Below are 72,089 nucleotides of genomic sequence, written 5' to 3' on the forward strand. Positions count from 1 at the left end.
TCACAAATACATGGTAGCAACAGTTAGCAGCGTTGAAAAAAGTCAACAATCAACTGACAGCTTGAAATAACTAACATATCGCCCAACTGACGAATAGTCAGCCAGTCGCGGTGCGCAAAACAAAAAGCCCATAACTTTTAAAAGCAGCCACAAGAGCTATAATAATAACAACAACAACAACATACCATGACAGCGCAATGAAGTTGAGTAGTGGTTCCACACTATGAAAATATGATTACGAACAGCTCAAAAATACAAGAATAAAGATTAAAAAAAAATAACAACAAAAACGTTAACGTCGTTTGCACCGATGCTATAATACCCTCCACAGGTACATTCCTAATAGCATAAAAGGGTATAAAGAAGGTATTATCTTGCTTTTGATCAGTTAGTTCGTATGGAAGTTATGTATATGCTATAGTTGTCCGATATAAAGAATTTCTTCAGATATTATAGCAATAGTTTAGGTAATAATCTGTGTCATATTTGGTGAAGATACCTTGTCAAATAAAAAAGTTTTCCATACAAGGCTTTAAGTTGGTTCGGTCAGTTTGTATGGCAGTTATATGCTATAGTGATCCAATCTACACAATTTATTCGTATATTATACCAATGGCTTGGATAATAACTCATTCCAAAGTTTTATATACAATGTACATGAACTTGATGATGATCGTTCACTTTCTATGGCAGCCATATGTTATAGCAGTCCGATATCGGCAAATCCGACAAATGGGCAGTTCCTTGGAGAGAAAAAAATGTGCAAAACTTCAGATCGATATCTCAAAAACTGAGGGTGAAATGCAAATTGCTAAATCGACTCAGCTCGTCACGGCCCTAACTCAAGCTTCCTTTTGGGTGCTAGAAACTTCTTAGCAAACTTAATACGAGCATACCCTGTTCAGGGTATAAAAACTATAGTAACAGCAAACGTCGTGCTTAAACTACAATGCGTTTTGTTTTCGACTTTTTTCCAGATTGAGCAAAGGCTCAGTGAAAACGGACAAAAAAGTAGCGAGTAATTCAAAAAAACTCAAGATTGCGCTTCAACCACCCGGTGTTCGTGTCGCTGCGCCAGCCCAGCGCTGAGCCACTCAAACAAATGTAAATATAAGCAACCAACTAGCTATCCAACCATCCATCTAGCCGTTTACAATCCAGCGGCCAAGCGATTTGTATGGCCAGCCATCCATCCACCGACCATCCGTTCCAAAAGTCATTCATCACAAGCAACCGAAACGCTGACGAAGCAATCGCGCCTGCCAGCCGCGGCGCATAGCCCACGCTTTCCAAGAAGCTACTTGCGCTCGAAGTGCTATTTTCCTACACACACATACACACATGCACTTGTGTTTGTTGCTACTTCCACTTCTCCGCTGATCTTCAGCACAATTGCTGATCTGTTGGTTATTGTTGGCCGTAAGGGCTCAGCATATTGTCAGCATGGTTGCACAGCTGTTGCTGAGCCAGCACTTTATAGCCGCGTCGCGCAGTCACCTTTATAACAGAAATCAATCAGTCAGTGGATGCTGTTTGGCAATGTTATGCAAAATCAAGTGGAGATGTCAGAAATACGAGTACTAGTTGAAATGCAAATGTATACACGGTCTGCTATAGACATACATTCGTATCTTATGTATAGGGGTTTCCATTAAGATCACTCCAGCTTGCTGCCTGTATATTAACTTTTTTAAATGAAATTATTCATCAAAGAAGTACCATTAAATTTTGGTGTGGAATAAAAATTTCTGGTGTCGAAATGTTCAGAATGTTGAAAAAGGCTTTCAGTGATAATTGTTTGTCGCGAGCAAGTCTGTTTGATTAGTAGAAATTATTTGAAGAGAACCACGGCCAGGACGGCCATCCACATAAACAGATAATTGACACGTCAACAAAATAAAGGAGCTAGTGCTTAAGAATCCAGGATTAACAGTCATAGATCTTGCTGGCATCGTTGGAATATCTAAGCAGATCAGAAATCAAGGTTATGTCGACAGTTTTCTTCGATTATCAAGATGTGGTGCACTCCGAATTCCTTTCGATTATTAAATGTATATATTGTTGTGGCCTGAACTAAGTTTTATAGTTATAGGTCTTTTAAGAGGAGGGCTGTAAATTTTGTACTGCTTAAAATTTTGTTTGCCATACAATTTGTTTTATTCCCTTCAAACAGGTACCATCGAGTTCCATATAAGGATTTAGCAATCTTTCAACTTATTGATAACTCCCTTTGTGGTAAGCTTTGTCATTTGTTTCTGAATATGGGTAGTCTCTAAAGCCTCCTTCTATGCGATTACTGCTGACTGATTTCTTACCATCGAGCATTATTTTGAGATTTTAGAACATGAAAATGTTACTAATGATCTGATTCAAAAAATGTTGTGAATCATCGTTTTCACTGATTTGTGACATGTTCAATCGATCGATTGCGAGCTCATACGGCACTCATTTTTGTGTGGAGTCATAAAGTTTATTTCTTCCAATCATTATTACGCTTCTGCGACTGTTTTTCACGCATACGAGCTTCACGTGATCCCCACAGGAACCACGAATCTCCCCAAAGAAACAAACCCAATTAGCAGATTGGATCGAACTTCAAAGGCTAACTGCTTCCCGTGGTACTAGAGTACTAGTCTCCGGTCAGACCTTGTATCTCTTGCTCCTATCACTTGAGCACCCTTTGAACTCAATGAATTGTGACATTCGTCGCTTGAACTCCAAATGTCTTTTCATTACAAGGAATATCATTAAAGTCTATAATATCAGTTCAAGCTGAGTATTATAGTACTATTTCTGTCGAGACTATGCTGAAAATTCGAGGCAAGCCAAATAACAGACATAGTGCATATTGAATTTTGGTCGCCTCTGCCCTGCCCGCTGAAGGAATCTAAACGAACAGTCTAATGATTTTCCAGTTTTACTTATTGAAAATCTCTCTTTGAGTTTTAAAAGTAATTCCCATGAGGTCAGAAGCTCATCAGTGGAAGTGAAAGGTAGGGTGAAAATTGACGCCAAAGATTTTATAAAGCGATCTTCCATCTAGGGCTACGAAACCACTATAGACCAGTGTAATCTTAAATTATCAGTGATTTCGATGAATCTATTGTATCGATCATATCAACAAAAAAAATTTTGGGTTTGAAAAACTCATATCGTCCGTAACAGCCTCTTTTGAGCGTGTGCTTGGTTCACCATCTAAGGTGTTCATTTGTACTGTAAGGAGTTAAGCAAACATCTTTGCGTCACTCAAGGATCGCAACAATACTCATCCAGCCACTTTTGGTTATTTCAAAACATATTGTTTCGTTAACCCTCGACATTTATAATGAACAGTATATAGAGGAGGAGAAATTCTCACCAGCTATTAGCTGCCTTACCCAAAAAGCTCTCAGCTCGAAGCGAACAATTTTGCTTATCAATATGAAGACTATAATTGTTTCAAGAGAATCATTGGATATCTACTTGAAAATTATAGATTTCTCAAATAATAAAGAAATTATTTTTAAAGATTAGAAACTTATATGTAGCTATTTGCTTTTTCTTAAAGTGAGGAAAGTTCGATTTTGTATATACATATTTATGGTTAAAAGTCAGAAAATCAGCGGACTTTTATCAAAACCAAAATTCAGCTACTTTTCTTCATTAACACTAATAACAGCTAAAAATTCGTTATTTGTGACAGATATATATATATAAACGCCATTTAAATGTCAAAAATGTCTTTTCTAAATTGGTGTGTAACTACTGAAGAACCCTTTATGTACATATGTACAAGGAAACAAACAAGTTATTGCAAAAACATATAGATGAAAATAAATGAAAATTTCAAATAGAAAATGATCGATTGATTAAAGGTAGCCGTTGTAGATATGTATGTATTTACCACATATTGACTCACTAATGGAGCAACAAAGCAACGGTGCTTTGTATGTGATGAATTTGCATTTTTTCTTCAGCAAAATCCATTCAATGCTCGGTTGAGGAAGTAATCATAGCAAACATCACTACATACTATACATACATATGTAGCTAAATACAAGATCGTACTTAGTACTACGAAAATGCAAATGTATGTATGCACCTACCTACCACATTGTTGTTGGAAATATTAAATTAAAATGGCATAACATTTCTTGATTCGCTTCAAATGTAGAGCCATTGAATCGATTGGCATGATTTGTAGTTTCATTTTTTCTTTGCACACGATCTTAACACGTTTGAGCAGGGCTAATGTATGTAGCTTAGTACACCAGCAGTATAAGATCAATAGAAGAGATATAACTGGTTTTTAAAACTACTCTACTTCCTTGCCTTTTTCACTCTTTCTATAAGGCCCAAACCTATGTATATGCCAATGAAATTGTTGCATAATTAATGCAAATGTCGTCTACTAGTTTTTTATGGTGGAGAAAATAAGGAATCTTAAAAAATTAGGTTTCCAAAAGCAGCAATCGAAACCTCCAACTGTTACTCTTTGGAAAATTGCAGATGGTACCTGATTTGTCCAATGCAAACTGGGGAAGGTCCTACCTGCTAATCGGAAGTTGTTGAATTAATACTGTTTCGAGGATAGGTTAAAACCCTTTTTTTGTGGGAAGAGAGCTAGTACTAATCTCTAATCGGTACAAAACACCATTGATTTTGGGATATAGACCTAGCTTCGAATAAACTCCTTGGAGGAAACAACTTATAGGTTTACAAGCTGTGCAGCTAAATATTCTGCCGGCCGCTCTTCGCAAAGATACATGGAGAAGGCGAGGTGGAATCATCTTGTCACATAATCCTCTATTTCCCGGCTTTTGTCAGACTGAGATTGAAATATCTCCATAGTCACACCTTTGGCGAACCTAGTGAAAAGGCTGGGCCTTAATAAATTTGTGGTAAGCTCAAAATACTTCGTTGATCTAGTAGGATCTAGCGGTCAAAGGTCGAATGAGATTCGTCGGTTTTGGATCTAATAACTCATATTACCCCTGAACCTAATTAAGCTATAACAAATGTGGTTTCAGACCCTTAAACCGTTTAGTCATGATTTAATACATATAACTAATTTTCCTAACCTCTCGTTCCCTACAAAAGTGATCCCACTTATAATAAAATTATAAATAAAGCTTAAAATTAGAAAGTTGTCGACGCCATTTATCATTCCCTCTTTTGTGCAAATTTCACCCTCTGAGCTCAATTTAGTCCAGTTTATCTGGCAATAATTTTGACGAGTGTCATTGCGGCGACACTCATGCAATCATCATTTAATCGCACGAATAATTTCCTAAGCCATTCACAATGTCACACAATTCACAATCAACGTTGACCGCTGCCAATTTTGTAGCCGACTACTGTCGTCAGCTAATAGCAGGCCAAACAGGCTGACGAATGTACGATCCACGCGCAAAGATAGTGAGCACACAGCGCAACGATAAAGTGCATATATATGAGTGTGTGTGTGTGTTCCACCGCAAATCCTTTTCTTCTTACCCCTTTGCGGGCAATTTAGAAAATTTATGGCGGGTTAAAAATCTCTTTCACTTTGTTGCATTTGTATATAGGGAGATACATATTGTCAATAGCAGTTTTAGGTACTTGTAGGATGCTGGTACTTACACCTTAGGGTGGTCCTTAAATGTGGTTAACTAAACTCTTTTGGTTAAAACTAATATAAATAAAGATATATCTTATAATAGGTGTCAACCAAAGTGGTGCAAGAACCATCGTTGGCACAGTCCATTGGTCTGGAGCTTCAAAATAGATCTCAGTCTTGAAAATTTCTTTCCATCGATCAGATGATTCTCTCGAAGCTGAACCCATTCAGTTTCTTTAGTTTCTATTGGCTTGTAACACGATAAATCAATCGATCCTATTTATGTTTCTAAACTACCCATTGATTGATTGATTGATTAATACATGAGGAATGCACCGCGACCTTTGGTCTATTGTGCCCTCTCCTGACTTACATAGACTCACCTAGCCCCAGCGCATTGATGAAGTTCAATAGACTACTGGGCGCTAGTGAGGCTATGCGATCCCTATCCGGAATCATTGATCCTAGGGCCTTAGTTCTGCGTCTGCAGACTGCTTGCAAATCAGCAGGTGCTCCGGGGTTTAAGGCTCCATGTCGCAGAACCGGCAGTTAACGCAAGAGGATAGGCCCATGTTGTACATGTGCCTATTCAATTTACAGTGGCCGGTGTACCATGCGACCAGTAGCCTGAGTTTGTTCCTGGGGAGGTTTATTATAACCTTGAACCTGTTCAGATTGTATCCTCCTATCAGCAACTTTGCATGTCTCATGCCACGCGTTTGCCGCCAATGCTCCTCTCTGCCCACTCCTTCTTCCTTGCGAAGTAGCTCCTTTATGGTATGTGGACCTACCCCAATAAAAGGTTCTGGTCCCACCATCTTGGTGGAGGCTCTAGCTCATCCGCCAGTTCATTACCGGCTATACCTCTGTGACCAGGCACCCAGATTAGGTGCACCTGGTTACGTTCTGCAAGGCTGTTCAGCCTTTCCCTGCACTCCTGCACTAATAGCGATTTGATCGTAAGAAGAGATCGCTTTTAGCGGCTTGACTATCGCTGAGAATGGCTATTCTCTCATTGCGATAGTTGCGATGGAGGTTTATTTCTATACACCGACTTATGGCAAAGACTTCTGCCTGGAAAATGCTTGGGAACCCTCCCATGGGTATCGAGAGCCTAGTGCGTGGACCCGCAATCCCCGCACCGATTCCCTCTGACATTTTCGAGCCGTCGGTGTACCACCTCAGCGTACTATTCCTCAGCAACAGTTCGAGATTGGAATCATTCCACTCGTCTTTGCTGCCGAGGGTGACCTTGAACTTCTTCTTGAAGTTAACTGTTTTCGTAGTGCCGTCCCTCGGGAGGAGGGCTGATGGTACATCGCCGCTTATCTTTTCCATCCTCTGGGACGAGATTATACCTTTGCCCCACCCCTCTGCCGTTATTTGCAGAATTGTGTGCTTGGCTACCTGACCAATAACCAAATGAAGCGGAGTAAGCTCCATCAGAACCTCCAGTGCTGCCGTTGGACAAGTGCGCATTGCGCCCGTCATGCAGACACAGGCTAGCCGCTGCAGCTTCGATAGCTTGGTCATAACCGAAGTCTGCGACGCTATTGAGGCCCAGGCCACCGCCCCGTAAGTGATTATTGGTCGCACTATCATGGTGTACAAACTAACCATGTGTTACACACTGATCAAAACTTCGAGTACTCTAAAATAATTATATGTGTGCCATATTCAAGTCCATTAGATACAATAATTGTTGAAACATAGTATAAAGGGTGATCCATTTCGAGGTTTTATATTTTTTTTTAGAAGAAACTTCAAATTTCATTAGGAATGTTTATTATCAATCGAAAGACAATCTTTGTCATTTATTTTTTTGAAGATCATCTCTTTCTAATGTTGGCTAAGCTAAAGCCTGGATCGAAGCGATAATTCCGTGATAGTAAACTGTGTTTTTTTCTGGATTAAATGGTAGATCTTGAATCTCTTCAGGTTGCTCTTCGTTCCAAATACGGCAATGTTTGTTGTTTACATACCCAGAAATGCCAGCCAGAATGCGCCTCATCTCTGAACAAAATGTGGTTCGAAAATGTTGGATTTTCTTTGAACTTTTCTAGAGCCCATAAAGCGAAGCGATGTCGCTTGGAAGGGTCGAGCGGATTAATTTTGTGCACAAGCTGTATTTTGTATGCTTTCAATTTAAGATGTCGAAGTAAGATTCGTTCCTTACGTCAGTCCGAGTTGCCGGTTAGTAACAGATATAATTGTCATGTAAAAAATCAATGTTTGGCCTCAGAACCCTTAGGTCAATCATTCCAGCGGCAGCAAAAATTATATTTTTTAAGATCAGTTAGAAATATTTTCTTCTATTTAAGTACCATCCTAATGTATGTACATATGTACACTACCTTCGCAACTGACATACCGGCTGTCCATGCTTCGCGCCTCGGATTGTTCTGTCAGCGTATTTGTGTCGCAAAACTGTCGCATTTAAAAGGGTTTCATGCTTGCAACAACAACAAAAAATGGGAGTACAACAACAAACCCTGCTACATATTTTTTCCTTTCTAGCGTCGCCTATTTATTTGAGCGGCAGCTTTGTGCAGTTTTTTGTTGTTGCCGTTGTTGTTGTTTATAGTTGCGGATATGTGCACACGCGCAATTACTTCGCGCGATTTAAGTCGGAGTTTGAGGCACTGAGGTGAATAAATACATGCTATAAACTTTATTTACGAAGGTACACTAATAAAAGTATATACTAGGCACATGTATTCGGTACCTTAAACCGGTTTTATTTATGCAATGTCAATGAGCTTGATTACTCACAACTGAAACTGACAGCAAGGGAATTATGTGTTTCTCGCTGCGGATCAAAAGCCGGAAAAAATAGGCAAAAGTCATAGCCAAGTTGTGGCAGGAAGCAGGCGTGGCTGCAAGCGGCAACTTTGCCACTCATGGGTGCTTACTTAGTAATTGCATTTAGATGTTTTTCTAATTTTTTAGGCATGCCGTGGCTTAGAAGGAGTTCATTGCGAGAGCTCAAGCTTTAGACACGCAATTAAACTTTCATAATTGTCTCACACATTTTATATTTAATGTCTAATATAACCGTTACTATACCCTGAAGTGGGTATATTAAGTTTTCCACGATATTTGAAACATCCAATAGGAAACGTCAGATACCATATAAAGTATATATGTAAATGATCAGGAAAAAATTTAGTCATATCCCTCAGTTTTTCCGTCTGTCCTTCCGTCCGTCTTTATATAAACGAACTAGTCCTTCAGTGTTTCAGATATCGATCTAAAACTTTCCACGCATGACCGCCGACCCCTATAACTATCGATCAAAATTAAGATAAAGATTTTTTTATATCCTTGATTCTTTCAGACTTATTGAATCCTCCACTGTAAAAAAAGAAGAAAACAGCCTCCGCTGTTGTAAACCGCGAAAGCGATGTCTACGTCAATAAAGAAGGAGAAGAATCGTGTACCTGTGTAGGGTTTTATGATTTCGGTGCAGCCGAAGTTAACGTTTTTTCCTGCTTTTAAACCAAAACGCACTTAACCGAAATAGATTTAGCAAGAACAAGATCGACTGATGAAACCAATCATGATTATCTCCTCATATTTTCGTATACAATGGTTAAGTTCATCGATGCACTGGTGCTGAGATAATGTAAGTCGAAAGTTGTAAAAAATAATCGCCCAAAAATGTTCACGATTCAATTCCATTTTTTGACTGAGATGAAAATTTTAAGTTACTCTGAGGGGATATGTAAAGTCTAAAGTCTATGCGGACAATACCGCTTCGATTTAGGCCTTGGAACCAAGCATCTCACGTCTCATTCTCCAGTTACCGGTCGACATACTCTAACGGGTAAGAAAAAATATACTCAACGGATGGACTATCTGAGACGTAGCCGCGCCCGCGTGAAAGGGATAACTTTCAAAAAATAAATGCCAAAAAATGTTCTTTTGAATGAAGATAAGCATTCCCCAATAAATTTGAAGTTTCTGTGTTTTTTCTTTAGAAAAGTAGGGAACCTCGAAATGGATCACCCTTCATTATCTGGAGGGTCATTTATGAGACCAATTAAGAATGCCGTGAGATAATGGAAATGTGTCGCATTTAAGTTTTACATCCTAGCATTCAATATATTTGAATTCTGTCCTGGAGTTTGGAGAGTCGGTAAAATATATTTTATTGCATATAAATGGACATACAGTCAAGTTCGTAATCAGACTTTTATATAGTATGGCTCACAAAACAAATTATTAAATAACAAGCTAACAAACTGCCTGGTGGGGACATACGCTCGCGGGATGGGGCTGACAGATTGAGAACCGGGGATATCGGGTCCCCACGGTATGATACACTGGAGGAGGTATCGATAGTGAAGCTGCAGAGTCTGTTGAAATTCGTCAAGCGCAGGCTTCCTAAAGGATGACTTCTCTTCTTGAACCTAGCAACTGATCTCCATCTGGTACTGCAAAGGACCGAAATTGGTATATGCGCGGCTTATTAGTCTACCAGATTAACCGAACTTAACCTAACTTAACAAGCGAACCATCCTTCCATGCTCCAGTTCCTACCAAGCGGACATGGCTTTAATTGAAAATATGTTAAGCCTAAGTAATATTTGGATTTGCGGCACAATTGTCACGAGATATAACGGTTTTTGAAACAAAAACTGTTGATAAAAAACAAAATCTTATTTTCTCTCCATTATTCGATTTTTCTGTGAAAAGGAATGATTTCAGGAAGCATCACTGGAATTCTTACCATTGTTATTCGACTAAATTCGAACAATTATTTTGGCACTCTCAACTTTTATTCATAAAAATATTCGAAAATTAAGTTATTTCACTTCTGTTCAAAATTGAGTACCACAAAATCAGCGCATAACCCTTTTTTAATGGTCAATACACTTAAACATGTCGTCACGATACTCACAGGATTACCTTATCTAGATCAAGTTTTGATGTCAGCACACTAACATATCGACATACTATCATTGCGTTCGGTGCACGCCGCATGTGAGAACCGATTCTCTCTAGCCTTTGCGTTCACCACCACCAGTCAACGAGCGACATAATCGCGCCCATCAATTGCCTTGCTGCTGGTGCAGCCCGTCTATCATCTCGCTTGATCTGGCAGCAAGCAAGCGTGTAAGATCATCAGATCGCCAGATCTCTTTCTGATGCCATGTGATATACTAAAAATAGATTGACAGGCAGGAAAACTAAACGGAGACGTTCATTAACCTTCACATTTTCAGCGGTGGCTAGTCGCTGGCTTCACAAATCCTGCACTTGTGTACTTATCGATCATGTTAGTTGTTGGTTGGTTGGTTGGGTGAGTTTTATTTTAGTTTAAGGTGGATCTCGATCACTTACTTTATTTCTCTATTTTTGTTTTTGTTGCATTTGAAATTCTCTCGTTTTTGATCGTCTCGCAAAGTAAATTGTTGGAAACATAAAATTACTGGTTGTAGCAGGAGACGCAACAAACACAATATACAATATTCAAGCACCTAGAGATCACATGCTGTTGCACTTGAAGCGTCGCGGTTAACAACAACTACAAAACACAGTATACGAAGCACAGCAATGCACTGGTTAATGTTTGATGGCTCGTTGCCGGAATAAACGTAAACAAATCGAGTGGATCGAGATGGATTGATGGGCAAATTGCCGTTCGAAGTGGTGTTGGTGTATTTATGTTGCAGCCATATACATATGTTGCACCTTGGAGTGGCGGTGGCAATGATGCGAGAGCGCAAAAACCGCGTAAAACGTTGAGAAGATGTTGCGATTGAGATGGATGTTGAAAACAAGCTAAAGGCGGTGGCTGATCGCGCCACATAGCCGTACACACATTCCGCCAGACATCGACAGTACACTTTGCACCACGATCGTTGCAGGCGGAGGATGGGTTGCACACACGCGGCTATGAAACTTCGTGGCAAGCTGGGCGTGTGAGTTGCTATGAGGCATGTTGCACACATTTTTCCCACCTTCGGCTTGGTTGTTGCTGGGCATTTTAGTTTTTAGTGCTTTTTGGCGTTTTTGTTTTCTGCCTTTTTTGTTTACATACTTTGGAAACGTTTTTGTTGTTGCTTGTTGGACGCCAACAGCAATACGACATGTTCTGGCATTTTTTGTTGCAATACCCCCAAATATTTACTGTAATTTTACTTAAATGGTTTTAATGATGCGTATTTAATAAAAATAACAACAACGTCCATAAACAGTCCAATGTCGTGGCATAACTGTAGGTAGGCGCTGAGGCGCTGAAGGAGGGCGTTGCAGGGTAAACAACTTGAAATATGTACGCTTAACCTCGGCAAACAGGTAGTACCCGTCAAGCAGTTGAACCACTTTTGGTTCGTTGAGTTGCTGTGAGTGATGTTCGAGTGAGTGATCGCTGGAGAGATTGCGTAGACTATGCGTGCTCGCTTTCAATAGGGTGACGCTTACATATTTGGTAATATTAAAAATATATCATGAGGTCATTTCTTATGAGCTGAAGCGAAATATAGCCGTATGTATGGTAGGCCATTTAGCTTACACTTTTGAGGTTATGGAAATTTGTATGAACTTTTAATATCCAATAAATACTACTGTGTAAAAGTCAAGTCAAAAAGTAAGGTGAATTTGGTAAAAATATGCATATGTTGTTGCTTTGTTATTCCTCCAAATCATTTCATCCCCTTCAAAGTAATCCCCGTCCGATTGAACCCACTTTTTACATTTCTCGAAAAAATCACAATATTTTTTTCCGATATATCCTTGGAGACACTCTCTTTTTTCAATTTTTGTCTCCTCAATCCAGTCAAAACAGCGTCCCCGCATTAGCCTTTTAAGTTTGTTGAATAGTCAGAAGTCGCACGGAGCCAAATCAGGCAAACATGATGGTTGCAGAACGATTTGAGTCAAGTTCTTTGGTTACAAAGAACCCATGACTCTCTTTTTCTTTGACACTACAGCCATGGGTCGGTCTGGGCTGAGAACCCAGCTTCACCAATTGCCTCTATCCTTGTAGAGGTCAGCCAGTTGTACATTATAAGGCTGACAAATCCTTATGCACTTGGTAGTGTAATTGAACCATGATATTTAATGCGAACGACATGGCCTAACTATCTCATTCTTTGTAAATTTGGTCAATGCGCTTAATTGCCGTAGAGATCATATAGGTCGTGGTTCCATCTTGTTTGATATAGCTGTTTTCCATATTTCTAAAATTCGGTGTCCAGTCACTGATGCCAATGTTCGACAGTTTCAATGAAATATTTTTTTTAAGTAAATGAAACATGAAAGATATCCGTCTGCAACCGGCTAGGACTCATCCTGGATAGGAAGCTTTCACGGAAGCCGATTATCGAAGAAAGATTGCCTTATACTGCTGTAGAGGAGCCATTGACAAAAGGTGAGGTCACTCACCGAAAGTGTCCTCTGGCTCTACGACACCGTAGTCAAATCAATATATTCGATGGAGTTTTTATGTGGTGGACAGCTTAAGAAAAGAGCACTTTGCACTTAAACCCGAGAACCACTCCACCCATGGCTTTGAACGTTATTTTCCACATGGTGCCGATAGACACCGTCGGAAGGTGTATGGCTGCGAAAGTTGCTATCAGACTCAAAGTATCTGAGTTCCTAAAATAACAGTCTGAACACTCGGAAATCCTCACATACTTTGACATCATACCGAATCACTCGGATCTTGCCGGCGCCAAACCGAACTCTGACAGCGCCTTCTCTGCCCGTATACCGACGAGGCAATGGTAGATAGGAGGAAGCCATTGGAGAAGATGGGCAGTGAGCTTCTTTACGGATCGGACAAAATTTGGGGGTAAGGTTGGTGAAGGGGTTTACCATCAGGAGTTCTCGTTTAATTATAGCTTAAGACTTCTCGACTCTTGCAGTGCTTTCCAAACTGAGATCGCAGCCATTAGGATAGCAGCAGATTCAGTGCTCCGGAGTGCTGATTCCTTCAGAGAAGTGGCCATCCACTCAGATAGTAGGGCGGCGATACTAGACTTTAAAACATTAGCAGAAACCTCGCTATCAATAGCATAGAGTCTCTTTGTGAAACAACTTAACACTTCCTTCTGAACTGATCCGCGTTTGCGAGTTTAAGGCGTAGACAATTGGAGCGCATACCTGCAGACATCCCACTAAACTGGCGGGTTTGGATATTAAAAGCGTGTGAAAATTTATATTGCCAATATTACCTATTCCTAAGTATTTCGCTAATTCATAAGTTCGAACAAAGGAGTTCTTCTTTTACATTGCTTGACCAAGGACTACATGTAGCAGTTCACGTCCGATCTCTCTAGATCAGCCATCTACCTTAACCTAACCTTTACCTAACTGAAACAGTCACAACTGTGTCGAAATCCGGAATAGGAAAACCGTCTTTTCTATTTTAGTAATAATAATCTGTTAAACAAACCGCACCGAATTCAAAAGTCTCGAACGTTAATGTTACTTTAAGAGATTAGGTCAATCTAGAGCCCTATATAAACTTCTAATTTGTTCTAGAAGTACGAAAAAGGGAATCAAATTTGTCTTTTTCAGTTTTTTGCGAATAACCAGATTTCATTTTGACATTTCTTAAAGAAATAACGGAACATTTAAAAGAACACCCTAATGTATTCACCCATGTACGTACGCACCTTTGAGTTACTCCATTTTTACATATATTATGTATATGTTGAAATGTTAACTGCTACTATGTAGAAGAAGTATCATTTGCGTAACAATTTTTTTCACATATGTGGCTACATACATACGTACATATATGTATATACCATATACATACTTACATATGTACAGTCTTTCGTTCTTTTGCTATTTTTTAATACTCCACTACAATGTGTTTGATTTCTTCTGCAACCTTTTTAACTAGGTGCATACAACCTTTTTACATTAGTCCATAATTGCGCGCCTAACTGGAACTGAAGTGGTCCTCATGTTGGCCGTTGTTATAAGTGTGCATATTTGAAATTTTATGAAAACCTGCTGGGCCTACGCTTTTTGCCAAGCTTTTGCCTCTTCCGCACACATTTTGTATGCTTTTATTTTTTCGCTTCCATGGCAGATACCTGACTGCTATTATTATTATTACCGCCGTTGTTGTTTTTTATGATATTTCGGTTTACTACGCACGTACGCAAATTTGCGTAATGCCTTCGTAAAAGCGGAGTGCAAAGCACTTTTCGGGGCCGTCGAAAAACTGTCAGATTTGTTGCCATAAATGGAAGATTATGCGTAAAGCTTAAAAAGTAACACGAGTTGACAGAAACACCGAAAAATTTAGAAAAACCACTAGGTTGGAAATCTTGATATACAAATTATTTGGAGCATGTTTCATATCATTATGTACTGCTGAGGATTTTTTGTTACCTCCGTGACTATAAGCACAATTTATAAAAAAGCAAAACAAAAAGTTTAAGTGGCGGAAGTGACTTTTTTTTAAAGAAAGGATTTCTGGAAGCTATGTTGTATCCAATAATACACTTTACATAAACTAATTACATTTGTTTCATATAGTTTTTCCATATCCGTACAGCTTCTTTTGACTAGCGAGACTATTAAGCTGATAACGCCAAATAATGTGTGGAAAATGGTTATTTGAATATTTTTCGTGACCAATGGAGTATTAGAGCGGAATCGCAACGTTAGAATCGACAACATCACGTGCGGGAAGTCATAGATACCGAGAGTTGAACAGGGAAGCCGACAGGGGTAATGCTCTAAAATTCTACGAAAGATGCGGGGACTCACAGAAGTTTTAAAGACCAGAGCAGACTCTTGTAGAACCCCCAGAGTAAAACTAGTAACTGATGCACAGAGCATAGTGAAATTATGGAGGGAACACTTTTCTAGTCTGCAGAATGGCAGTTATCGCTTAACACCAGGAGATGGTGAAACCGATTCCCCAATCGATTACGATGGAGCAGACGTTACATTTCCCGACCATGAAATAGTTCGAATAGCAATCACCCGTCTGAATAACAACAAGGCGGCGGGGGCCGATGAATTGCCGGCCGAGCTATTCAAACACGGCGGCGAAGAACGTATAAGGAGCATGCACCAGATTCTTTGTAAAATATGGTCGGACGAAGCTTGCCCAACGATTCGAATTTAAGTGTGCTCTGTCCCATCCACAAATAAGGAGACCCCACGATCTGCGACAACTACCGTGGTATAAGCCTCCTCAATATCGCATATAAGGTTCTATCGAGCGTATTGTGTGAAAGATTGAAACCCACCGTCAACTAACCGATTGGAACTTACAGTGTGGCTTTAGACCTGGAAAATCATCAACCGACCAGATATTCACCATGCGCCTAATCTTTGACAGCACGCCTTTATGCCGCCATGTCTGAATTTTGTATCACCGCTAAACTAATAAGAATGTGTAAATTTACGTAGAGGAGTAGCAAAGGCTACGTCAGGGTCTGGAAGAACTCCAACGATACCAAACGAGGTTTCAGAAAAGGCGACTCCCTATCGAGCGACTTCTTCAATCTACTCTTGGAGAAAATAATTCGAGCTGCAGATCTGAATAAAAAAGTGTACAGAGTGTACATTGGCCTCAACAACCGCGCTGTTAGATCTGCTTTCTCCAGAATGGATTAGACAGCGAAGCAAATGGGTCTAGTAGTGAACAAGGACAAGACGAAATATTTCCTGTCGTCAAACAAACAGTCATCGCACTCACGACTTGGCTCTCACGTCATTGTTGATCGTTATAACTTCAAAGTCGTAGATAATTTCGTCTATCTTGGAACCAGAATTATCACCCACAACCTCGTCAGCCTCGAAATCCAACGCAGAGTAACTCTTGCCAACTCTTGCAAAGACCAAACTCTACAAGTCACTCATCATTACTGTCCTGCTATATGGTGCAGAAGCATGGACGGTGACAACATCACACCAAAGGTTCGGCGGAAGATTTATAGTCATTTGCGCATCGGCAACTGCGAATACCACAATTGATGGAATGATGAGCTGTATGATACATGATGTATATACGACGACAGTGACATAACTCAGCGAATGAAGAGACAGCGGCTAGGTCAAGTCTTGCGAATGGATGAAAACACTGCAGCTCTGAGGAAGAGGAAGACCTTCACTTTTAGAAAGACCTGGCTACTCTTGGAATCTCTAACTGGCGCCAAACAGCGAAAAGGAAGAACGACTGATGCGCTGTTTTAAATTCGGCTATGACCGCCTAAGTGGTATCTACTCCAATAAAAAAGTTGGCAAAACTTTATTACTGATAACATCGAAAAGATAGACTGTAGAAATTAATTCTTTATAAATTTGATTAAGTTTTCTTACGTATCAACGGATAGAAGTCAACCGGAACCTTGAAAATATTTATATTAGGTGTTTCGAGTCTAAAGAACTATTGACCATATTTTACCAACTCTTGACGTTCAGTACTAGAACACACAGATTAGCCGATATGTCTGGTAAAAGATCAACCATATTCACTGGGATCCACATATTTGGTGTTTTGGTCTTTGGAAAGTTCTAGCTTGATTTCGAAAATTTTTGGGCGTCAGATGAAGTACATTGAGGGCATTATTTGTGCAAAGTTGTATTCTATATTTATTAATCGATTTATGTAGTGCAAAGTGAAAGAATCAGATGGCACTAAAGTTATGATGTTTTATGGGAAGAAAGCGGGATTCGACTGTGAATTCATAAACACGATTCTTTTAAACAATATATAATGATAAGTTAATAGATTTTTATATATGTAAGTATATGAAAAAATAACTTTTCAACATAGGAGTATGTGAGGCTCCGCATTCAGCTTAGTGGTAAAACTGATAAAGGTTATTGTGGTGTCATTTTATAGAATCATATCGCATTAATTATGAATGAAATCAGTTGTCGTTGGCCTGTAATTTTCTGCAGCATTCTTATTGTTAACAGCGAACAAGGGTGTCTGTCGGTTCAGTGATTTTCCAACATTTATAAAAACTTTTTTTGAAGTAGATTCGCTTCAAAATCATTTCCAATTCAAACTTTTTAAATCAGACAACTTTCTTGCGTGCTCCCTTCACTCTGTAAATTGTTTTAAGCCTTGCAATGCATGCCTACGAAAAAAAGTAAAACAACACTCAGCACTTGTAATAATCAATGTTGAACAACTGGTAAAATAAATGTTTAAATATATTCATTTATTCAATTGTTACCTCAACGGTAGCAAGTACAATGCTATCAATAAAAGACAGAAGAAACGACAACGGCAAGGGCAAAAGTCCAGACAGAACGGGAAGCTGGCAGACACGCGCCACGAAGAAGGCAACAACGCTTGCTTTGTTGCACTTTACATAGACTTTACTTGCAACATCTGCCTGCTACATGCAACCCACTAAGCATAACACCCACACATATGTTATTGAAAACACCACAAACAACAACAACCACAACAGCAGCAATAAAGTTGCTTGTCGATTTCTGTTTTCCGCAAAAAAGTGCAACGTCAGCCAAGCGCAGAGAAATGCATGAGCAATAAATATAAGCCAACAGTGTTGCAATGAACCTCAACTTGAGCAATAACCAACACCGCTACGTATTATTGATTTTGCAAAAGAAGAACAAGATGTGGCGGAAGAAGTGTAGGAAATAAAGCAACAATAGCAGCGATTTATTTATTTTTAGCTACCGCAAAGATTTCAGATTTGATCGCCCGCCATGTGGCATGTGGCATCGATGTTTGAAAATAAACTCGTCGCCATGTATATTCACTGAGGTATCGCCGCAGGCTGTGTTCGTATTTGCTGCAGCAACAGTAGTGGAAATGGCAGCAATGAAAAATCCGTCTGTTGGCCATAAACAAAACATTGAAAATGCATTTTTTATCTTTCGCTGCAATAAAACGGTAAAAAGCAATATGCAAGTACATATACATCTTGCTCTTAAAGGGAGAAGCATAATAAACCAAACAGAATCAAGCATAGTGAATAAACAATAACAGGAAAATATACGGAACAATAATAAGAAACAACAATAAAAATAACAACAAGAAAAACGTTAATTTCGGTTGCACCGAAGTTATAATACCCTTCACAGGTGCATGTTTTATAGTATAAAGGCTACTTTACTTCATTTTGATCGGTCAGTTTGTATGGCAGCCATATGCTATAGTTGTCGGATATAAACAATTATTTCAGATATTTTAGCATTGCCATAGATAATAACGTAAGCCAAATTTCGTGAATATACCTTGTCAAATAAAAAAGTTTTTCATACAAAGGTTTGAGTTGCATCGGCCAATTTGTATGACAGTTATATGCTATAGTTGTAGGATCCGAATAATTTCTTCAGAAATTGTAGAAATACTTAAAATAATCTGTGCAGTGGCGTAGCTACAACTTCGGGCGCCCGGGGCCAAGGATGTTCTGCCGCCCCCTTTATCTACCTACCTACAAGTTTCATCAGGTGGTTCGAACAAAAGTGAATTTTTACAAAATATCTTCGATATTAAGTATATAAAATTTAGGAACTAGAAGCCACGCAAATTCTGAAGTTCCAAAATTCTCACAATACGGTTTTTGAGGAAATTGATAGTAAATTTACAAGACATCTTATTAAAAGCCATAGAAAAATCCCATTTTCGCCCTATATCTTGTACACTTTTGACACAATTTGCAGGAATTTTTGCCCGAATTGGAGTTTTTAAATATCATTTTTGAAAATTTGGGGAAATAAAAGTATTTCTTACATTCAAAGCATAGGGTAACTGTGAGAGTGACACGTCGCGACGACAGAGTAAAAATAAAGATACTGCTTTTTTTGTCACTCCTACGTCGCAATGTGTCGCTCTCACAGTTTGCCCTATGTTTCAACTGTGACATATCCATTGGTTTCTCAAAATATGTTTGGTTAAAGAAACTATGGAACTTTTTGTCTGTACACTAGGCTTGTTACAAATGTTTCTTGAAAATGGAAAAAAATCATTCAAAAAACGAATGCACGCTGGTACTACCTTAAGCACGAAAGTCGTTACTGATTCAAACATTTGTTACTATAGTAGATAATTTAAATCATTTGCATTATAATCAGTATATTATAACACATCCAGATGACTTGGATAGCGAAGATTTATACACTGACATTCAAGACGTCCTACTTTTATTAAAGAGAGCGGAGAAAAACGAAGAACAAATTGGATTTTCGCCATAAAAAGTTTTATTACACATTTCTTCAATGGGACTGGAAGCCTACAAGACGTTAGCGACAGCTTTAAGAATACTACTCACAATACCTGTATCAGTTGCATCTTTGGAAAGATCTTTTAGCAAACTTAAATTGATCAAATCTTACTTGAGATCGACCATGAATCAGAGTAGACTGTCCAATCTTGCGATTCTCTCAATAGAATGTGAAACTGCTTCAACTTTAAATTACAATGATATGATATGTGATTTTGCAGCGATCAAAGCTAGAAAAGTGCATCTTTAAGTTCTATCACTATTTTTAAGAAAGATATAAGCCAAAAGATATAAGACAAATTCAAAGACTGAAGAGGATTCGGGGCGACGGCCCCCTTCGCCCCCCCTAGCTACGCCACTGAATCTGTGTAATAATTTGTGCCAAGCTTAGTGAAGATATCTTGTCAAATGTAAAAGTTTTCCACACAGGGTTTTGAGTTGGATCGATCAGTTTTTATAGCAGCTGTATGTTTTAGTTTTCCGATATCGCAGGTTCCAAGTTACAAGAGCCGTTTCAAACTTAATACATTCTGTTTAGGGTATAAAAAAAACAATAACAGCAACAACACCAATATTGAAGCTAGAAAAAGTCAAAAAAAGTTAAAAAAAAACTATTTCCTAGCAACGTGCCACAACCGAGCCACATGTGCGCCGCCAGCAACATCTAATCAAACATATCTTGTGCAGACTTCCAGTTTCTTCGCGTCATGACCAACGGAGTCGCATGCAACCAACACAAGCATACACACATCCATTAACCACTGCATGCCACAGCGTTGCACGCGTCAACAACGTCGGCGTACAACAACATTTGCTATACATATTAGCAACAACAAGTACCTCCCGTCGCAGGCAGCATAGAAGGATGCACATTTTCTCCTCAAGAAATAACTTTTTTCGGCATTTCTTTCACTTCCAACTTGCTAAAACAATAAAACGGTGCTGCTTGGCGTGGCGTGGAAATGCAGTAAACTTCAATAAATATTTGTGTCTGCACAAAACAGCTGCCAATGCGCAATCTGCCGATATGCATACACATCCATATACATATGTATACATACGCTTACCGACTCTTGTCGTGGGGCGATTGCCACTCGATCTCGCTTGGTAGCTGTTGGCGGTAGCTGTCGATATTTACGGCAGGAAGCAACTGTGGAAAGATGAAGTACACGTATATGTGGTATTGCCTCAGCAAACGGAAATATTACTAAGCATACATATATACCCACTATATACATATGTACATATGTGTGTATGTACATACTTATATTATTTATAGACACCTTTTGCTTCGTAGTTATAAAAGTGCAGATGCACTTAAGTTAATTCTTAGGTGCCTAGGCGTTCATTTGCTTTAAAGACACAAGGACTTTATGGTTACAAGTCATAAAAAGGGTGCAAAGTTGGAGGTATTAAAAAACTACTTATATTATATGCTATAAGTTTTTAAATTCTATGACTGATCACCAAAAAGTATCACACTTGGACTGCTGAGGACAGCTCTTTGTGCAGCCAGAAACTTAATAAAATTGAATAGGTAATGTCAAAGTAGCTTAAACCCATCAGAAGACTACATATTTTCATTCCCACTTATTCTTATGTTGACCTGAACCTTTGTGCCTTTATATTTCACAAAGTGTTTAGGCATTAATTTTTCAAAACGAAACATTCAAGGTGGATCTCTTCAGTTGATCTTGAAACATTTTCTTCCAAGCGAGTTATATAAATAACATCCAGTTAGATTTTTCATCATTCTAACATCAGTTCCTTCCGATATTGAAATTTAGAAAACAGAATAGCTCCGAGCTATTACCATTTTACTGATCGTGAGTCTGACGAGAACTCATCGGTTTTTCAGTTTTTGTGATTCAACTGTGGCATGACGTGGTTGCTAGACTGGTCATGAAGTAACTCAATCTTATTGGAGCTGACGCTAAGCTTTCAATAACTGATCTACAGCACTCAGTTCGTGAGCTCAAAGCAAGTATTGGTAATTATACATACAAAACTGTTTTCGTATTATGAAACTTTGATACCTCACTGATCCACTGTTCTGTCTTTATTGTCTTCAATTGACTCAAAACGGTTTCCCCGGAGCGGTCGTTTAGGTTGAATAGCCAGAAGTCACATGGAGCAAAATCAGCTACTACGGGGGTTGCGATATTGGCACACAATTTTTCGAAAAACTCACGAGGAATCAATGCAGTATGCGACGCTTTCAATTGATGGTCTGCTTCCGGGTTGTAAACATAGATCCAAGACTCATCACCAGTAATAACATGTTTTATAACATCCTGGTAGTCGGAAAGCATTGCTTCACAGACGTTGACGCGACGCTGTTTTTCGAAAAAATTTAGTGATTTTGGAACCAACAATGCTTTAACTTTTCTCAGGTCCAAATGATATTTTAAAATGCTTTAAGTGATCCTGCCAATATTCGATTGAGATGACTGTAAGATCTCTGATTGTTAATCGTCGATTCTCAAGCACAAATACATTTATTCTATTGATCTGTTGATGCTGATGGCTGTCATGGACGTGGTTCGTCGTCAACGCGTTTTCGACTATCTTTGAGTAATTTCTACCAATCAAAATACTTGCGATAATCTCAAAGCAATGAAAACTATGTTTGTTATATGTATAAGGACTTATTCAATTCCGAACACACTGAAAACACCATCAGATTTTATAGATTTAATCACATAATTGATGTCGCAACGGTATTATCGCAATGTGTCTTAGGAGAAAGAACAAACTGTCATACCAGTAAATGCTCACTAATAAACGTATTATTAATGTACTTTTTTGCGAAGAAGACACTTCTGATTGCAATTGATATTTGTACCGTAATAAATCCTTTGGCATAATAATAAAATATATTATTTATTTAATTATATATATGTAGTATATTTCTATGTATGTTCGTCATCGCTTAAGATCAACAGTAAAAATAGGCAAGCAAGATCCATATTGAAGATCCGCTTATAATCACATTTAAGCAGTAACAAAATGCTGTAACACTAGTTTTGTGACAAAATTTACAGTTGCAAAAGTATATTTGTAACCATTGCTATAAATTTACTAGGGCTGCCATGAAAGTTTTAAGTTGTGTTGTGTTTTATTGTTCACCTATGATCAAGTTGTAGTAGAAGAGCATCCACTTTTGGCAAAACATTTGTCAAAACCAAACACTAACTCTCTCCACTAGGTGACGAACTTCACCAAATATCGTTAGTTTATCAAAACATCTCTTGTATGGGCATTATCATTTTTGTTATATACTAAGTCTGACAAAAGCATGATGTTTCTAATGCTTTCATAATATCTTCAAAAAAATGCATGAATATTTCGAAAATCGTTACAAAAATGACGGTCCGACGTATTAAGTAATCTAAAGATTTGAACGTTATGGCCCTTCGGAACATTGAACATCTTCATTATAGATCTTACAGAGCAAATGAATTTTTACAAAAATAACTTATTTTCTTATGTATAGTATACGTCCTGATTTAACCGACAATTCGGGACCGAAAAGTACTGTGTTGAAGTCTTCATAAAACGTTTAAATGACATATATTTAAGAATCGATGTTAAAAAGGTGTTTGTGGAATATTTTGATAACATGGACCAATAAAATAAAATTGCTAAGTTTTCAAATTATGTAGGTTTTGTACAGGGGGTCCAACAGAACTTTTGAGTAGATCCGGTTATCTTAACTAATATTGTAGTTATTATTGCTCCCTCTTTTATACGCCATATTCCTCCAATAAACCAAGCATTATTGAAAATCTAGTAGCGCAAAAGAGGTATGAACTTAACTCTGTCCTATAAATTTTATGTTAGATTTTTTAATGAGGATTCCAACACAATTTTTATACTCTCGCAACAAAGCTGCTAAGGAGAGTATTATAGTTTTGTTTTTGTTTTTCTGTCCGTCCGTCCGTGCAAGCTGTAACTTGAGTAAAAATTGAGATATCATGATGAAACTTGGTACACGTATTTCTTGGCTCCATAAGAAGGTTAAGTTCGAAGATGGGCAAAATCGGCCAACTACCACGCCCACAAAATGGCGAAAACCGAAAACCTATAAAGTGTCATAACTAAGCCATAAATAAAGATATTAAAGTGAAATTTGGCACAAAGGATCTCATTAGGGAGGGGCATATTTGGACGTAATTTTTTTAGAAAAGTGGGCGTGGCCCCGCCCCCTACTAAGTTTTTTGTATATATCTCGGAAACTAATATAGCTACGTCAACCAAACTCTATAGAGTCGTTTCCTTCAGGCATTTCCATATAGTTACACATTCAACCACCACACCTACTACGTCTACCACCACATCTAGCATCATACCTAACACAGTACCAATGATCAGCATAATATCACCAACAACAGCAACAAACGCAATTCAGCCAATATTCCAAACAACAAGTACTGGACATTAAGAGTTACTTAAGTACAACACAATTCGACACCAAATTATAAACATACGCACATAGCATCAAAATTCGATGCTAAATTTATAGGAGACGTACATACGTACATACATAACGTATTAGAAACAATAACATTAAATTTCGACATCTAATGTGGTAATGACATACGTATACAAAACAATAGAACTTGATGTAAACAAATATCAAAGAAACTTGAATCCTATTTAATTGGACACAATAATAAATAAGAACTCGTGTCATAGTTATGATATTTGATGCTTTGCCGACAGACTTAAAAATAATCAAATCTCGAAAGTATAAAAGGCATAGTAAGAGTTCAATTGCAGTTCAGTTCAATTCAATTCAATTGCAGTCCAGTCCAGTTCACGTTCAGTGCAGTTTAATTCAGTGTTCACAAATAAGTAAATGTGTGTGATATCATTAACTACATAAAAGGCAGGAATCCAGGATAACAAGCTTACAGGACATCATTCAAACCAAGGACATAAGTATCTTTTAAAATAAATACTTTATTTTTCCCTTGCAGCTCTTTAAATAAACCACAATTTGTTAACATAAAAGAATACAAAGTCTTTTATTCAAATTGAAAGATAGACTTACACGCTAAGTCTATAATTATATACAGTTCAGAAATGGAAGAAATCGGATAATAACCACGCCCAACTCCCATACAAAGGTTATGTTGAAAATCACTAAAGGTGCGTTAACCGACTAACTAAAAACGTCAGAAACACTAAATTTTACGGAAGAAATGGCAGAAGGAAGCTGCACCCAGACTTTTTTTAAATTGAAAATGGGCGTGGCGTCGCCCACTTATGGACCAAAAACCATATCTCGGGAACTACTAATCTAATTAATTTTACAGCAAAATAAAAAAATATGTAAATGACGGATAATGAAATCTCGATTATCACTTTATCATGCGAGAGTATAAAATGTTCGGTGACACCCGAACTTAGCCCTTCCTTACTTGTTTAATTAATTTGTTTGGAAAATATTTATTTACATATAAATATCAATATTACAATAAAATTGACTCCCTTTCAGGAAGGAAACAAAAACGTCCTACACTTAGCAGCTAGAAAATTTGTTTTGTCAAAATTTAAATGGGTAAAATTTTTAGACTTGAGATTTTGAAACGCATATACATATACTATATACTACCGTAATTTTAACAGTAATTATTTATTTACCCTGAACAAGATACATTAAGTCAGAAACAATCTATTATATATACTACATACATATGTTGATATGATCAGCGTGGCGAGCTGACTTGATTTGTAAAAGGGCAACTGAAAAGTCCCCCGCCTACCGTAGTAAAACATATTTTTTTGGTAAAAGTCGATGATACACTGATTGCCGTCCAACTTTGCGATACCATTTTTTTAGAACGAAATGTGGTTCGCTCCTAAATAGGACCACAGTTTCGAAGATCACCTCTTCATTCGAAAAAAATGTCTTCCCAGCAAACGTTCTCACTGAGATCTGAGAACAGAAAATAGGCGCTTATGAAATAAATAGTTAGACATATGTATTTTATTTTTCAATTTTAAAATTTTCGCATGAACCCTCGTATAACTGACTACCACAAAGCCAAAAACTAAATTGAATTTTTATCACAAAACAATTGCCGTTGCTTCGAAACTCATTTCCACTATTGCCTATATACATAAATACATACCTACATATAAGTATTAAATTTTAATATGTTTGTATGTAAATGGAAGCCAAAGTTCTCAGCTTACTGCCCTGAATTCCATCATTGTCACTTAATCAAACTTTGGAATTTTCTTTTGCTACTGCTGTTGACTTCATTAGCACAATGACCGCATATTTATGGCACCTCTCAGTCTATCAGTTAATTAATCAAGAATAGTGGCACACAAATAGTTTAAATAGTGGAAAATTGCGCAAGCCACACGCATTCAAGCGAATATTTTGTGGCTTTCCGAGGAAAAATCAGAAAGAAATATGAAGACAAAGATCATTAAACATTTATGAAATGCAACGCGGTGCGATCGTGTGTATATCTCTATATATATGTACATACATACACAAACACACTCGCCACACAACGAACTTATCAACGCCGCATGTTTTAATGATAATGACTGCATACCGACGACGATGAAGACATAAAAACCAAGAAACATTAGAAATAAGAAATTAGAAATGCTCAAACAAAAGATAAATGCAACAAAAACACTCCGACCATAGAAGGAAAATGTTTTTTAGCTCTGCAGTTTGACATTAAATCGCGGCGCTAGTGGCGAGCGTTGATTGCAAAGCAACGGGCAGGCATTCGACATTCACAAGTTGTTGACAACTCGCGCCATTTGATTTCACACCTGACAGCAACACCAACAACTGTCATGCCGAACAACGGTAGTTATGCCTGTACGTGTGTGTGACAGTTTGTGACCAAAGTTGACAACGCGGAAAAAATTATGTTGATGATGGGAAAATGCTGACCAAAAACAAAAAAGCGAAGCAGTTTGCATTAAATTAAATGCCTGAAAAGAAATGCCGAGCTGGTCCGAACGTGCTGTGTTGCGAGCTAATGAGCGTTAGATGAGAAAATAAATCTCTTGGGTAAATTGAATGTAATGAATTTTGTTTTAATGAAGTAATTGAAACGACTGTGGTGGATAACTGACAGCAGGAAGTGTGATGCTATTATTTTATATATTTGAGCTGAAAGATAGTCAAAGATAACGAATTTGAAATGAAAATTAGTTAATGGCGAACAGAGGTTTATGAAAACAAAAGAGACGAGCTTGCGATAGAAGAGTATAAAGTATGAGATTGGTATAAATAAGCTCGACAAAGTAAAACTTTTATTAAGACAAATCTATTGGTTGTATCACATCTTCTTCTTCTTTATTGGCGTAGACACCGCTTACGCGATTATAGCCGAGTTAACAACAGCGCACCAGTCGTTTCTTCTTTTCGCTACGTGGCGCCAAGTGGATATTCCAAGCAGCAAGTCGCCCCCCTTCTATGAACGAGTCGGCATTTTCGGCCGTTTTAATATCATAACTAAAAATTTGAAAGTTCATTTCGGCAATTCCAGTAAGAGTTGCCAAGTACCAGGAAATTTGTTGTCAAAACTTATTGAATAATTTTAAGATTTTCATCAAAATATATTATTGCACATTAATTTTTACATCATATCCATTGCGAATTCACTAGCCGGCATTTATGAAAATTCTAACTTCAGTAAAACGCAATAAATAGCTCTGTAATTGCGGAGGCAAGCTTAAAAAGACACCTTTTCGTAATTTCCACGAGGATTATTAAAACACTACAATGTTCGAATAACAGTGGTTGAATATATTTTTTTTTAAGTTCGAAGAATGAATTTACTATCGATCGTCATTCTTTCAAAAGTCGGTTATCTCCTAATTTACTTTTATATGTGCAATATTTATATTCACAAGAGACTCGTTCTGTTTAAATTGACGAAGGAGATTATGATTAGTTTATCATATCGTATCATATAGGTATACAGCAATGTTAAAAATTCAAATCAGCGAGTGAATCGGCGTTCAAATGAACGAGTATTCGAATAAACAAATGTTCTAATAAACGAGTTTCTAGTGTAATAATCTGAAGTCGATAAAATATTCCTATATCTAGATAATGTTGAATTAATTATGAATATAATGCGATTTGCTTTAGTTTGGTGAATATATTATGCAATTGCGAGAAATCAGGTATGAGTATGACTCGAATCGTAATTGCTGTAAAATACCGACTTCTAAAATATCGACTATTTGGAATGACATTTACGAATTAATGAATATATATGTATGTATATATGTCGGCGCACCCTAATGGTGTGTTGAGATTGGTATGCTTGTGTGAGTGTATGTGTATACAGTTTAGGGAATTTCATTAGAAGTCTAAAAAATTGTTTTCCAGTCCTACGATTTTGCAAAAAACATGTCTGGAAAGTATAAAGGAACCCAGCGAAAATTGTCAGAAAAATGTGAGAAAACTATCCCTTATATACCATGTCATGCTCATCGGATCAACATATTTGTTGAAACATCACGCAATGCAAGTGTTTTGATTAAAGGATTCTTTAACGTTTTAGAAACACTGTACGTTTTTTTTTCTGGAAGTACGAAACCTTTTTTTTAGTTTGCGAAAAGAATTAAATGATATTGAGAATGCATTGCAACTGAAGAACCTGTCAATAACACGATGGACTGCTCGGGCTGAAACAGTAAAAGCTGTGTGGATTTCTTTCGAAGGTATTGTTAACGCTTTGGAAGTCATTCAAAAAGATTCAGAAAATTTTGATAACAATACACGTACATTAGCTTCTGGTCTGCTTAAAAAAATTCTGGATTTTGATTTTATTAGCTCGTTATTTTTTTGTAAAAATGTAATGTTTAAAGTAAAAAAATTGACAGAAAGTTTGGAAGCCGAGAAATTGAACGTAATTGACGCATTGTATTCAAGATAATTTGCAAGAAACTATGTCAACCTTCAAACCCATTCAAGAGATGTTGAGGATATCAGCTAACAGAAGTAATATTACAATAGAATCTATACAATTTGTTGTGCAATTGGAACCTAAGTTCTTCAGTGAAGATCTAGATTGTATTTTTGCTGAAACACAAATTCTTTTTGATGCATGTAAAGAGTGTAAATCTTTCGATGGCATTTCTATAGTAGCGTACAAATTGAGAAAGGTCATTCCTTCTGCGTACTTCTGCTACGTTCTGCTTCATGTGAACGTTCTTTTAGTAAATTGAAATTTGTTTTCAACGATTTGCGTACAACAATGGGGGATGAACGTTTGAATTCTTTGATGCTGCTTTCTTCTTCAAAGGATAAACTAGACGAAATCGATCTGCGCGATGTTGTTGGAAAATGGTCAATGTTGAAACATCGCAGAGTGAAAATATAGCTCAGAAATTTATATTTTTTGCAATTCAATTTCTTAAGAAAATCTTGTTTTTTCCCGCGTAACACGTCGCTGAACAATATATGTATTTTATATTAAGAGAAACATATTAAATGATTATACTAATATGTACAATACTTATTTGAGAATAAAATAATGATTTATGCTATTATGTTGTCAAACTTCTCCGTAATACCTTATCAGAAATGAAGATATCCTTATTTTATATATATTTATAAACATATACATACATTAAATCGGCAAATTCTTGAAATGAGTCGGCATTTCAAAGGGACTCAGCCCCCCATGATCTGGATCCTCGCGACGCCCCTGATTCCAAGCGAAGCCAGGTCCTTCTCCACTTGGTTCTTCCAACGGAGTGGAGGTCTGCCTCTTCCTCTGCTTCCCCCGGCGGATACTGCGTCGAATACTTTCAGAGCTGGAGTGTTTTCGTCCATTCGGACAACATGACCTAGCCAGCGTAGCCGATGTCTTTTAATTCGCTGAACTATGTCAATGTCATCGTATATCTCATACAGCTTATCGTTCCATCTAATGTGATATTCGCCATGGCCAACGCGCAAAGGACCATAAATCTTTCGCAGAACCTTTCTCTCGAAAACTCGCAACGTCGACTCATCAGATGTTGTCATCGTCCAAGCCTCTGCACCATATAGAAGGACGGGAATAATGAGTGACTTATAGAGTTTGCCTACTCAGTCCGAAGTAGCAGTTGGATTTCCGGGCTGACATTGTTGGTGTTGTTTATACTGGTTCCTAAATAGACGAAATTATCTACAACTTCAAAGTTATGACTGTCAATAGTGACGTGAGAGCCAAGTCGCAAGTGCGACGACTGATATCAATATCATCGGCATACGCCATCAGCTGTACACTCTTGTAAAATATTGTACATGCTCGATTAAGTTCTGCAGCTCGAATTATTTTCTCCTGCAGCAGATTGAAAGTCGCATCACAGGGAGTCGCCTCGTCTGAAGCCTCGTTTGGTATCGAACGGCTCGGAGAGGTCCTTCCCGATCGCAACAGAGCTTTGGTTGTATCACATATGCTATTCAAATCTTCGGGATCTGTTTTTCACTATCTGTTCCGTTTACACACGGATTTGTTTGTCGTCGGGGAGTGGACGAGGAGACGAAGGGACTGTGCGGCTCGTGTCTGGGTGCGCGTTTTTCATTATTGATCGTAACAGTTGGCTGTTTTGCAATTGCATCCCTTTTCATTTTGTTATTTAAATATGTTCGATTTTAATTTTAGGTCGAGAGAGAATGAGAGGGATCGAGAGCGAAAGCGATAATGTGAAACAAAGATATAGATCAGACGAAAAAGGTATTATTAATAGATAGAAAATAAGTTCAGGTCTAATAATGTTTTCCTCCCTTCCAATCGAATGTTACTTTGACATATTTAAAACATCTGATTTGCGAATTTGGTGCTTACAATTTCATATATTGCGATAATTAAGCATTTTGATGACCCTTTTTATGGAAATATGGGTGAGAAGGAAAGGGATCGATGGAGGAGAAGGGAAGGAAACTTTTTTACGAATGAATCTAAGCTTGTTAGGAGAGGTTTTGATAGAGGAATATGCTGTCGTGAATATGCGGAACTATCTGATGGTACGCCAAGAATATTAAACCTGAGCTCGCTGGCCGTACGCTCGAGACTAGTGACAGGAAGTCTCGACAGCAAGCTACTTTATGATTCGACTGACCTGCCTGTCTGCACCATATATTGTGACAATCTTTCGGTTCCAAAAACTCCTCTCAAATCAGCGTTTTATGATGCTTGCCTGTTTGCCTATATGTCGCACTGTTTTGTTAGGTGCACCCCCTCTTGACATGATTGTCATACTGCGAGCTGTTGCATTCAGGTTAAGAAGGGCTTGAGTGTGTCATTGCTGCGGAATGACTGGATCTCCGATGATGATGTAGAGCGCGAAGGCCCGATGTACTCGATCATTAGGGATCTGATTGGTATGGGGATTAACTGGAATGGTGGACGATTATATGATAATGATGTAATCTCCAGTAGTTAGGGTCGTTTGCGTGTAAGTTGTTTAAGCGGCGAAGGCGTTCAGCTGGGTATTAGGGTTAGCTTTTGTATGAGTGGTGTGCGTATGTGATGTGTATATGGGATCCAACCCATGGCCACCAGTCCGGAGAAGGAGCCCTTGGAGTTCGCTCTAACCTGCTCACGGGGGCTGGCGCATCGGGAAGTGTCATGGTGGTTGTGGTTAAAATCCAAATCCGGGAAGAACTAACACTTTGTCAGTTAAATGTGGAGTTGCACTGGAACCCCGTGCCGGACCAAAAGTACGTCAGAGGTTTTAGATGGGCCCCTATGTCTGGTCACAGAAGAATTGCATAAAACTGCAAGGCTAATATGCTTGCTAAGTTAGTTACTTCTGCCTCACTAGCGGTAGAATGGCATCGGATAGGAGCTCCACTGACTTCAGTCGTTCCATTACTGTAATGTTGGGTCTCAGACAAGCACTAATCAGATAGTAAGTAGCAAGTTTGCAATTGCAAGGTTTTAAAAGGACATTGTACAAACAGGTTGCAGGAGGTGAGATTAAAAATTTTTCTTGTCAGTAGTATAAGTTGCTTGGAAGAGGATAAGGTAAAACCAGATTAAGACTAAAACATTTTGACTTTAGACATCCAGGTAATAGCGAAAATAAAATTTATACAAGCAGATTTGTGAGGTAAATCCGCTTTATTCAGAGTTTTGTCAGACTACAAAAATACTTAACTGGTTTCACAAAGGAATGCAGTCTAATTGTGTTCCCAGCATCTTTAGCGATCTAACCGAACTTAAACTTCAAACAGTAGAAAATATTTCAAAAAGATATTCAGCTAAAAATGTAACCTCGCCAGTAATCAGCCATGATTACAAAGAATATCATCACTAAACCCCAACTGTTATAGGAAACAGAAAATCGAACGAAAGCTAGGAGCTATGGGGATAATCCTAATTGCGATCTGCTGGTGAAATATAGTATAGAACTTATTCGTTTACTGTCTCACAACCCCTGTAGGAAATTTTCATATACCGTTATAAACTTAAATTATTGGATACTTTGTGAACTAATACGTACCAAATATTTGAATAACGTGCTTTTCGTGACCACATCCATACAAACACAAAAATAGGAAACAACAAAAGCTATAGGTCAACCAACTGCTGCTAATTGAAAAAAGTAAAGTAAAATGGGACCTACATATATACACACATTTATACAGACACACATACATACAACTATTCTACGTAGATAATTGCCGCAATTGGCACAAGAATACCAACAGCAATGCGAATGAAAAACTACAACAATATAAAGCAATAGGGAGAGAATGTGTAAATGCAGCGTGACAAAATCCAGCAAAGGAGAACAACAACAAAATTACATATGTATGTGCCACAAAGGCCCAAACGCCACAGCGGCAATCGGCAACTACAGCCAGTGAAGTACTAGTGAGCCATAATTGTTGTTGTTGTGTTGGTCATTTCTTTTGTCTGCAGCGCTGTAACTGCTGCAATTGTCGTAATTGGCGATCGCGTATTGACGCCAGCAATGGCAGCCGCACGAAAGGAAGCAAACCAACGCGAAACGCCAGGAATAAAGAAGAAGAAGAGAGAAATAAAGAAAAACTTTACTAAATGACTGAAAAGCCGACAAGATTACACAACCAGCAAACAACTAAAAGCGGCAACGCAGCAAGCTCGTGATGCTTGCCGCACAATAGCGCACGTTGCTGCAACATTCACTCTAGACGTCGCCAATTGACGATTTTGAGCTGCTACAAGTCGCCAGCACCAACTCCCACCTCCGCGCGTTTTCGCAGTCGCGGAATCCACAAATCAATCGTGCGACTTCGAAGTGTGGTAATTATGCCGTTACTCGCCGACAACTGACATTTCACTGACAATTGGCAACACGTTGTTGGCCGCTCAGCTGTCTGTTTCAATGTCTGATTAACCATTAAATACTTGACCCAACCAATTGTGGAGAATGTCTTGCTAGTCGCGGTGACTTAGTATGCTAGCGCATTTACTCTGAGGTAATGGTGAAAGTCTTGGGAAATGCTGCTGGCTTGGGAATTAATTAAACGTACATTACATCTACCTAAGTAGAGGAGCTCTTACACTCACTTTGGCAGACACGCCAATTAGGGAAGTGCGAATTATTAGTTGTTACGACAATTTTTAATTGCCAATAAACGAGAAAATTAATGATTACTAAGAAAGAAGAGTACTAGTCACGTATGTATATGTGATTCAGTTAGCATAAAACTTTCCATTACGAGTCATGCGATAAAAATCTAGTAGAATTGCATCAGTGACCATTCGATTGCTAAATCGGTGTATCATTCATTAAATCATTCAATTTATGTATGTATTGAGTAGCTCATTTACACTCCAGTGATTTTTAATTTATTTTTTATACAGGCGTATAATTTGTAATTATTTGCAATTAGTTTTGTCCTGCTTACATTATTGCAACTGACTTGTACATCGGACTGCTGAGGTAAATTGTTTTTCACCTTTGAAATTTTTTAGTTAATGAATGAAAAGGCTGCAGACGATGAGACCGTGCATTAATTTTTAAAGAGCTTAGGTCAAGAGACACAGAATATTAATACTTTCGCTAATTGTAAGGAATATAAATGTAATGGTGTGTAATATTTTAAGAATATCTATAAATTTCGATTCAGCTGCTTAAATACGCATTTCTCTATAAGATAAAAAACATTGCTTGTATAAGAACTGCAGCTGTTCGATTTTCCCAGCGACATCGTTTCGCTTTATGGACTCTTGAAAAGTTCCAAGAAGATCTGATGTTTTTGAGCTAAATTTTGTTTACCGGTTAAACGGTTTGGTGCGGTTTGTAGGCCAGTGGAATCATCGGTCTATATTTCTTCAAAAATAATGCCGGTGAGAACGTAACCGTCAATGGCGATCATTATCGCGCTATGGTAATCGACTATTTGATGTCTGAAATTGAAGGACGTGATGTCGGTGACATTTGGTTTCAACAGCGCCACTTTCTACTCATCGCATCAATCAATAGATCTATTGAGAGATTATTTCGGTGAACCGATAATTTCACACCGCTAAGTCTAATCCCGCTTCGATGCAGGCCTTGTATCAAAAAATCACGCGAGTTAAGTGTGTAGATTAAATAAGAACACAAAGTTATATTTAATTTCACTCTTCTTTATTGGTTCTTCAGAACTAAACTGAAAATGTCAATGTCACTGCTATTTATACTAATAAAAATTGTTCAGCTGTTAAGCTGTTATACGATAATATATTTTGTATTTGTTTGTGTACAAATTCTGCATATGCAAAATTTGCTTCATACCCAAAATATAAACAATAATAAAGTGAACGACCTTATGCAAGCAAATTGTTTAAGTGCCGTTCTGTACACAAATTGTAAGTGTCGCAACAAAGTAATAAGCGACAATAATTAAAATGCCGTTTATGCTTAATCGGCATATTTCATTTTTGATTGTTTATATGTATTTTCGTGCATTGGTTTTTTAATTGTGGAGGCTAAGTCTTAGCTGTGGTTTTGGAGTTGAAGCTGCCGTCGTTGTTACTGACGTAACTCGCGTGTCATTCGCCAGTTACCAGTCGAAATTCATACCCAAAATATCTACCGAAGTCCTCCGCACGTACTCGCGAGAGATGCCGAGCTCTTTCGTTGTCTCATTTACACTTGCCTGACGTTTTTCAAGCGCTATATTACTCACTCTTTTAATATTTTCATCAGTTGAAGAGGTCGAAGGTCGTCCGGAACGAGGCATGTCTTCAACAATCTCTCGACCGTCTTTGAAAGGTTTGTGTGGTACAAGTCTTGTGTTTTCGATAAAACTTAATCACTGTAAATCTTTTCGAACATTCGCAACACACGAAATTTAGTTACAGGGTCCGGCACTCGAAGTGTAACCAATTAAAAAAAAACATAACTTCGGTTGGGAAAAGAATTTTTATTTATTTTAAAGTACAAAATGTGTGAAAAATCATCATAAATTCAGGACCAATTTACTTTCGCTCGATATGATCACCTTTTGTGTTAACTATGGCCTTGAGACAGTCAAAAAACGAATCGCAAGCTGCCCGAATGTGATTTGCTGGTATTTTAGCCTACTCTACAATGGCTTTCTTCAGCATCTCGAGAGTGGTGTATTTTTTACTTCGGTCCTCCAAAATGGCCCAGAGAGAATAATCCGTTAGATTCGCATCTGGTGAATTCGAGAGCCATTGTGTGGTCGTAATGAAGTTCGGAACGTTGTTTTTCAGCCATTCATGGTTCACTCGCGCTTTGTGAGACGGTGCTGAGTCTTGTTGAAACGTCCCTGGTTTGCGATCGAAATGTTTGTTTGCCCACGGCTTCAAAGCATCCTCCAGAACACTTTCCTGATAATATGTCGCACTTACTTTGACACCAGGCTCGATGAAAGCAATTGGAGAGCGCCCATCTGCGGTGACAGCGGCCCAAACCATCATTTGTGGCGGGTGCTGTCTCCTGGTAGCCAACCGATGACTTAGATTCTCGTATGAACGGTCGGTCAAGTAAACCCTACCATTTTGAGAATTTACGAATTGCTCAATTGGAAACATTTTTTCGTCAGAAAACACAATGTTCGGAATTTGACCGCTTTCGGCCAAGCGAAGCAACTGCTTCGCTCTCTTAAGTCTTACTTGTTGCTGCTTCGGTTTGAGATCATGAGCTTTTTGGAACTTGTAAAGCTTGATCTAGAGCTCATTTTTCAGTATGCGTCGGACCGCAGCGGTCGGATATTTTTAGTTCTTTACCCATTTGATTGGCACTTCGTCGTGGATTTCGCTCAAGTCGCTTCTTCACTTTCCCAACCATCTCACGTGACGTTGCAGTCTATTGATGGTCACCTCCATAGCGTTTTGTGATGCTACCAGTATCATTGTAACGAGTGAAGGTGCGATAAACAAAAACTTTATTCACATTAAGGTGTTTGAGCTCACGAACAATTGCTGGCTGTGATTTTCCAGCTAAATATAAAGCAATCACACTATTACATTTGAAATCCATCGCTGATCACTTTTTTTTGCGTTCACTTTTGGCAAAAAGCTTTTGTACACTTGTGAACAATACTCCGAGCTGTCATTCAGCAAATTTATAAACAGATGATTCCAGTGCGACCGCTGCGCGAACGGTCTGAAGTCGGTTACACTTCGAGTGCGGGACAAACTTTGTGATAAATTCTTTGTTCGATATTTTTATGCATTGTAAAAATCGCAACGCACTACTGAGGTGTACCGACTTAAGACGCTGCTGTGAACAAACTGGTTGACAAATCGCGCTCATATTTGGCAACTTAGACTAATACATTTTTTATAGGTATCAATTACCCGGCTAATTTAATTAAAATTTCCGGGTGCTATTTTGTTACATTGTATATAAAGGGTTTGTTCAGAAAGTAATAGGACGGAGTTGATTAAAAAAAATTTATTGAACTAATAGTTTTAATTCTTTAAAAATCGCAACGCACTACTGCAGCTTCCAGCGTAATGTACCGAAAACTTGAGAGCCGAGATGCGCTGCTGCTGTGTCTCAAAATGCCTCTATGTCTCGGGATCATCCTCAAGGATTCATGACTCGTCACCTGACTCGCCCCTATGATTGCGTTATTCACTTTCACAGATGTTCAATTTTTCTTGGCACATTGGCAATTTCTAGTCGTCAGTGAGCACTTTTGGGACCATTTTTCCACACACCTTGTGCATGTTCAAGTTTTCCATCACGATGTCATGAACCACACATTTATATAAATTTAACATCTGGGCAATTAAACGAATACTTAGTTAGTGAGTTCAAAACGTTACGTGCACCAGTTGTCGATGTTTGTCGAAATCGCAGGTCTCCCAGCACGGTCTTCATCAGCGAACTCTTCCCGGCCCCCCAAAAAGCCCGAAACACACCACTTCTTGCTAAAGCAACATCTGAGTAAGCTTTCATGATCACATTAAACGTCTCTGTGTTAGATTTACAAAAGGGCGAGATATAGAACATTCAAATGCGAGACAAAGTGCATTTGAGAAGAATATTTGTTTACTCAAGCAAGCAGAAGAACATGATAAAACCACGAAGCAAAACAAAAACAGCTGTTTCAAACTGTAAAAACAAAAGGTTTCGTGAAAAAAAAGACTTCCAGCAAAAATGCAAAACAAAACCAGTGAAGTCAAAAGCCACAATCAAGGAGGGGCGTGTCACAAAGGTGATAAGATATCAACCGCAGACTGTGAAGGCAAGCGAGTGGATAATTTGCGAATTATATAAGCCGATTAATTGCAATAAACAGCTTTATTTCTGGGGATTTTGACATTTATTTGCAGCACCATTCACACCAGACGATATTTATCGTTTCATGAACGCACGTACTTATTCGCGTACTCAAATTGATTTTTTTGGTACCTAACGTTCTACAATGAGCCGATTAAATGAATGACCTCAGGCCGGTATATTCGGAATTGTTCTCGAAATTGCAATTGGTGGTTTTTTTTATTGCGTGAACGGAATTCTTGAAAATATTTTTTATGGATTCAGGACAACATGGTATGTATTTAATATTAATGATATACAATTTAATTTAGTTAATGTATTATTATGTTTTTTTTCGGGAAAACAATGAATCATTAAAAAAACAATTTTTTTTTTTTAATTTTTTAGAAATTAGTGTTTTTGTTATAGTGTTGAGCGAGGTCGAGCTATGAATTATTTTTCCTAGTAAACTACAGGGCTTCTACTTAACATATAAGCTTAAACATTTTCCTCGTCTTTCCCTCCCTTTAAAAAAAGCGTTGAAAAAAGTTGGTCAGTTGCATAAAATGAGTACTGATTTATTTATTTTTTTTTAAATTAAATACTGAAATCCTGCTTAATTATTCTATACGGGTGGTATATAGATAGTATAAGGGGGCTCTATCGGAGCCGGTGTGGAAATTGGACAATGGGCGTGACACCGCCCACTTTCTGGGGAAATCCCATATCTCGGGACCCGACTGACCGATTTCGACAAAATTTCGAACGTAACATTCTTTTCATATTCCTATGTCACTCTGTGAAAATGAGCGGAATCAGACTACAAACACACCTACTTCCCATATAACACAATTTAAAATTCCATTTGATTCTTTCACTTTCCAGTACACAAATAAAGAATTAATTAATATAACGGAATAAAATTTTGTGGTAATAATTCCTTTAAAGTAAGATTAAAATTATTCAACCCCGTAGGTACCGAATATGTGAACCCGATACCAAAATTGAATATGAAATTGATATGAAATTGAAATTCACACAGAACCCTTTTCTGACAATAGTATTTCATTGTGTCAAAAATGGGTTAAATCGGGTCAATACTTTCCTGAGCCTCCATATACCTAATATAAAGATTTTAGAACTTCTAGGTCACTTTATGTTGGTTATATCCGCCAATATTTGAGTTAAGTCTCAATGAAAATTGCAGAACATATTTTATTCAGAACATGTATCTTTGCGCCTAAAATAGAAACAATTGCGCAAAAACTTGACCCCTTCAACACAACCCCCCCACCTATATAACTATTACCAAGATTTTCGGACATCCACTTGACCTTGCTCCACATGATTGCTGATTGTATGTAAGGTACCTAAATGAAACCGAGGGAACATTTTTTTGAGTATGCTCCACATGATTGATGCAAAAATTGATAAAATCTGTCGGGTACCCCCTTCTCAAATACATTCAATATACAATTTTCGGTTGCACCCGAACTTAGTCCTTCCTTACTTGTTTTATTTTAATATATTGCATTATTATACTTAATCATGCATTTTTATTCATTTTCATTCATAAAATCACTTTAAATAATTTTGTCCAGTTTTTGAGACCAAAGCTCCTATGTGCGCCGTAACGTTCACAGAGCAAAAGTTGATGGATCTGCTGCTCGGAAGTAATAAAGTGGATTGAATAGTAAAAAATATATTTTTTTGTATTTTTTGTAATTATAACATCTACATATGTACATATGTATGTATATATGTGAACTCATAACACGCTTATGTGCAATTAAGAATTGAGTCAGGTGATAAGGTCAAGCTATCGCGAGCTATTCACGTGTAGGGTTTCCCCTCAAATAACAAAATTTCAAAACAAAACGTTCTTTTTATATACTATATATTATTTTCCAAGACAAGTCGTCTGCTACGGAATTTTTAAAAAGTGAAGTGCAAATCTTTCGGGTAAATAAACAATAAACGTTTACAGTTCTGGGTGACATTTTGAGGTTAGTTTAGGTGGAGTAGAAAAAATTTAGCAAATGTAGAATAAATAAGTTATTTAATAATTTTTTTTTTTTAAATGGTCTCACATTTGAGATTAAAAAATTTTAGACGGTTCTTAAGAAAGCCGTAGTAAGGCATTACAAAAGATCTGAAAGTATTGTAGTATGACCTAATATTTACGAAGTTATACATTGATCACTCATATCTCTACTTATCGTTATCTGAATTAGTCCTTATTTATTGGTGGTAATATCAATAAATAGGAATAAAAAACTTCGATTACTGATATATAATATATTTTGATGAGACTATTTTCACAATGTCTCTAAAATAGGTTATTGATTTCATTTGTTATTACACTCTTGCAACTAGTTGCAACAGAGTATTATAGTTTTGTTCACCTAACGGTTGTACGTATCACCTAAAACTAGGCGAAATCCGGTTGACTGTCTGTCTTTCCGTCCGTCTGTCCGTTCGTGCAAGCTGTAACTTGTAAATTGAGATATCTCGATGGAACTTGGTAAGCGGGTTCCTTAGTACAAAAGAAATCGAGTTCGCAGATGGGCGTAATCGGACTACTGCCACGCCCACAAATCGTCATTAACCGAAAACATTTAAAGTGTCATAACTAAGCTCTCAATTAGGATATAAACTGTAATTTGGCACAGGGGATTGCATTAGCAAGGGGCATCTGTGGGCAAAAAATTTTGGAAAAGTGGACGTGGCCCCGCCCTCTAATAATATCACCTAAACCACTTAAGCGAAAGCAACGAAATTCTCCCAGCAGGAATAGTACAAGAACTTCTATCGATAGTGTGAAAATAGCTGAAATAGGATGAAAACCCCGTTTCCTCCCATATAACGGTAGTGTTCAAAACTGCCGGAATGGTATGACAAGGCTCTATTAGGACCGGGGTAAAAATTAGGTGATGAGCGTGGCACGGCCCACGTTTTGGTGAAATCCCATATCTCGGGACCCGGCCGACCGATTTCGACAAAATTTGATTCATGTCATTCTTTTTGTATTTCTATATCACGTTGTGAAAATGAACAATACAATACGGACAATAACCTCGCCTACTTCCCATATAGCACCATTTTAAATTCCACTTGATTCGTTCAGTTTACAGTATACAAATCAAGAAGCAATTAATATAACGGGATAAAACTTTACACGACTTTGCCCTTAGTGTGTTCCAGCATATGACCATAAATTGCTTAAATTCAACAAAAACTGCTCAAGCTCCTAGGTACCGACCGTTTGGATCCCGGTACCTGTAGTTGATATATAAGGCTTTCAAATACAGTGACTCACACGTCTAACCGGATGCGTGAATTGCCAATGATGGCACCATCCAATCATAAAGTAAAATCTTAAGAATGATACATATGATACATCAAAATAAAGGAAAAATCTTCTATTTTATTTTTGTAAACTTAAAAGTAACAATAAATTAATTCACAGTATAAATCTTAAAGAAATAACTCTCAACGTACAAAATTCGTTCCACGCGACTAACCGGATTTTTTTAAAAGCTAATGATTACTTATATTTCGTAGCATATCATTTTGCAGATAAAACTGCTTCTAGTCACCTTGGTATAGAGGCGACAAGTTTTTGACAAAATTCTGGTGGTATTGCGTTCCAAGCCTCCTACATAGCCGTTTTGAGCCCAGCAACATTGGAATAATACCTTTGGTACACTTTTCGACCTACTTCTTGTCATGCGTGCTCAATAACGTTCAGATCTGGGGATTGGGCAGGTGTACCCAGTAAATGAGGGCAATTGTATATTAACCAAGTAATAGCAAACTCCGATTTGTGCTTCGGATCGTTGTCTTCGTAAAATATAAAATTGTCTTTAATTCCCAATGTGACACATGACTGCTTTAAATTTTCATTTAAAATGTCGACATATTGGAAACGATCCCTAATACCTTGCACAAAATGCAGGTTGCCCGTTCCTTTAGCCGATATACATCCTCAAACCATTACTGACCCACCACCGTGCTTAAATGTTGCTTAAATGTTGCTAAAACACATCAGGCCTCTTTAAATGCAATTTCGCAAATTCTAGCCTTTTCTTTCTATTTTTTTTCGAATATGTACGGCTTTCTTACAACAGCTCTACCATGTAAACCGAAGCTTCTAAGTGTGCGGCGAATTGTTTCAGCTGAAACCTTCTTCCCTTTTTCATTTTCCAATATGTTTCTTACATTTTCCGCTGAGGAAAGGGATTTTTTTTCAACAATTTTCAATAAAAATTTTTCTTAGACTTGTGTTAGCTTCTTTCCTTGACCGGCTCTACTAATATTATTGATCCTATTTTCCTTCTCAAACTTTTTTATAATATCGAAGACTGTTGAAGTACTCCTTTTCACAATCTCCGAAATATCTTTAATGGTTTTCCTTCTTCCCGTAACTGAATAAATCGCTACCGAATTTCGGTACAAGTAAGAGTACGCGGGGGCGTCATATTGTCGTGTGGCTTACTCACAGACTTAACGGTAACTACTAATATGCAGAAAAGAATATTCAGTGTTTTTTCCAGTGGAATTCCATAACGATCAGAAGTACCGTAACTTGTTGAAGGTTACTTCTTGTAATTTTCCGGTTAGTTGTGTGGAACGAATTTTGTATGTTGCGAGTTATTTCTCTAAATTTTGCGCAGTGAATACATTTATAACTATTTCTAAGTTTCCAAAAATAAAATAGAAGATTTTTCCTTTCATTTGATGTATGATTGTATTATTTTTAAGATGTTCACTATATGATTGGAGGGTGCCATCATTGGCAATGTACGCATCCGGTTAGACGTGTGAATCACTGTATCTCCTTTTAGATTTTTTGCTATTTATTCAATGTTTTATAAAAAGTGTTACATTGATCGGATTTAGTTCAAATATGCGCCGTTTCGTTCGACTTCATAATACCTCCTCGTAGAAGCCCCCCTCCTTATTTGCGAAGAACTCGGACAGCCACTTTTCACAAGCCTCTTTTGAGTTCAACTTTACACCAACAAGGCCGTTCGCCATGGACAGGAACAGGTGGTAATCACTTGGCGCTATGTCCGGGCTAAATGGTGAATGCAATAAAACCTCCTATCCGTGCTCCCGTAGCTTCTGACGAGTCATCAACAAAGTGTGTTGTCTAGCGTTGTCCTGGTGGAACATTACACCCTTCCTGTTGGCCAATTCTGGACGCTTCTGGTCGATTGCCTGCTTCAAGCGGTCCAGTTGTTCGCAGTAGATGGTAGAATTAAGTGGCTGGCCATATGGGAGCAGCTCATAGTGGATGATTTCCTTCCAATCTCACCAAGCACACAGAAAAACCTTCCTGGCCGTCAATCTCGGCTTGGCCACTGTTTGGGACGATTCACCGGCCTTCGACCATGACCGTTTTCGCTCCATATTGTCGAATGCGATCCATTTTTCGTCGCCAGTCATCATCCGCTTCAAAAATGGGTCGAGTTCGTTCCACAGCATATATCGCAGACGTTGATTCGGTCCAGAAGGTGTTTTTGCGTCAAATTATGCGGCACCCAAACATCAAGCATTTTTGTGTATCCAGCCTTCTGCAGATGGTTTGAAATGGTTTGGTGACTAACTCCCATCTTCTGGGCGATGTCACGAGATGCCACATGCCGGTCTAACTCGATATTTTCCATGATTTGATCGTCATTCGTCGTCACAGGTCGGAAGGGAGATATAATGGTTTTTTATTGATTTTTTTTTTTTATTGAAATTGAAATGAATTTTTAATGACTCATGCCCAGCACTTGACCAATGCTACGGCTGCTACTATGCCGATCTCTTTCGACCAATTCAGCGATTTTATTGCAATTTTCGACGTCAGGCCTTCTGGAGCGTGGCGCATCTTCGACCACCTCTACACCAGAACGAAAACGTTGAAACCATCGTTGTGCGGTGGAAATGGAAACTGTATCGGGTCCATAAACTGCACAAATTTTATTGGCGGCTTGAGATGCATTTTTACCTTTATCGTAGTAGTACTGTAAAATATGCCGTATTTTCTCGTTATTTTGCTCCATGTTTTCGACGCTATAACTCACGAACGACTTAAAAGAAACGACAATCAATCAAACACTCGTTAGCGCGTGAAATGAGCTTTCCAGAAAGGTATAGCATGACCCGATGCGACGAACAAAACTAGAACTACGCGCTTTCAGCGCCAACTGGCGAAAATACCGCAAGACTTTTTTGACAACCTATTATAACTGACTGACTAACTTGATATATAACTGAAATTAGGGGATAATCCTTCCCTTATAATGATATATATGTGTGTCAAAAATGGGATGAATCGGACCAATACTTTCCTTAGTACCCATATACTTATTATAATATAAAGATTTTCGAACTTTCTTTGTGTCTAAAATAGATAAATTTTCGAACAACCGACTGACTTTACTTTACATGATGGTTTTACTATTTCGCTGGCTTTGATTCTTGCAAGTTGCAATTTATGCCTTCCTACTTGTTCATTTTTACTTTACATTATTTTGTCATTTTATTTTATTTCTGGCACATTATTTTACTATATTTTTATTTTTAATATTACACTATATATTGTTCGGTTTTGTCCTGTAATCTCGTTATTATTTTGACATTACTTATATTTCAATTATGCAACAGAGTTTTTTGCTAATTTATATAAATTAGTTTCATTTATTACTTAATATAAGCATATTATATTATGTTGACTTCCAAAGAAAGTTGAGAGCTTAGAAATCACATTTTGCAGAAATAATTTATGAAACTATGAAAAGTTTAATTACAAAAAGCATTTCTGTTAAAACCATATAAATTCAATTTCGAAAATAAAAAAAAAATTTACAATCGAAATGTTTTTTCCTAATAAAAGATTTCTTTCAAATGTTTAATCCATTACCCTTTAGATAAACTGTTTGAAATACAACTCCATTCCTGAATCGATTTGACCGAACCCTTTTACATTGATCCAACACCCAAACACAAAACCATTAAAGATTTTTGCATATCCTTTACAAATATTTGTCAATGCCTTAGGCTGTACTTTCGAACTCCAGTACACAAGAAGGAACATACCATAAGCCCTTTGCTGTTTACACACCCACACGCACGCCCTCAACAAGGCCGAAAACACAAACAAATCGCTAAGATTATTAAAAATAACTTAACAATAGCCGGCAGCGAAGAGCTAATGCAAATACAAACCTTAATACAGAAGCAGTGAAATCAACAAATGTAAAATTGCAACAACACAAAGTGCACAAATACAAAAAGACAAAACATTGACAGTACAACAAACATATTTATAATTTATGGTGACAAGATGCGGGCGGCGGATGTGTAAAAAGACAGGGGCTGGCAAAATGTGAAATACGAGATATTATCACCCACTCTGAGAGGCCTGTGAGAGCAGAAGCCGCCAGGGATTAAGTGTTGAAGTTTGCAGAAGAATTTGAGCCTTTCAGGGATATGTACATATGTATATGTTTGTATTCAAATTAAACTGGTGTTCAATAACGTTCGAAGGTTTTATGCTGCCTGTATCACTTGTAACATACAAAAAATATGTAGAAGATTATAATATTATAGTTTTCGATGTTTATAATATTGATTAATATTTAATGTCATAACTCTTTTGTTAGAACCTTTCCTTTCATTAGCAACTTTAAGTGCATACATCTAGGCGCGCTGCATCACTTTTTCAGAAATGACCTCTTGCTATTTCTCTCAACTGCTTTAATTCGAGTAATTCTGGTAGGTGGTGTGGTGGGTTTGTTACATGCTGCCACAGCTCGAGGGCAATATGTAAATTTACAAAATTGACTTGAATTTCAGCTTGATTTGGTTTTATTTAATTTGCCAGTGATTGCCGTCAGTGAAGATGGATGAGTATAGGATTTTCGTAGCTTTGTGTGCATAAATTATTAAACAGCTATACAGCTATTCATGCTTTATTCTATACTTACAATAGGCAGCTCATCGAAGTGAATAATATGTTAAAGACTTTCGTGGTATTTATACTATTTTAGAGAAGAGAAGGTGCAAAGCGCTGACAACATTTGACGTGTTTAGCAACATCGAACATTATAATTGTTCAGCAACATGTTGCTTTTTAGGCAAATATTCATATCTTAATGTAGGTATTAATTTTCTGTCTCTCTCTCTCTCTCTGGAAGCCGGGCTGAAATTTTCAGTCCATCTGATAATTGTGGAGAGCATGTTCATATATATTTTTTTTCTGGTATTATGTTTTGTTACATAACGGTTGTTTGTAAGTCCTAAAACTAAAAGAGTCAGATATAGGTTTATATACCAAAGTGATCAGGGTGACGAGTAGAGTCGAAATCCGGATGTCTGTCTGTCCGTCCGTCCGTCTGTCCGTCCGTCATGAGATATCATGATGAAACTTGGTACACGTATTCCTTGGCTCCATAAGAAGGTTAAGTTCGAAGATGGGCAAAATCGGCCCACTGCCACGCCCACAAAATGGCGGAAACCGAAAACCTATAAAGTGTCATAACTAAGCCATAAATAAAGATATTAAAGTGAAATTTGGCACAAAGGATCGCATTAGGGAGGGGCATATTTGGACGCAATTGTTTTGGAAAAGTGGGCGTGGCCCCGCCCCCTACTAAGTTTTTTGTACATATCTCGGAAACTACTATAGCTATGTCAACCAAAGTCTACAGAGTCGTTTTCTTCAGGCATTTCCATATACAGTTCAAAAATGGAAGAAATCGGATAATAACCACGCCCACCTCCCATAAAAAGGTTATGTTGAAAATCACTAAAAGTGCGATAACCGACTAACAAAAAACGTCAGAAACACTAAATTTTACGGAAGAAGTGGCAGAAGGAAGCTGCACCCAGGCTTTTTTTAAAAATTGAAAATGGGCGTGGCGCCGCCCACTTATGGACCAAGAACCATATCTCAGGAGCTACTAGTCCGATTTCAATGAAATTCGGTATATAATATTTTCTTAACACCCTGATGACATGTACGAAATATGGCTGAAATCGGTTCACAACCACGCCTTCTTCCAATATAAAGCTATTTTGAATTCCATCTGATGCCTTCTCTGTATAATACGAGTATAAACATTAGGAACCAATGATGATAGCGGAATAAAACTTTACAAAAATACGGTATTTGAAAAATATGTAAATGACGTATTATGAAATCTCGATTATCACTTTACCATGCGAGAGTATAAAATGTTCGGTGACATCCGAACTTAGCCCTTCCTTACTTGTTCTGGTTATGGTTAATGTTTGCCTTAAATTTTAAAATGCTCTACTCTTTCATATGAGCATGATGATCACGTTCCATAGCTTTAATGTCTTTTGTATAGAAATTTCGAATATTGCGTATATATAGAATATATATAGATATAAATAATCCGACCTATTCCGGAACTAATTTAGCTGATTAAGAAGAGTTCACTTAAATTGACTTCACGCGCCTGGATTAAGCTCAGTAATTGCTATAAGTATTAAAGAGTGATGAAAATTAGTTTTTTTTTAAGTTCTGAATCACTCACATGCATTCCCAAGTACAATGTACGATTATTAATAGTTTTAAGCATGGGAAGGTGTAAATTAACTTTAATGCCATATTCACCGTTGTCGAGGTGTAAAGAACCATAAATCTTCCGCAGAACCTTTCTTTCGAAAACTCGTAACTTCGGATCATCAAATTTTGTAGCAGGGAGGGAATGATGAGGGATTTGCAGAGTTTGGTTCTTTTTCGTCGAGAGAGGACTTTACTTCTCAATTGCCTACTCCGTCCGAAGTAACACCTGTTGGCAAGAGATATCCTACGTTGGATTTCCAGGCTGACATTATTGGTGGTGTTTATGCTGGTTCCTAAATAGACGAAATTATCTACGACTTCAAAGTAATGACTGTCAACAGTGATGTTTTATTCGTATATTTCGTCTTGCACTCGTTCACCACCAGACCCATTTATTTCGCTTCCTTATCCAGTCTAGAAAATTATATCAATATCATCAGCTGTGTACGCCAGCAGCTGTACACTCTTGTAGAAGATTGCACCTTCTCTATTCAGATCTGCAGCTCGAATTATTTTCTTCAGCAATAGATTGAAAAAGTCATAAGATATGGAGTCGCCTTGTCTGAAATCTCGGTTATTATTGAACGGCACGGCGAGGTCCTTCCCGATCTTCTCGGAGCTTTTAGTATTGCTCAATATCAGTTTACTCAGCCGTACTAGTTTAGCGGGGATACCAAATTCATACATAGCGGCTCGAAGGCAGCTCCTTTTCGCGCTGTCAAAAGCAGCTTTAAAACCGACTAAGAGGTGATGAGTGTCGATTCTCATTTCACGGGTCTTTTCCAAGATCTGGCGCATTGTGAATATCTGGTAAGTTGTTAATTTTCCAGGCCTAAAGCCACACTGATAAGGTCCAACCAGTTTGTTGACGATGGACTTTAATCTTTCACACAATAAGCTCGAAAGAACCTTATATGCGATGTTGAGGAGGCTTATCTCACTGTAACATAAAAATGTCAGTGGAATGCCACATCATCAAATTTCAAAATTTTGTTGAAATTGGTCGATCAGGTGCCGAGATATGTGATTTCACCCAAAAGAGAGGGGTACCACACCCATTGTCCAATTTTATCCCGGCCCTTATAAAACTGTCCAGTACCATCTCGGAGCAACGCCCATCGACGAACTCGTACTTTCTTACCAGGGCGGACTGGCAGACAGTCACCCGGATTTCAACTCGTCTCATCATCCTCTTCTTTTATATATATGTGGTATCTAGTGTAGGATAAACACGACTTTGTTACTGAACACGACTATGTTACTGAACACGACGAAGACAAAATACAACCATGGACTGAAACAGAAACTCAACGAAGCGTTAGGACGCTTGCGTTAAGTTCTTAGAAGCGTGATAACGCTAAGAGACAAGAAAATATTCATTCAACAACGGGCAGCCAAACAAACAACATGTGTATATTCTAACGTAAAATTTAAAATAATAATTTGTAATAGCTAAAGTTTATTTGAAATAAAATAAGTCAGATCCTACATAAATATAACCCTCTGTCTATCTCGATTAGTTTTAACACAACAGAAATAACAGTACTTTTTATTCCGAATTTATCCTCACTGGTTAAAAGGCATACATTTTGTAGCAGAATTTATGGCAACATTTAGAGTATGCGATAAAAAAACTAGTTTAGTGGCGTTGTGGAACCCAATCATTGTACCTAGTCTAGCAAAATGAACCTTAAAATATGTAATCGCTTTTATTTATCCGTAATAATAATCGCATGAAGATTTCTTTGATATCGGACTGACTTTCCTTTCCCCCAATTCAAAAAAGAGTCCTAGCAATCTAGAAAGCGTGAATTAATTTGAAATCTTTCAAAAATATCAAAGTGATTATCTCAGTTGACAACCAATTGCCTGCATTTTCAATAAGCTATGGGCATATATTAATTTTTTTTCACACCCACCTCCGCTACAACCTACCTACAAATCAAGCACAGCCCTTCCGACAACCATAAGTCTAGTTAACATTAATTCGATATCTCTTTCAGGCCAGACGAGTTGCTTGTTTCCCCCAGAAAAAACATAAAATACCAAAATATACCCAATAAATTACAATACACACGTCAAAAAAGTAATAAACACACACAAACACCTGCACACACATACACTTGCAGGCGCTTGCACCCTTGTTACAAGAGTCTACAACCCTCTTGCAGCTGCATTGCAAGGCCACAAAAACATAAAAAAGCCACACTAAAACTCCGAGATGCACGCATACAACTCTGCATACACCCACCGATTTAGATATCGTCAACACATTTTGCCAAAAATAGAATTAGGAAATCTTACAAATACAACAAATCAAGTTAAAAGTAGAGCCCTTGTAACGTCGGCCGAGTGTGGCTCTGTGCCGCAAGCAAAAAGTACGCGTTGTTACACATTGGCTGCAGTTGTTGTTGTGGCGGTGGCGTACAAGGCCGTTTGCTTGTTTAATTGTTGTTGTTTTTCGAGTGTCTGTTTGTTTGGAAACTGTGCGGTTTGCGTGCTTTTCCGGCTGTTTAGTGAATTTTACAAATGAAATTCGCTGCCTTCGATTTACATCAAAAACAAAAACAAGCACACAGCAACACATCCACACACTCAAATTTGGCGAGGGTGGAAATTGTTCCGAAGTTTTACGTAATTATTTTAAGCCGTTTGTACGAATTCGTTTAGTTTTTCTTCGTTTTCAAATATTCGGCATGTGTTTGCTATTTCGAGTGGGTGGCTTTTCTCTTCGAGTTTTTGTGCTCCTGAAGGGTGGTTTTGCGCTTGACAGCATCAGACGTTGAACGCTGACACCTTAAAGACGCATTAACTGTTACAAATTGCGCACATTTCGAAAAGCGAATGAATATTTTAAGCACTTTGGAAGTTGTTAAGTAAATTTTTAATTGAAAGAAGGCACTTTGAAACATTAACTTGAGTGGAGGACTTTCGAACTTTGCAGCTAATTGAAAATCGGTAGAAATATTGCTAGTCCAGTTTAATATTATATTTATGGAATTCAGACTAATTAAAATCAGTTCACCGAGGCAGAAATGTTTTCAGTAGGTAATTTCAGCTGCTCGAGAACGGCCTTTTCGTCTATATGTGACTTCCTAAAACTATGATGACAAGATTGGCAGTTCAAAATAGCTTCAAAATCAGCCCAAAAATGCAAATATTAATGTCAGTTTGACTTTACCATTTTCACGCAATGAAAGTACTGCAGTATTTTCATAGATTTTATATTTTGAGGAGAATTTAGATCGAGTTAAAAATTGATTTGCTTTCGTAACAAAGCAATTAAAAGTATAGAATTTTCGATCTGTGTTAAAAACAATATTTTTTTTTATCTATATAGGCATCAATAAACACTCAAACTTGGTAAAATCCTCTTCACTTCTGTGTAAAATTTTTAAGGGTCCATGACTTCAAAGGGGTTTGTCCACACATACTTATTTTTTCCACCAATCAGAAAAATGTTGAATTTCACGAATTAAGATTTATTCCAAAACTATAGCATCCTGCAAACAACGGGGTTTTAATGGAGACGCTACAAAAGTAGATCGATACGTACAGCAAACGATGCCACATTTTTTACGCTCTTTTGACATTTTTCTTCAGTAAGGTCATGAAAAGATGTACGATCCCACAAGGAGTCAAACTTATTAAAATTCACTACCGAAATTCGGAGTCAATGGCTTCAACTTTAGGAGCGCTACGTCCAATTTATGGTCGTCATGGTCATCCTGTCAGATCAACAATTGAGCGTCTAGTGGAAAAATTTGAATCCACAGGCAATGTATAAAATGTTCCCGTACCTGTGAGACAAAGAAGTGCCTGTAGTGTCGAGAATATTGTTGCCGCTAGCACATCAATTGAGGAAGACCCAAATCAGTCTCTCGCACGTCGTTCTCAAGCGTTGGGCGTCTTTCGCTTACATCCTTGAAAGATCAAATTGACGAAAGAACTGAAGCCGTTTGACGACTAGAATCGTCGCATGTTCTTGAATTGGGCTGAGCAACAACTTGAAAATGACCCAGAATTTCATAGAGGAATCATCTTCAGCGATGAGGGTAATTTCTGACTGAATGGTTTCGTCAATAAGCAAAATATGCGATAATGGCCAGGCAGCAATCCGCACGTACTGCATGAGTCACCATTGCAAATCAAAAGGTTCCCTTAATAACGATCGTATGCTAGAGAGATGAACAATTATTTTTTGTTATAAATATCCAGAGAGGCTCGCGTAACGAAAAATATATTAACCGGAAACTTTCAAAAAATTGCTCTATGACCTTAGGATTAAAAATAATTTATGAAATTATTAAAAACTTTGCATTATTAATTTTTCAACAAAATTTACAATGATTAAACTACATCAGATCAGATCCATGAGAACTTTGTGACTGTTGGCGGCTTTAAATTTGAAAAAAAGTGAATTAGGTTTTCTCTTTCGAAAGCAATCTTTCTCTCGATGCACCAAAATTACGCTCTATAAGTCTCCTATCATGGGCGCTGATTAGCCGAGATGAGAAAGCACTTGGAGTATTTGAGAGAACTGTTCTACCCAAGAACTTTGAGCCGTCTGCATAAGCGATGAGTATCGAAGAAAATGGAACCAAGAATTCTGTGAGCTTTTCGGCGATGTAGATATATGTAGTTAAGCACATAAAATTCCAACGAATGGGCTGGTTAGACCATGTCGTATACTTGGAAAACGATGCTCCAGCGAAAATCTTCTTCGATTTGAGGCCCATGGGTGAACAATAGAAGCAAGGGCGTATCCAATGGAAAAACCAGAGCAAAGACCTGTCTGCACTTGGTATGTCCAACCAGCGTGACCTTGCAAACTATCGAGAAAACTGACGAAGTGTTCCCGACCCAGATCGATCAACGGTTGTATTAATAAAGAAGACGATAAACTCCAGCAGAAAGAATAAGTCTATTAGTTTTTGGGATGTGAATCAAAACCAGTTATACATATGTACATGTTATCAATTTCGAAATCGATTTCAAAAGGAGTTCTCTTTAACAAGTACCGCGCTGGAGACTACAGCATCACAATAACCACAATTTTATTATATTATTTTCTAAAGGAAGCTATGGTAAACTCAAAGAAACTTATTATATGTTAAAGGTGATGGATCTTGTAATCTTAGAACTGTTCCCACAACGATCAATTAATTCCTACATCCCACACATAATGTTTCAGACGAATACTGTCAAGCGAAAGGAAACTTATTGTAAGTGCAAGAGAAATTTGAAGAGAAGAAGAAAAATATATATCGTTTTTGCTGCCGCAATTGGATGCAAGTTACTTTGCAGCTTCGCTCAAGTCAAATTCGTTAACCTTTACCATGAAAACTTCATTAAGACGAGCATGTTTCCCTTTTTAAACCCATTAGATACATACATATATTTACCTTGCCCACTTCATATTACTTCCCATTCAGTCAGCTCTCAGCGCTTCAAGTGTTTATGCAAATGAACTTTGAATGTACACAAAAGCCAAACCCCGCCGCCTGCCAACTCCCCGACCAAGTCATTGGAAATTTATTTAATGTTACACATACGAAAACGATTAAAACACTCCAATAAATATGTGAAGCTAAAAAAACACAAGAGTTAAAATAAACCCCAAAAACGGGGTCTCACAACTACCCCAACTCGCCGACAACACTCGAGATTTCCGCTAACATTTCCCCACAAAAGTGTGAGTGTGGCAGCATCAAGTGGCATAGTTGCTCGCTGTGGTTAGAGATGAACGCAGTCATTAAATGCGTCTAACGCATATTCAAGTATTGAAATACTTACGGACGTCCTGTCAAATGTTGTCGCTGCTGATGTCCTTCACATGCAGCCTCCAAACGTTGACGACTTGCCAAAGCAACGGTACAATTATGGAACCAGCGCCGCTATAGATGCTTTGTATGACAGTTAGCCAAGCGAACAGTAAGTCCAACAGTGAGCCACAGGGTTGATTTGCGCAAATAATGTAACGGTAATGCGCAATCCGTGCAGACCACGTGATGTCGCGTAGTGCTTCTCACATGTATTTACACGTATGTATATATTTGCAAATTTTCGCCAACCTGCCGCCGTCAGTCAGCAAGTTGAGCTTGAGTTCGGTGGTGGGAGTTCGTTTGTTTGTGTACAAACAATGCGGAGAGAAAGTTAAAGCGCCAGCACCATGTGGCGCCATTTAATCGGCAAACAAATTTCATTTTACCGTCGAAGGACGCGTGCACTTTTCTGCTCTGCGACTGCACTGCTCTCGCTTTGCCAGTGTGTACCCCCAGAGGTCTCGGAAGCGTTGTTAGCAGTAGCCGCCAGCGATAAAGTGCTGAATGAACGCTTTGGGGGTTGCTGGGTTTATGGAAAACATTTGTATTTGCCATTTGTTGTTGCTGGCCGTTGTTATTGTTGGAAATACATATCGTCACCTGAAATGCAAAATAACGTAACAACATTTTCGGAAATTTACAGAAGCATGAATGAAACACGAAGTAAAATGGAACGTGACTGAAAAAAAATTTAATATTGGTTAAAACTGGTTTATATCTGAGCGCAGAACCTGAAAATGTTGAACATGTGTAATATTATGAATGTAATTTGAAGTAGTGAAGCGTAATCAATGAGACACTCAATTTCGAATTTTTTGATGATATGTTATTTTGCATTTCAGGTGACGATATATACCATATAAGTATTTTCATTTATTCTGAGATACATGTTGCGCAGGACTTTGTCGTTCGACAAGCAGTGAGAATTATTGTATGGAGTTCAATGTCAAAATTTTTGTGGGTAAAACTTACATATGTATATCGAAGGATCAGTAAATTTGTTCCGAATAAAAGCAAAAGTTTACAATGACGGTAATCGAAAAGGTAAAAATGCTACAATTAAGTCATAAATCTGGAGTCTCTAAGGGTAAAACTTAAGTTCTTGGTACTAATCTTTCAAACCACTAAAGCTACCGCAAAAAGTGGAAGTTTCTCTTGATACAGTGTGAAAATGGCGAAATGGGGCAATAACCGCTCCCATCTTTTTCTTTATTGGCGTAGAGGCCGCTTACATGGTTATAGCAGTGCTTACAATGTCCAACTGGGTATTTCAAGTGGAGCCAAGTCTCCTCCACTTAGTCTTTCCAACGGAGTAGAGGTCTTCCTGTTTCTTTGCTTCCCCCGACGGGTACTGCGTCGAATACGCTCAGATCTTTTCCTCGTTCACTACCAGACCCATTTGCTTCACTTCTTATCCAGTCTGAAGAAAGCAGAAATAACGGCGCAGTTGAGGGCAATGTTATCAATATCATCGGCTTACTCCAGCAGCTGGACACTCTTATAGAATATTGCACCTTCTCATTTCATCTCTGCAGCTTGGATGATTTTCTCCAGCAATAGATTGAAGAAGTCACACGAAAGAGAGTCGCCTTGCCTGAAACCTCGTTTGGTATCGAACGGCTCAGAGAGGTCCTTCCCGATCCTGACGGAGCTTTTGGTATTGCTCAACGTCAGTTTACACAGCCGTATTAGTTTTGCGGGTTACCAAATTCAGACATCACGGCGGAGCTGCCTTTATGGTCCTTTTCGTGCTGTCGAAAGCAGCTTTGAAATCGACGAAGAGGTGGTGTGTGATTCTCTTTTCACGGGTCTTTTCCAAGATTTGGCGCATGGTGAATGGTTGTTGATTTTCCAGGTCCAAAGCCACACTGATAAGGTCCAATCAGTTTGTTGACCGAGGGCTTTAATCTTTCACACAGGACGCTCGATAAAACCCTAAATGGGATGTTTAGGAGACTTATCCCAAGGTAGTTGGCGCAGATTGAGGGGACTCCCGTTTTGTGGATTGTGCAGAGCACATTTAAATCTCAATCTTTGGACATGCTTTTGTCCGGCCATATTCTACAAAGAAGCTTATACATGCTCCTTATCAGTACTTCGCGGCCTTATTTGAATAACTCGACCGGCAATCCGTCGATTCCCGCCGGTTTGTTTGTTCTTCAGTCGGGTAATTGATATTTGACCTTCTTCTGGGTCGGACAATGGAACGTCTGCTCCATGGTCATCGAGTTCACCCTGCAGAATCCGGTTCCTCAACTCCTAGTGTTATGCTTTCATTGCGATTCAGCAGGTTGGAGAAGTGTTCCCTCCATAATTTCTTACTCTCATATAGAAGCTATATTAATTGGGAACCAATAAAGCCATGCACATTGAACCTTTCTCAAATAGTGCCTGCAATATAAATATGTGAGCTGATATACAAAAATGGTCGTGGACCTCAGTGTCTGTGGCTGATCTTTTACCGAAAATATCAGTCTATCTTTGGGATAGATTATATAGGCACAGCATAAAATAGCAAATTTAGACTTTCTGATTGACTTTACGTCATATACATATATTGGAAAGTGAAGGCCAAGTCCAAATTTAGGGAGTTTGATGACTACAAATTACGAGAGCATAAAATGCGCGGGTGCACCCTAACTTACCTCTTCCTTACTTGTTAATATTCGGTTTTAATGCAGAGATGTATTAAATTTTGAAGTTTTTATAAAATATATGATCTTTGTCATACATATATCTGTTTCAGCAACATGTTGCAAACATCATAGCAACATGCAAAGATTTTGTTGCACCATCTATCTATATATACATATTTTTATTTGTCTGCCAACTTCAACCCCGATTTTAATGTAAACTTTCAACTGAGTATTATATGCGTGTAGTTAAGTCCAAACAATGCCTGCTGATCCCAGCCAGATACTCAGAGTCGTAAAATTTTACGATCACAAAAGCTCAACGCACATTTCCGTATACACGCACACACCTACATAAGGAAGACGCTAAAGTCGAAACCATACACCACCTTAACCGTCAGCAAGAGCATTTATTCCACCTTTCACCACCCATTTTTGTACAGCGCCGACTACCGTAATGTTATCGTACCCACCCCATCAATTCTTGCAACACTCCCTTACATGTGCGTCCGTGGCATTGCACTGCCGTCTACGACGCTACCCGCACTCCGAGTGCATCCCACCGGGTGTACACCTTTCCCGCAATCGCATTTTTATGGCTACAGAGTGGCTACAGTAGCGACACGCTCACCAACACAAACACAGCGCTCTCTTCAAATCGCGTTGCAAAAGTGCTTTTACGCACTACAACAACAAAAACAAGCACAAATGCAAGAAGAAATTATCGAGGAATAACAGCAAAGGATAAGGTCTTTCATAAACACAAACATACATACAGGCTCACTTCAGTTCAGTTGCACGTGGTTAAATTACCGTGAAGCAGCTTAGGGGTGAAATGTCTCGCTCACCGTGGCATAAGCACTTTGAGCCGAGTGAGTGAATTAAATCTCGCGCTCAACCGTATGGAGATACGAATATCTTGCGATATTTGTAATTTTATATGTGCCGCTTGTTTGGATGGGTGCAGAAGCGAAGAATATCCAATGCGTATAACCTTTACAATTACTTTTAAACACACATACACATATATCTGCTTATTGGTATTAGTGTATGGGTGAATGAAATGGTCAGGATACTCTTATATGGGTATAATGACACTTGAACGAAACGTGAATAACTCACAGTGGGCACAAGTTGCTAACATATTTCATGTTGTCTACCTTAACCACTAAATCAGTTCCACTCTCTCCTGAATTCAACATAGGGAAAAGAATAAAAGAGAAATTTTGCTCATATGCATAGGGGAGAGCGAGATTACATCACAGCTATAACTAAAGTATCTTAGCATAATATTAAACTCAAGAATTAAATTCAAGAAGCACCTGGGGTACACGTCTGGAAAAGCAAATAAAATATACATATAACGCCTTAGCACAAACGATGGCAAGCAGGGGATGTGTATGTTTCAGTCGTCGATTTCTATTCTATAAAAATAAGGATCTGAGTAATATTCCATGGGGCTCTCATATGGATCCAGGCTCTAGACATAGAATCCTATGCAAGATCAATAACCACAGTACATCGACATTCTGCAATACGAATAATTAATGCCTTCCAGACTATTTCAACCGACACTGTTAAAGTATTACCCACTAAGCCAAGTCGTCCATTGACATCCAGGGAGAAGAACTTGAGTGATTATATTAGTTATCAGCGGCTAAAACAGTAACGTAAAAGACACAGGAGAAGAGCAGCAAAATTTGGCTGCAGCGGTGGCAACCCTCATCCAAAAGACGGTGGATCCACAGTTGGATACTGAACATCCAATCGTGGATAGACAGATAACATAGGGATGATTTTCATATGACACTAATTTCGTTTGCCATGGTCGTCATCAAAAGGGGGGTCTCTCATCCGAGGCAGTTGGTAATCTTTTATTGGGGGGGGCTTTTTACGTGGCGGGTCCCAAACCCAGCGCACAACCCTACGTAGGGGATGTTTCGCCTTCTCACTTTAGCTCGCTTTCGAACGGATGTTCTTAGGCTACCCAGAGGATACTTGGTCAAAGACCGGAAGTTGTGAGCTGCTTGAGCCATGTGTAAGAGAATCGTTTCTGGCCACTCTCAAGTGAATGGCGATCAGAGAACATGACTCCATCCTCCGACACTAATACTAAGAGAAATTGATTCTTTAGAAACTAGCTTACTATTTTCTACTGATTCCTCCATGACATTAGTCCGAAATGTCCGACATGAGTGAACATTTATTCTTTTATTGCCCTAGGTTTTTAAATACCATACAATGGAAAAGTTAAAACTACACTCGGCAGTAGTTTTACGAATGAAAGCTTGACGACAGTAATACGTCGGTCCACTCTGAATTGGAAAGCTATCAACTAAACGAATAACCGTCAGTTCGCACAATAAAAGAGCCTTAAAATATCTACTCACATGAAGTAATACTTAACCGGTTGCTCCGTGGGAGAGTCTTGAGGAGGGAATAAGTTAGGTTTAGCGAATTACAGTTCCCCAATCCGATTTTCTATTACTTTTCCTATTACAAAAAACCTAGAGAAAGGCGAAAAATAGTTGCATAAGATTTTTCAGATTGATTTCGGTCATTGTTAATGCGAATAATGCTTCTAGGTTGGTAGTCCTTGACGGGCTAATCCACAAACTTTCCAGTTAATCTCAAATTTTGCGACTAAAACGGGCAACCGACCCACAGTGCCAATCGAAAGACAAATGTGCCAAACGAGACGCCTGAGAATGCGTTCAATACAGACACCGTTGATGTGAGCCAAAAAAACGCAACATAATTTCTACAATATGCGAATGTTGTACAACAAGAATAACAACAACCACAAAGCGGTACGTAAAGGCAACAGTGAATGAACCCCCAAAAAATCAGACGGAAAAACATTAAATTTCGAACCCTTATTTTACACATTAAAAAACAAACACACATAAACTGGCACACACTAATATACATTTGTGTATGTATGTGTGTATGTATATGTAAATATCTATATGTGTATACAATTGCAATAAATGACACAGACAAAGGAACAGCAAGCCAACACTCGGCGCCAGGACTAACCACGGACAATGAACGCGCGTCGTGCCGCTTGGCTGGCCGCTCGCCGCTGGGTGGGGTTGGCGGCAGTGTGGCATGCCACTTCGTCAGCACGTCAACATACACATACATACATATATATAAACTTGCATTTGCCGTGTCATTTACGTGCCGAGCGCGACCGGCAATGTACCCTCTCGCAGTCGGTCGCCTGCCAATGTGTTTGTATAGGTGTTTTCGTGTGTGTGGCACTGCAGTCCATCAGCCGTGAGTCGTGCTTTGCTTTGCTTTTGCTCTTGCTTTCCTGCGTTCAGTTTTCTTGCTGAGCAGGCAAAACAAACGCCATGAAAATTTCCTCTGATTAGATACAATTCAATTGTAAACGCGCGCGAGCGAGCGAGTGTGCAGCAAGACTCACAGGATACAAGCCGGTACCGCTGCGTTGTGCGTGCGTGCGTCATTTACGTTCGCGTTTATCGAATGAATGTGTTGTTTGTGTACATTTTGGTGAAAATAAGAAGAAGAAAAATGGAAATTTTATAATAATTTTTAATCAAAATTGAAAGTGAACATAGTGCTACTGTGCAAAAAAAGCAAATTTAAATCGCCTTTGTGTAAAAATCGGTGAAAATAATCATGTGAAACGTGCCACAAGCAGCTTCGCAGTTTCTGTTATTGTTGCTAATAGCCCAGAGCGCAGCTTCTTTGTTTACCAGTGCTTTTGTGTCAGTGAGTGAGAGTCTTCTTCTTGCTTCTTTTCTCAAGTGCTGTGTATTTGTTTTTATTAGTTTATTTATGTGCGTGTGTGTGCCGCTCTGCGTCATTTTGTACGCGCAAGCTTCCTGTCAAACAAATGTCAAAATTTTAAAGGTTTTTGTTATTATCATAAATTTTCTTGCAATAATCACCAGCGCGAAACACCATGGATGAGCAGGATGACAATTTGAATATAGCCACTGGCAACGCGGCGAACAATAGCCATAACAACAACAATGGCGATGAGTCAGATGAGGAAGTTATCGAGGGTATGGAATTGCTGGAGGGCAACTATCAGGTGCTGCGTCAGTGGGTGCCACCCGCACCGAATTATTGGGATGCACCACCCAAGGCGATCATCAAATCGGCGGAAGTGAGGTGAGCGATAAGGAAGCATGGCGTATAGTATGAAAAAATCAAAAGGGAAATGAAAAACGAAGTTGGCAGGACAAAGAAATTAAGGTGGTATTAAGTAATTTACTTAATGGAGTAGACCAGCAATAGTTCAACAGCTTGCCGATTATATGTACATATGTACATATATGCATCTTGATATTAATTCGCTGTACTCTTTTCGATGTTTCATGTTTTTGTAGGAGTTTTCGGATTAAACTTTGTTATTTGCACTAAAATCTTTGAGCTAATTAAACTATCTGAACTTTTTTTACAATCAATACCGTTGCTTTTAGTTGATTCAATTCTATACCAGAACCTTTCTTATCTATGAGGTTGATATGTATATTTTTAGACTCAAAATATGTTAAGGCAAAACGATTTACATACATATACATATCTTCCAAAAAAGTCAAATGAAAAACGATGCTATATAGGCCCATTTAGCCGCATTGCTTTCCCACGCAAACTTTCTTGAGGATATCTCCTCAAATGAAAAAGTTTTCCAGTTTCAGTTTGTATGGCAACTAAAGGATGATCCAAGTGGAGGTACTTTTTTCAATAACTTTTAGCAAATATAACAATCGTAGCTGAGAGTGTATAAGTATGCAGACCGGTCGTTTCGGTGCCCTTCGCAGCAACTCTTACTGAAGAACGATTCAAGAGCTTAAATGGAAAGCCATTTTATATATGGGCTCTTGTTCCAAGAAACAAGCCAAGTTTTATTATCTCGGTCGGTTTCGAAGAGCTAAAAGATTCAAGAGCTGCCATTTTATATAGAAAAAAAGGTCATTATCTCGGCGGTTTCAAAAAGACGGTACCATATCCCACACATCGCATCAATCAATGGATTTATTGAGAGGTCGCTTCCGTGAGCAGATAATTTCACATTTTGGGCCAGTCGATTGGCCACCAAGAGCCTGTGTTATTACACCTTTAGACTTTTGGATATATGAAGCCTAAAGTTTAGGAGGATAATCAAAAAATAAACGCCAAAGATTGTTCAGATTCTGACTAAATCGACAGAATCTATAATCGTCTTATGCCAGTTATAATTGGTTATCATTGTGGTTTCAAAGCTTTCACAGTACTAAATGTTTTCCTTTGAAAGCTCCTTTATGCGAGTTGTTAATGTTTTCATATCTTCCGTCTTCGCCGTATTTTCCACCAAAGAGCCGTTACTTCGTGGCGTCAGGCGCATGCGCACTCATCCCATGCCTGTAACTCAATAAACGACTGATTATGCAGTGACATTTAAAACAAAATGCTTACTCCTTTTCAAGGTTGTGGAATCTCTATAAATCGCTGGTTGAAAAATTGGCAATATTAGTGCAATTTCTTTACTTTGTTTACATAAAGTCATAATATAAATTTTATTTCCTAAAAAAATAACAACTAATAAAAATTAATGTTGCTTTTCTTTCCTTTTCCAGGTAAGATACTCGAATATGTATAAACATAACCAGACCATACAGGGAACGAACAAGGCTTGCTTCGAAACTGTAAGATCTCTTTCGTAAAAAATTGTTTTAAATACCTATTGTTATCGGTAATAATATGAGTTCCAAGGAACTGCCAAATACTCGCTCTAAAGCGTTTCCTAATATTAAGGGCATAAGGTTCAAGATAATAAACCACTTAATTTATCAAAAAAATTTTGAAAGAATGAAGAAAATGTCATGTTCTTAACCAACAGTTATATTTAAGTGATCGTTTTAATGAACAATTAATTTTGAATTAAAATTTCCCTACGAATAACTTTTGACTTTCTGAAGAAAAAATATTATTTCATATTTATTTAATATTATAATATTTAATGTGCAAAAAATGTGTTAGTTTTTAATATAGCTTTACAGAACAATTTCTTGAGATTACAGCTTAGAAAATAACATATATCAAATTTCGTGAATATATCTTGTCAAAAAAGGAGGATATTTGCTATAGTTAACCGATCTGAACAATTTCAAGAGACAAATATATGTGATCTCAAAAAAGTTGTCCCAAAACCCTCTCTGCAATACATATATCTTTTAAGCAGTTGTAAGGTAATTTAACCGATCTGAAAACTGGTTCTTAAAATATATTTGCCAAACTGAACTATACCAAATTTCGTGAATATAGTAATGAAAGTTTTGCATATAAGAAATTTCATTTTGTTAACCACCATTTAAATTTAAGAGGTCAATATTTTAACCAACAATTAGTTTTCTGGTTAAAATATGGGTGTTCGACAAACTTAATATACGTAACGTATTTTAATATATGTAGCTTTACAGTTGCAGCGTTACCGTAATAAAAGGAGGATATTTGCAAGAGACAAAGTATGTGATCTCAAATAAGGTACCCAAAACCCTCTCTGCAACACTTTTAAGCACGTAAGGTAATTTCCAAAACTGGTTCTTAAAATATTTTTGCCAAACTGAACTAAGTAATGCTATAAGAAATTTCATTTTGTTAACCACCATTTAAATTTAAGAGGACAATATTTTAACCAACAATTAGTTTTCTGGTTAAAATATGTCGAAACGTAAAGTGTATGAGTAACAAACACAGCTTTTACCTTTTCCGAAATAATACTTTATGTATTGACAATTATTCAAAATCATTTACATAAGCCTCGGCTACTATGATTTTCAGTGTCTTCAGCCAATTTTGGTATTTTCCTTTCTCTATGATGTGGGATAGTTTCAACGTCAGATGTAAATAAATCCCTGACTCGTCAACAGTAATGATATTTTTGAGCGACTCTTTTGCGACCTTTAGTCGTCGTCAGTTTTATACAAGATCCAGGTCTTTTGGTACGGATCTAACATTGATACGCTTGAAACTCAAAACATTGTCCAAAATACATATGTTGAGTGAATTCATGCGAGATGTTGACCTCTCTATCTCCGTGTGTTGATGATTTTCAGATGTTCATGGAGGACTCGCGTGAAGCAAGATTTTGATAAGTTCACGACATTCACTGCATGCTCTGTGCCAGTCAATTACTTGTGCTCGTAATAAAACAGATTTCTTAAAAGACTTATGTAAAATATTCAACAAAAGAATACAAAGTTTCAAACAAACTCGTTGATTATTTTTTTTTTCATCGCCAGACAAGCCTTTCGCTTCGTAAACAAACACCTACCAAACACACATTAATTGACATCCTACTATCAGAAAAAAATTAAGACTTTGTCCATAATTAAAAATTATTTATTTATTCATCAAAATTTATATCGTAGCCCTTAAAGTAATCCCCTTGGCCCCAACACACTTGTCCTAACGTTTTTCCGATCCTCGCAAAAGTTGTTAAGGTCAATTTCTTGGATAACCTTCAATGCCCGTAGCGATTCACGCTTAGTGTCTTCAATTGGCTCAAAACGGTTTGCCCATAGGAGCGGTCGTTTGAGTTTAATGAATAGCCAGAAGTCACATTGAGATAGATTACGCGAATACGGTGATTGTGGCCCAAAATTAGTTGAAAATATGGTGAAAAATCACGAAGATTCAATGCAGTATGCGACGGTGCATTATCGTGGTAAGAAAAACCAAGAGTTGTCTCCCATAATTCTAACCTCTTTTTACGAACAGCTTCCCACAAACGACACATAACACTCAAATAGTATTCCTTGTTGACAGGAAGGAATTCATATTGCACCACACTTTGATAGTCGAAGAAAACTGTCAACATAACCTTTATCTTTGACCTGCTTTGACGTGGTTTTTTGCCACGATAGTCGGCCCGCTGAGCGTCTGTTTCTGTGTCGTAAGCATAGATCCAAGACTCATCGCCAGTAATGATACGTTCCATAATATCTTAATAGTCGGACGTTAACTCCACGCTGTTTTTCGAAAAAATTAGTGATTTTTGAACCAATCCTGCTTTAATTTCATAGGCTTAAATTATCTTTCAAAATGATTTTCACTGATCCTTCCGATATTCCAACGATGCCAGTAAGGTTTCTGACTGTTAATTGGTTGATGACCGTTCTGAACGTGGTTCATCGTCAGGGTGTTCTCGAGCTCCTTGAATAATTTGTACCAATCAAAAACACTTGCTCTCGACAAACACCGAAGGCATTTTCCAACATTCGGAATTTTTCAGCACCAGATATTTGATTCCGTACACTCTATTTAATGGAACTTCTTTGTTAAATAATTTCACTCATCGTAAATATTGCCGAGTTCAATTTATGTACTTCAAAAAGACAAGCATATACTACTAAACACTAATGATTATTTTGATGTGACATTTGGCACAGATGTCACTGACAGCCATACCAACCTAGAAAAAAATATTTCGACGAGTGGGTTTTTGGGCGAAATTTAAATTAAAGAGTCTTACTGTTTTTTGCCTATGCTAGTTTAAAGATCAAACTTCACACGAACAATATTGAAAAATAAAGTTTGAATTTTGCATACTGTGATGAGGACTTCGACAAAAAACTTGGTTTGACGAATTCATCTTCCTCAAATATCCTGGTACAACGTTTTGTCATTATTCTTATCTCCCTCTGTGGTAATACACATATGTACTTCGAAAGTTCATATACACATTTTGTTTGTAGATATTAGTAGTACTCGTACCTTCAATATTATCGAATAACCTACTAATATTTACGTCTATGCTTATAATTGACTTTAATGCCGATTTCTTAAGAAAAAATTTCTCACTAATAAGCATTCATAAGCCCATTATCGCGAATCTTATGTAGAAAAGTGATTATGTAAAATGGACGGAATAACCCTTCCTTTTAAGTAGATTTATGCATATAAACAGTTGGTTCTACACTTTTGGGCACACTTAAAAGCAAAACACGCCGAACTTGGCTTAAATACTTAACTGCTCACATTTACCATAAATGCGTATTTATTTGAGTATGGCTTAATATGTAACTTTTCCACACACTCAGCGACAAAATTTTATTGCATAACAGCTTTTGATTAGCGACGAGTGACAGTTGCATTCGCAATGACTTCCATATTTTTACACGTCACCACAAATGAGATCAAAGAATTTCCACTCATCAAATGCAGTTAATTTTACAACACATTTGGAAAATCGCGAGTCAAGTCGAGTCGAGTAAAGCGACGACGAGCTGCTTTGGGCAAATGCAACAGCAATAACAACAGCAAGGAGCAAAGCGATCAATTCGTGCGTGTATTTATGTATGTGTGTTAGTGTTGTTGAGTGTGTGTGCTGCAATAAATCAGCGTTTGGGGTTATTCCGCGCTGAGCAGTTAAACTATTACAATTGATTGCCGGTAAACGAGCAGTTGAATGTTGTCATTGCAGCAATGAAATCGCAATGAAAATTTATATGTACATACGAGGGTGATCTGATTAGTACTTAGCCTACACGGAAACAAAAAAATTTTTAGAAATATCAAAATAATTTAGTTAGCGATGTTTCAGTTTCTTGGTGATTCAAAATTTGACCCGGAACTTGACATTTTCAAGTCTGGAAAGCAAAAAAGTCACATAAAGTCAAGGGCGGTATAGATGAACCAGTATATTGTAGGCTAATTCCTGGCCATTCAGCTGCTTAACCTTTGGATGTAAGTCGTACTTTGTGAATTCCAGAAAATGGCAGCAAGCATATGTCCGACTTATAGAACACCCTTCATCTTCTTCGGAGCAGGTGAAGTCTAGTCCTACTCCTAGTAAGAGATGTAATAAATGCTGGTCAACATCTTCCTGACCGGTAGAAGAGTCTTCGTCTTCTTCGGAGCAGGTAAAGTATTGTGACTTTTTGCCCTATCCCAAGAAACGGTGGTCAATACTGTCCCGACCGATAGAAGAGTCTGCACCTTTTTCAGAGTATGTTCGGAGAGTGAAGTCTGACGTTTCAACTGCCTCAAATACTGCTGTGAATTGGTCTCATGCATTTTCTCATACCAAATTTGAATATGATCCATACGGTTTTTTGAATCACGAACTTTTGTCAGATTATACCATGTAGTAGTAATTTTCAGAAAATTCACGCACGTTTGCTTCCACACGTAGACAAAACAAGGCTGCGATTTCGATTTGACTGAAATTTTACCAGTAGCTGACCTCGAGAATAGAAAGGGTTGTCTATTTCAAGGTTCTCAATTTTTTTAAAGAATGAAGACTGTTTCTTATCAATCGAAAGACAATTCTTTGGAATTTATATTTTGATGATTATCTCTTTCAAATGTTAACCGCGGCTACGTCTGATATGGTCCATCCGTTAAGTCCAATTTTCGATGACTCGTTCTAGAATTTCGACTGATAACTGGCGACTGACACGTGTGATGTTTTGCTCTAAGGCCTGAATCGAATCGAAATTGTCCGCATAGACTTCAGACTTTACGTACCCCCACAGGAAAAAGTTTAACGGTGTGATATCACACGATCTTAGTGGCTAATCGACCGGAGCAAATCGTGAAATTATTTGCTCACCAAAGTGTTCTCTTAAACACACGAAACGTTGTTGTTTCTGGATTAAATGTTATCTCTTGGATCTCTTTAGGTTGCTTTTCCAGACCAAATGAGACAAGTTTGCTTATTTACATACCCATTGAGCCGGAAATGTGGCCTCATCGCTGAACAAATAAAATTCGGCCTATTCGGTCGAACATTATTCAATAATGAATGCTGGGTCTCAAGTTGGGTGATGGTGTTGCGAATAGTACGCTCAGGAGGCCGATTATATTGACCTTAAACTGATCGAAGCACGAAAAACGTATTCTTTACAGAACGTAATTTTTGGTAATAAAGTTGAACGTTGTTCATTCGTAAATATTTCCATAGCAAAATGTCCCGTGGAGTCTGGCAAAAAATAGTTATTAGAAAAAGTACCTTTTCTTGGATCACGCGTTACCAAAGGATAGAAAATTTCTCTTGCAATAATAGCGTAATCCTGTGGTGAGCCTAAGCACTTATCGCACCGCCCTTGTATATACCTTTGTAACTTCATATAGCTGTATTATTCTCGCTAAAGCCGCGCTGAGTAGAAAAAATTGCAAAAATGTGCAAACATCATAAATAATTAGTCGGCTGAAGAGCCGGCAGTTGTCAAGCTGCCGCAAGCTTTATTTGTAGGCTGTTAATATGTATATATGTTTGCCGCTATTGTTGTTATTATTGTGGCAGCTTTAATTATACACACAAACGTACACATACACATATGGTGAGAAGCCATATTTGCGCGCGTAATGAATTCACTTTTGTTGCAAGTGCAGCAAACCAGACTTTAATGAATGTCCAAATGCGGTTGCTGCCACCGTTGCGGCGGCTGCTAAACAATGCAGCAACAAGTCGATAGGTATGTACGTCCAGTACATTAATTGTTGCAACTATAGGGAAGAATGCAACAGTCGGCAGGATAATGTTGCAGCGTGACCATGGGCGGATATGCGGCTAGCTGATTAAAAACAAAAGTTAGCGAAAGCAAAGAATTAACGCTAATTACATACATTCACACATATTATCACCAAACTTACACATACAAAGCATTCATATGTATGTACCTATGTCACATGCACACTTCCTTAGATAAGTGGGAATAAGAGCAAGCATATATTTACTTCGTTGCAAAAGAGAATTCGTATGTATATACATACATACAACTTGTTGCAGCGCCTGTGGCATGAACAAAAGCTGCAACAACGCAAGTGCTTGCCTTTTTTCAATTTTCATCTTCCTGTTTCATTCTTATCTCTTTTTTGTTATTGCTATGCATTTCCCTTTGCGTTATCAACACTTTTGCCCCTTATTCATAGTACTTATGGACTTAATGCAAAAGAAACAAGCCAAATAAGGCACTGCTAAGCTAGGGTTAGTAATTATCGATTGTAGAGATCTTATATGATTAAAAGACCCATCGTTTGTGGAAGATTTATATAAACTTTAATAGTAGAAACAAAACAAATATTTCATAAGTGATCTTCGATTTGCCATTTCTATGGTCGCTATTTTTGTGCGATAAGAAGAAAAAAACATTGCTCCACCAAAGAAAGGAAGAAAATGGGAGCAAACCAATTTGTAGTATGGTTTGCTCCCATTTTATTATTAGCGAAAACCTGTTTATTTGTAATACGAGGAACTCTCCTACATTCATGACTGCAGCCCGGGAGGAGGTTTTTGATTTCACGCTGACCTCGAATGAAATAGCCCCATTGATCTGAAACTGGAGGGTCCTTGACGAGAGCTGCTTCTCTCTCTGCCTAGTCGGAGAATGTCCGCCCAGAAAGTCTTTTAGAAATCACAGGAATACAAACTGGTAAATGTGCCGCAAGACGCTCCGACAAACTCTTCCACGCGTATAAAGCACCGAAGGTATGGGTGCCAGGCCACAGCGAAATCGCTGTCGCAAAAGCCTTTTAGCCCAAGATCGATCGCAAGAGATCTTGTGATCTTTGTGCCCTCAGTAAGGTTAGCTTCTCCCTAGTTGTCCCTTAACAGGTCATTGCCTTATTGGCGTCCATGCTGTAAAGCTGGGAAATCTGCAGAAGCTCTATGGAAGAAGATGAGCTGGAAACAACTCAACATTTCCTTCTTGACTGTCCCACGTTTGGTATGTCAAGACTTAAAAACTTGAGAGCGCATACCTATTCAAATTTGTATTGTGTAATAAGCGTTTTGCTAATTTATAAGCTCGAACACAGGAGTTCTTTTCCATGGCTTCACAAAGGACTACTTACAGCAGTCCACGTGCGATCTCTCTAGATCAACCATCTAACCTAACCTAACCTAACCATTAACCTAACATTCCTAGATTTGTTTCCAGTATTAAAAATTAAACATAAAATTATAAAGATTAGTGATTACTAATTTTCAAAATATTATCCGTCTGATTTTCGAACCAATTTTCGAAGCGCTTCGGTATCTCGAGTTATACAATTGCCGATAGGCGCAAAATTTCTTATGGTCAAAAATTGTCCTTCAGTATCGCTGTCTTCGATTGACCATTTCCCAGCTCGCTTCTACTCTCTTTTTAAAAATTAAATGGCATGGTAAAGCCACCAAAAAAAAATCGAGTTGACTTCGTAAAATAAAATATGGGAATACCTCATTAAAGTGGCACAACTGCTATCTTAAAAACGACCAAGTTTTGGTTTTTTGTCTATTTTTTAAGCTTTGAAGAAGTATGCCGAATATGTGTGTGTGTTTTTTTTTTTTTTGTTAAAGAATTGCCCTAACCAAGGTCTACGAAGCCCTACTCCTTATCAATATATAAGGGGCTGCTCCGCAAGAAAGAAGGAGTAGACAGAGAGGTATTGGCAACAACTCCAAGACATGCGTCATGCCAAGTTGCTAACCTCAGGAGGTTTAGAGGTTTAAATATTTAATCAAACTCCCTAGTGACAAACTCATGTAACTTGTAGCATTTTGCACTGGCCATTGTAAGCTGAAGAAGCACTTATATGACATAGGCCTAGCTTCTTGCCCAATTTGCCGGTTCTGCGATAGGGAGCCTGAAATTCCAGAACATCTACTAATTGACTGCATGGCAGTTTGCAGACGCAACATTACAGCCCTTGGATCCATGTTTCCGAATAGGAAATACCCCGGCTCATCCATCACCATGCAGTATATTGGAATTTATCGATATGCTGGGGCTAAGTGGGTCGTTGTGACTTAGGAGAGGACCCAATAGATCTAAGGTCGCGTTGCAATCCTCATATATTTACTTTATCTGTTATCAGATTACATGCTTTATAATTTTCCGTCTTGTAATAATATTTTTTCAATATACCCGTATCCTAGACTCAGTTAAAATAGGTTTTGAAGAGCTTTCTGTATAATTTAGCCAGCCCGCTTTTGGGTCCCATCTTGAGCGCCTTTTATACAGCTATACTATACATTATTTATGTGGCACGTGTTGTTGTACGAACAACAAATATTACCATATCTACGTATATATAGACACCTGGACCCGTGCAAATGTGTCGGCGCATAAGAGTTGTCAACGCGGCTGTCAAGTGCGACGGGCGGCTGTCAAATGCGTTCAGCTGCAACATTGTTTAAAACAGGGTTGTATTTATATTGCGAGTTGTTGCTGTGCTTTCCTTAGTACAAGTAGTTTTTTCTACTTTTATAGTTTCGCATGTTATAGCTTTTATTGTGTTCTTTTTATTGCCACTCACTTACTCTTCACCGTTGCACTCTATGCTTTCAAAGACATCGCTTACCATTTCAAATTCAACATTTACGAGTCAAGAATTCTTGCTCGCAAAAACAAAACGAAAGTATAATTTTAGTGCTTTCATAAAAATGCATATATTTCACTTTACACGGTGGTCGTGGCTCTCAGTGAGATACTTTCATGCAAATGCCTTACGCAGGATGTAACAAGTTATAAAGAGTGTAAAGAGAAAAACAAGAGCACGAAAATCAGTAAAAAAAATAAACTCATATTATTTTACAAGAAGACTATGGAATTATTATATACACTGATTATTGTTCATATGTATTTAACTTGGGCCTTATACTATACGGCTCCTAGGCCCTTCATTACGATCTCTTACGATATTGTTGGGGAAGCCTAACAGGAGTCTTATATACGATAGATACTTCAAAGTGACAGCATTTATCTTAAGACATCTAAAGCACTCAGGAAATTATGAGAGAATTCAAATTATCATTAACTAAGGCGTATGATAGGAATTTATAGACGTTAGGAGGGCCACATCTGTAAAAGTATGTAGCAATATTTATAGTTTTTTAATGCATGGGAAAAAGTATAACAATATAAAAGTATATTGTTCATATATTGGAAGAAAGGAACTAAACGGTAGGAAGGAGTAATCGAATTGTTCCAGATGATCTTCGCAGTCATCAAGAGGTATTTAGACTGTCCGCTTATGTCCTCTGTAATCTTCAACCTAACTTAATTTCATTTTAATCAGTTGTAGTCTTCATTTCAAACTTATGGTTCTACAGTCGTCTATAATCTTATGTACCTGCCAAAGCATACTGATCTATGGATTATACTATAGCATATTTGAAGAAACCTCATATTACCCTACCACCATGAGAAAGGATTGAGATAAACATCCTATTGAGAATCAATAATGTAAAATTTATCTTTGTATGAAGGGTTTCAACTGAACTTGAAAGAAGGCTTGGAGTAAATATCATCATATACATACCTCGAATATATGTATGTAATTTCCTTTCGTACTTTGTGGATCACTAGGTACTATTGAACTACTTCTCAAAAGATGGTATACATAACTAAACCTAATAAGCACTAGAGGGAGGCTAAATATGACTTAAGTACTATTAATAGGGCCCAAAGTAATTTAGTTTCAATTAAACTAACACCTAATCTATGTGTAATCGAAAGGAACCTCGGATTTGCCGAGCATTGTAACATAATTTAATCTAACCTTAAAACCATCTAAAATCTTTTCGAGTCCAAGTCATCTTCTTCTCATTCACTGCTGCAAATACTTCGTAGTTTAGTGTAGTAGCAACAACAACAAAAATACAATTGTCTCGTCATATTCAGTGAAGTGCAAAGACGATTCAATTTCGAGCACAAACTTTGTAGCACCTGAGCCAGACCAGCAAGAAAAAATAGCTTAACCCATCTGCTAGAGATTTCTCTTATTTTTTTTTTTTTGTCATTTTTGTTTTATTTTCAACTTTTTATTGACATTTCTGTATTTTTGTTTGCCACTTTGTTGTCGTTGTCTGTCAACTGTCATGAATTTCTTACATTTTATCACTTTTTGCCGTTAGCTGCATTTTTTAGTATGCGCATTACACCAAATTGCTGTGTTTTCAACACGTCGCACACTTGAGATGCTCTCTTACCACGTTTTACACGCAGCGATATCACGATTTGCCGATTTTCGCGCATTTTCGCATCCAATTGCAACTGTCACATGCAGTTTCGCTCGTAAATATATCGAATGCGGTGGTTTTACTCGAATGCAACTGCAAGTACATGAATTTTTCAGTTTCAGATTTGAAATTGCTCGCGGTAACTGCAGTGAATGCGACGAAATGTTAGCGCGCAAATGCTCCGTTTTTGATCGACTGTAATAAAAATCATAATTGACAGCTGCGAGATGGTGTGTACTTGTTGCTGGTGTTGTTATTTACTGCATTGTTTCTTGCCTTTTTGTGTTTCTTATATAGTAGTTCATTGACCTCGAGGATGCAACCTGATTACTTGAGATTGATCACAGTATCCGACAGATAAGAGGAATGCCTTCTATTAGAGGTCTTGAGAGTAAGATAACTTCAAACCTCTAAGTATATTTCGTCCTTGAAAAATTCTCTCATAAAACCTTACATCAGTTCAGGTATGATCTTTATATTATAGAATCCTTCGTGAGTAGGCTGACATCCTGTGCAAAAATCAAAGCTTATTTTCTCCACCTTCAATATTTTTCAAAGCTCAAAAATATATTATATAAACATAACACCAATCGTATGCT

This window comes from Bactrocera neohumeralis, chromosome 4, assembly GCF_024586455.1.
Source record: "Bactrocera neohumeralis isolate Rockhampton chromosome 4, APGP_CSIRO_Bneo_wtdbg2-racon-allhic-juicebox.fasta_v2, whole genome shotgun sequence".
NCBI lineage: Eukaryota > Metazoa > Arthropoda > Insecta > Diptera > Tephritidae > Bactrocera > Bactrocera neohumeralis.